The 70,013-nt window shown below is 55.5% G+C and overlaps 1 protein-coding gene across 1 annotated transcript; it reads right to left on the bottom strand.

Annotated features, from left to right (window-relative positions):
- Nucleotides 1-24,464: 24,464 nt before the first annotated feature.
- Nucleotides 24,465-43,057, bottom strand: LOC135325542 (class I histocompatibility antigen, F10 alpha chain-like). Its single transcript, XM_064503658.1, has 6 exons — nt 42,928-43,057; nt 25,911-26,114; nt 25,489-25,764; nt 25,324-25,407; nt 25,160-25,192; nt 24,465-24,484 (listed from the first exon to the last, which is right to left on the bottom strand). The coding sequence occupies exons 1-6, from the start codon at nt 43,055-43,057 to the stop codon at nt 24,465-24,467; spliced, it is 747 nt and encodes a 248-aa protein (XP_064359728.1).
- Nucleotides 43,058-70,013: the final 26,956 nt, after the last annotated feature.

Here is a 70,013-nt window from a genome sequence, read left to right as displayed (position 1 = left end):
AGGTGCGGGAGGCACATGGAAAAGGCTTTGTGCCGGCCCTGCTCAGAGGGGATCCTCAGCACGGCCGTGAAGATCTGCACGTAGGACAGCACAATGAAAATGAAACACCCAAAGACTAAGCAGGCACTAAATACAATAAACCCAAGTTCCCTGAGGTAGTAGTCTGGGCAGGAGAGCTTGAGGATCTGGGGCACTTCACAGAAGAACTGGTCCAGGGCATTGACTTGGCAGAGTGGTATTGAAAATGTGTTAGCAGTGTGCAGAAGAGCATTGAGAAAACCACTGCCCCAGGCAGCTGCTGCCATTTTGACACAAGCTCTGCTGCCCATGAGTGTGCTGTAGTGCAGTGGTTTGCAGATGGCAATAAAGCGGTCATAGGCCATGACAGTGAGGAGACAATACTCTGCTGAAATTAGGAAGACAAAGAAAAAGACCTGGGCAGCACATCCTGAGTAGGAAATGACTCTGGTGTCCCACAGGGAATTGGCAATGGATTTGGGGACAGTGGTGGAGATGAACCCGAGGTCGAGGAGGGAGAGGTTGAGGAGGAAGAAGTACATGGGGGTGTGGAGGTGGTGGTTGCAGGCTACAGCTGTGATGATGAGGCTGTTGCCCAGGAGGGCAGTCAGGTAGATGCCCAGGAAGAGCGAGAAGTGCAAGAGCTGCAGCTCCCGTGTGTTTGCAAACGCCAGGAGAAGGAACTCATTCAGGGAGCTGCTGCTGGACGTTTTGTTCTCTCCAGGCATGGGGTACTGTCCAAAGGAGAAAATACATTGAGAAGTTAGAAGAGAATCTTCAAGCAAGAAAAACTCAAATTGTTGCAGTTCTCATACAAACCCCCACATTGCCGCTGTCTTTACTGAGAGCATCTTTGTGCAGCTCCCTTGCTTGGGCTCCACTTTGCACTGGCTGAGTGTGCTGCTGTGAGGAGCAGGGGCTTCTGCCCGTGGGCTGCAGAGGAGTCAGTCCTGCTGTGCAGCAGTGGGCACAAGGGAATGGGGGTGACTAGCTCTGACGTTCACCATTTCTGGCAAATGAAATACACTTGTCACATAGAAGTGCTTTTCAGCATCTTTACTGTGAATTCTAAAGAACGATGTTTGAGGAACAGAGTTTCAGGGATTTTTTATTTTCTTTGAGATGCCCTTGTCACCCCCGGGGACTGTTCCTCAAAGCTAGAAATCCTTGGCATTTCTACTGTGAGTCCCGAGAAAAACGGATTCACTGTCCCTTGTTGCAGCGTGAGGACAGCTGGTCTGTCTATTAGTCTTGTTCCCAGCTGTCCTGTGCTCCCACCTCGTCGATCTGGTGGACGATCACACCCATATGTTGCCCTAAAAGAAAACCAGCCACTGCTGAGAGCAGAGCAGTCCAGTTTCAAAGTGCAGGTCTCCAACCTTCTCACCCTTTCTCCAGGCACCAGAGGGAGGTCTCCACACTCCCCCTCTAGCCAAGGACACACAGGGCTCTTTTCAGATGCCCATATGCAGCCTCCCACCATCATCTCCATACTCTCAGCATCTCTGTATCGTCTTCACAGTCTCTACAGTTTTATCGATATGCTATGAGACAGCAGTGCCTTTTTGGAGGGCAGCTTGCAGTCTGGCAGGACACCACAGGGAAACAGTCAAAGGACTATCAGGACTAAAGATGGTCTCTCCTTAAGGGAGGATCAGCTCATTTCCCAACCCCACAGACTGCATTTCCTGGAGCCTCACAGATTAGAAGGGGGCTGTGGACCCCTCACTTCCATCCAGACCCCTCTGTTGCCCAACTCAAAGTGATGGTGTCTGAACTGCAGCTGAAAACCCATCCATCCTGGAGAGCCTGAGAGAAGAACAGGAGCAGCATGGACAGGAGAGGAAACAAGGAGCAAACCCATGATCCTGCTGCCAACAGAACTGACCATGACTTGCCCAAATCCATCCTCCCAGGATGCTTCTGTTAGCAGTTCCCTCTCCTTCCCTGCCCAGCTCTGCTGTCTGGAGCATTCCCTGCTGGGACCTTTCTCTCTCCCAACATCATTTCCAGTCAGTGCTCACAGACCACATCACCCCTTCTGTGTGCTCAGATCTGCCCTACAGAAACCTCCCAGGACAGTGCACTGTCCAGAGGTGTCTCTGTGCCTGCAGTTCATGAGGAGCAGGTAACATAAACCCCAGGGAGACCACACAGGTGATGCTGATGCTGTCGCTGGAGGTGGGGTTGAAGGGGTTTGCTGAGCTTTCTCCCAGACCTCCTGATCTCTGAGAGGGAAGGTTTGCGAGTCCTAGTTCCTTGCCAAAGCAGAAAACTCTTTTTCTCCGTGCTAAAATTAGGGAGAAAACCAAAAGCACAGACACCAGAAGGAAAGCTCCTTCCCTTGGAAGTAGCCCTTCTCTTGATGCTCCTCTTGAAAAGACCCCTTGGACATGTCCTGTGCATGAGCTAGAGCTGTGAGCAGCCTTGACCGATGCAGCTCCCTCTTGACAGGAGAATGAACGTGCCTGGCCGGGGGGTCAATCCTCTCACGCAGAGCTTCTCCCTGCAGCACTGACCCTCGCAGGCAGCAGAGTCACTGCCCCGGGCACACAGCACCCTGGGGTGCAGGGATGCTGCTCTGACTCATGAACCTGGGTAGACCTGGGTGCACAGCCTGGGTGTACACAGCCATCCCTGGGAGAAAGCAGGATGCCCTGTCCCTGTGACGCTCTGGCAGGGAATCCCTGCTCTGAAGCATCTCCTCCTCCTGCTATGTCCTGGATAATCCAGGGGAGAGATCATGAAAAATCCTATCAGCCATGGTTTGGGCTGGGTTCAGAAGACCCCTCCAGGAACCTCTGGAGCATTGCCCTGCAGCCAGAGACTTACCATGTCTAGCGCTGCGAAGATTTCTCCCACAAGGAGCTCTCCTCTGTCCTCCCACTCCACACTGCCTTCCACTTCTCTCTGCCCTCTCTCAGCTCATGTCAGCAGCAGCAGGCAGTGCCCACAGCCCTGCTGCTCTCTGCAGAGGAGCTGCTCCTGCACACAGCTGTCTCTGGACAGTGCTGCCTGGTTGCCATGAGCTCCCTCCATCCCAGGAGCCTGGCCCCACTCAGGAGCAGAGGCCCAGCTGAAGACACAAATTTCCCTGTCCCTTGTGCTCCCTCCTCCTGGGAAATGTTCACTGCAATAAACTAAAATAATCACTGATGGTCCCTCTCTAAACGCTGAAGGAAGACTGATTGCAGCATTGCAATTTGTCTCATCAGAGGATGGTTATTTGCAAGAGTTGGAAACATCCCACTCTGTCAGCCCCTATTCCCATCTCTTAACTAGGCAGGACACCTAGATGGGGCCAAGAAGGGAGACAAAGGGAGGCAGCTGTGAAGGGCAGAGTTGCTCAGGGATTTGGACAACAGAAACATGCTGAAGATCTGCAAGGAGAAGTGGCAAGGTGTGCAGAGGGGGCATGCCAAAATAATCACCGATGGTCCCTCTCTAAACAGTGGAGAGAAACCGATTCCAGCATTGCCTTTTGTCTCATCAGAGGATGGTTATCTACGAGAGGTGGAAATGTCCCACTCTGGAAGCCCCTCTTCCCATCTCTTCACTAGGCAGGACACCTGGATGGGGACAAGAAGGGAGTTCACTGACACATTCAGGTGTTGATTCAGATGAGTCAATCTGGGCATGTCATGATGGTTTAGAAGTCTCCGGGCTGGAGTGGGATTCAGATCCCTCCCATTATATCCACAAAGACACAGGAGCTGAGATTCCCCTTGCTAAGCTGAAGCGTGCACAACAGAGAGATCTGTCCACGATCTCCTTGTCTAAGCTCCCTTTGGAATCCCTGGAGATGGAGGATGGGAGTCAGTTGCCCACACACAAACACCTGGTGACATGTGAAGAGACAGAGATGGTACAAGGCACGTGCCAGTGTCTGCTTGCTCTGTTGGAGTGACTGTGTGACCCCCATCCTTCTGGAGCCTCCGGTGGGGGCCAGATGGGGAATTTCCTTGGCCATCTCAAAGGACACTAGATGCCCACTACTATTCGAGCACCACTCACTATGAAGCTGAGACACATGGAGATGCCTGTAGTGCAGACTGCTAATGTAATTCAGTGCAGACACTTGATATCAAGACATCAAAATAGTCGGGCAGGTCCATGTCAGATGTCTGGGTTTCTAGCACAACCACGTGGGTGGGACCTATGGGAAAAAAATGCCCTTTTGGAGTGCTTGCTGGGCAAACACCCCAGGTTATCTCAGGTTTTTCTACCTGTGCCCAGGCAACAGAATCGCACCACTGTCTTTAGGCAAAATCCATCTCGTCCGCATTAGTGTGCTGCATAAATGGGAGGCACATCCCACCAAGGTCTCCGCTCTAGCCTCTGCACCCTCAAACCCTTCTTGCTCTCTTCCACATGAACCTCTTCTTGCCCCCAGACGACATGGGCTAATGATGTTCACAGGGTGCCTGGATCACAGGCTGCCCAGGCCCAGGGACTTCTTCAGAGGCACCTTGTCCTGCCTGGAGATGGATGCACTTCTCTCACAGGCCCCATGGTGAGTCAGCTCAGGCAGCAAACCCCTCTCTTGCCATTCCAGCACAGCCCAGCTCTGTTTCTCCCTGGCCTTGGGCACTGCAGGGTTTGCTCTCTTAGTGGGAACCTCCTTTCACCATTACATTGCCACCTGCTCTCTATGCCAGCATGTCTCTGCTCTGAAGTGGGGCCATTGTACACACAGTGTCTTTGGCTCTTGCTAACCTGTTTCACCATGACCAGTGTGTTCTCTGTGTCACAGCTGAGGCTCTGCAACCCAAATGTATGCACATGCAGGCACCCTGGGGTACACACAGGAACAGCTGGAGATGCACAAGCTGTCAGAGGTCTGAAACATTGCTGGAATGACGGAGATGTGGTGGGATCACTCACAAGATGGGAGGGCGATGCTTGTAGGGTACAGTCTCTTCAGGAGAGGCTGCCAGGAAAGATGAGCAGGGGTGAATGCCCTTTATGTGAAGGGTCAGCTCGGGTGTGTGGAGCTCTTCCATGGGATGGATAGGGGTTTGGGTGAGAGCTTGTGGGTGAGCATCACAGTAAGGGTGACATCATGATGGGAGCTACAGACCACCCAATGAGGGTCAGGAGGTGGATGCAGTCTCCCATAAGCAGTGTGAGAAAGTCTGTTGATCACAAGCCCTGGTTCTTGTGGGGGGCACTGTAATCCCCCTGACATGAAGTGGAAGGGCAAACCGCAGAGTGCAAGCAGGCCAGGAGGTTCCTGCAGGGCATCAAGGACAACTTCTTCACACAGCTGCCAGATGAACAGAGAAGGGTGATGCTTTCTTGTATCTGGAAATGTGAAACAGGGAGCAGCTGATCAGGAATGGGATAGTAAGTGTGAGCCTGGCCTACCGTGACCATGAAAATGTGGAGTCCCAGATCCTGAGGGAAACGAGGAAGGACAGTAGCAGAGTACAGACCCTGGACTTCAGAGGAGCAGACTTCCTGAGCTGTTCAGGGGACTGGTGGGGGATGCCATGGGAGGCAGCTCTCAAGGGCCCAGGAGATCCAGAAAACCAGCAGGTCTTTAAGGACAGACGTGCCAAGCACAAGGATGGGCCATCCCGATACTCATTAAAACCAGCAGACACCTCAGGGGACCAACTTGGCTACACAGGGACCTCACACCTGAGCTCCAGGGTAATAGGGCAGCATGCAGCAGGGGCAAGAAGGGAGAGGCAAAGGAGGAATTTAGAAATATTGTCCAGCATCATAGGCTTGGTGTTAGGGAAGAAAAAGCTCCCGTAGGATTGACACTTGCAAGGGACATCAAGGGCATGAAGATGAGCTGCCACTGCTCCAGTAAAAATCGAAAAATAAAAAGGAATATGTGGCCTCCCTGCTAAATGGGACAAGGAATCCTCTAGCAGCAGATGCAGATAGGTCTGAGGAACTCAACCCATGGTTAGCTTTTGTGTCCACAAGCAAGGTCTCCCGGGCTGTTGTGCCTTGAGTCAGGACTCCAGGGGAGAAAAACAGCCAACAGTGGATGAGGTTAGTGAGGGATTCCTTGTGAGAACTCAAACTACACCAGTCAGTGGGGTTGGATGAGCTGCATAGGAGGATGCTGTGAGAGCTGGCTGCTGTCACTGCAAGGCCACTTGCTACCATCTTTGCAAGGTTGTGGAGATGGGACGAAGTCTCAATGACTGGAGAAAGGCAAATGTTGCATCCATCTTCAAAAGAGGCTCCAAGGGCAACCTGGGGAGCTGCAGGCAGTTCAGCCTCACTTTGGTGAGGAGTGAGTCATGCAATGAATCCTCCCAGATCACAGTTCTGGGCACATGAAGGAGAAGAAGATGCCTGAGAACACTTAGCATGGATTTACCCAGGGTAGATTGTGCCTCACCAACCTGATTGCCTGCTATGAATAAATAACTGTATTTGTGGCTGGAGAAGAGTAAATGTCTTTTACCCAGACTTTAGCAAGGTGTTTGACACTGTCTCCCACAATACTCTTGTTTATCATCTGTATTGGTTACATGCAGGAGGCAACACTTGTCATGCCTGTAGATGACCCCAGACTGGAAGCGGGGAGCCCAGCCATATGCTTGAGGGCTGCCATGCAGAGGGAGCTAGACAGGCAGGAGGAATGGGCTGTCAGGAACCTCAGGAAATTCAACAAGGACAAATGCCAGGTCTTGCACCTGGGAGAAACCAACACCCTGCAGTGTTACAGGCTGAGGACTGAGTGCCTGGGGAGCAGCTCTGTGGAAAAGGACCTGAGGGTTCTGGTGGCGAGGCAAAACATGAGCCAGCAGCATTCCCTGGCAGCAAAGAAGCCAGAAGCATCGTGGGCTGTCTGAGCAGGAGCACAGCCAGGAGGTCGAGGGAAATGATGATCACCTTCTAGTCAGTATTCATTAGACCACATAGAGAACATTTCATTCAGTTTGGGATTCCCAGGAAAAGAAAGAGGCTGATAACTGGGATCGAATTTGGCCGAGGGTCCTCACAGTAGCTGGGGAGCTGGAGCACTTGCTCTGTGAGGAAATGGGGCTGGTTCAACTTGCAGAAGCGATGGCTTTGGAGGGGTCTCATCGCAGCCTTCCAATGGCTACCAGGCGGTCATCCAGAAGATGGAGGCAGGCTCTTCACCAGGGTGCATGTTGGGAGGACAAGAGACAAAAAAATGGGCATAAGTCGAAAGAAGAGAAATTTGTGCAAGACATGAGGAAAAGCTTTTCTACCATGGGGATGGTCAAGCATTGGAAGTGGTTGCCCAGAGAAGCTGTGTAGCCTCCTGCCTTGGAGGTTTCCAAGACCAGACTGGATGAAGTGCAGAGCCACCTGGTCTGACCCCAGAGCTGACCGTCCTCTGACAAGGAGTTTGGGCTAGGAACCTCCTAAGGTCCCTTCCGTCCTGAAGGTGTTTTCCCGCTCAGGTGTGTAGCTGAATGTTACAACTCCTGTGCTCCAATTCCCACCTGCTTTCCTTAGAGAACTAACTCCAAAGACACACAGAAGGATTTGTCTTAATTGCAAACAAACCAAAATAAAATGTGAAGCAGTGTCATCAGAAATAAAATACACTCCTCAACTGTATGTCAAGTCCAAGCTGCCTCCGGTGAGCTCCACTGCCCACAAGACATAACCTTCCTTGAAATGTTTTCGACAGATAGATAGGAAAGGATAGACAAGAAGCAGAACAAAGGAACTGGCTAAAGAGACAATGAGACTGCAGAAAGACGGGGCAAGCTTCAGACTCCCAGAAGCTCAGAGCAGCAACTGGAGAGTTGAGAGGCATCTGAATGATAAAGAGCAAGGGGAGGAGGAAAACTGTGAAACTATGGAAAGTGCCTATGTCCAGAGGGTCTGATGCAAAGAAGACTTAGAAATGATCAGTTTAATCAGGACATGTGGAAATATGTGAGAGATCACTGAGATTACATCCACAGCCTAATAGACAGAGCAGTGGAAACACAAGGTCAAGGGCAGATCAATATTTCTCTTCCCCAGATTAAGACCCTTCCTGAATGTCTCCACTATTTCATCACAGGAAAACATTGACATTAAAATTAGCCAATCATTTGAGCTGATGAAAGTGGGCTCATATTTTTTAACATTGAAAACAGTTCTTCCCCTTTCCAGGCAGAGCTCAGGTGTCCAACCACAAGCACCCAGTGGCACTTGGAGAGGCCCCAGTGTCTCTGAGGCACCTGCCTGGGCCTGGCAGCTCTCGCAGGGGACCTGTGGGAGACTGGAGCCCCTCAGAGCTGCAGAGGGAGGTTGGGCAGCGGGGAGCAGGGCACCTGCAATGGCACCACATGTCCATGACCCTGTGACTGCATCCCACCACAGCTCTGAAAATCACTTTTGCTTTCAAAAAAAAAGAAAAAAAAAAAAAACACCACTCCCCAAAATATCAGTACATCAAAAAAGACTCAAACAAAAAAGGCAATAAGAACTCAAAGAAGTTTCAAATGCTGAAAAATGTAACTAAACTTTTTTTTTCTTTAGATAATTTCTTTCCTTCTTTTTTATTGACAGTTTCTAAAGATTTCTAGCAGAGCCTAAGCTATTAAAAAATCTATTCTCATGACTCACACAAGTCCAGTGCCCCTCAAATGACTTCCTGTCCAGGATCTTCCTTGCCACTCCTCGTTCTGTGCACGCAGCAAGTCACACCGTGAGGTGTCACGTGCTCACAGCTTATAGAGGAAAGCAGGCTGATCAGCTTCAGTAAATGCTCTATTTACCCATGGCCGAAATTGCACCAATCTCAATGTACCTGTGTTACGGTGATGTCTTAAAGGAATCCCTGAATATCTAGCCACTCGCCCTTTCCATTCCCTGCATGGTCATGAAGTGCGACTCCATTTTAGGCAACAACAGCGATGGGAATTATATGACCCGATGCCAGACTCCTTCAGGGCAGATGCCTCTGGCTAATCCAATTGTCTGGACTTCCCTTTCTAGTCAGTGGAAAGAAATAAGTTGTCGCACTGAGAAGCCTGGAGATGCTTCTTCTGGTGATCAGCCAATGCTCCAGAAAGTTTCCCATAGTTCCTGGGTCACATTTCCCAGCATTGCATGGGAACACAGCTACACAGGGCATCTCAGCCAGCAATGGCCTCCATATGTGTCTATAAAGGCCTGAATGTAAAGTTCTCAGCATTGGTTGAAATCTATGCAAAAAATAGCTCTAAGCGAGAACTGGAAAAAAAAAGAAAAAAAATCTTCATTTTCAGAACTTCGAACATTCTTTATCAATTCTAACAACTATTTTCTTTCTTTTTGATTGGCAGCACCATATGCGTATACTACAGTACTTACTCTATGGGAGTGTATATATTTATATAAATGTACAGCTATTCAATGCAATACATTTCCTACCAACACTCTGAATGGAGAAACTTTGTTCTGAGAAACTACTGTATCCAAATTGACATGTCTCCTCTCTCTTCTTCTGCCTCTCTGTCCTCTCTTCCAACTCCTCTCCTGGCATTCCTGCACAGCCCAGCTCTGTTTCTCCCTGGCCTTGGGCACTGCAGGGTTTGCTCTCTTAGTGGGAACCTCCTGTCACCATTACAGTGCCACCTGCTATCCATGCCAGCATGTCATCACTTGCAATCAAAGCCTTTGCATACATGAGGTCCTCGGTAACATGTTTTCCTGTGACAAATCTTTGGTTGGCACCACAGCTGAGGTGCTGAAGCCAACACACATGCAAACACATGCAGCCTGGGGTGCAGCCAGGAGCAACTGGAGATGCACAAGCTGTCACAGGAGTGCCACATGGTTGGAATAGCTGAGATGTGGTGGGATCACTCGCATGACTGGAGTCCTTCAATGGCAGGGTGCAAGTTCTTCAGGAGAGACCAGCAGGGAAGATCAGGAGGGGGCAGCTTGGATGTACGGAGCTCTTCCAAGGCATGGACCAAGGGAGGCAGCTCTGAAGGGCAGAGGAGCCCAGGAAAGCTGGCAGGTCATTAAGCACCCATCAGGTACAAGAATGCTCCATACGAACAGTTTGTAAAATTAGTAGACATCTCTGGACCCATGGAGAAGGTCATGGACATTACAAGTGATGCCATATGAGCCTGTGGTGCATGCTCACCACAAATGAAGCCAGCTGCATACAGGACTGCATTAGGAAGAGCATGGCCACCCAGGCAAGGGCACTTCTTATCCCCCTCGACTCAGCACTGCTACGGCCATGTCTGGAACAGTGTGTCCCAGTGTGGGCTGCCCAGTGCTGGAGGAATGGGGAGCAACTGGAGAGGCTTCAGAGGAGGTGTGTCAAGATTAGGTTGGGGGCCTGAAGCACATGGCCTGTATGGAGAGGTTGAGGGACCTGGGCTGCTTTAGCTTGGTGAAGGGGAGGATAAGATCAGTACAGTAGTTGCCTGTGACAGGGTGGTTTCAGAGATGATGGAGCTTTTCTTGGTAGTGGGAAGCAGCATGAGAAGTGCCACAAACTGCATCTTGAGAGGTTCAGATTGCCCTTTAGGTAACAAGAATGTCACTCGTAGGGTAGTGCTGTGGTGCAACAGGACACCCAGAGGGACTCTGTGATCAGCCTCTGGCTTTGTGTCAGGGAGCAGCCAGCAAGGACAGAGGGAGGTCAGTAAAGGTGGGGTGATCCTGCAGTGAGAGCGAGGTGGGGAAGCAGGCTGGGTGTCTACAGGCTGCAGAGAAACAGGTGCAGTTTTGGGACAGACTAGGACAGGTTGTGGTGGAGATGACAGAGGGGAATGCCAAGGCTGAAAGCCTCCAGAAGAACTGAGTTCTTTGTCCCCTTTGCTATGGCTAGCGTCTCTGCCATTGAGGCCTATGAGAAGATGATGTTTCCTTACAAGCCAGGGAGCGCAGGAGGCGCCAAATTGTTCTACTGCACTCAACATTGAGTACCCCCCCCACCCTCACACTGCACCTAGGAAGAGCCCTGAGAAACATGTGAGGCAAAGGATCACCCTACCCCGGGGCTGGGTGTGAAGCTTGGCCATTCTGCTTGATAACACACATCAAGGTTGACTTGGCATCACAGCCACCTGCACATTGCCTTTGCCTACCTGCAATCAGGGCCTCCAGCTTTGTGCTCTAATCAGCCCCTGGGGAGGCTTTCTTGGTAATGGCCCTCAGTGGGACCAATTAACACTCCTAGAAACTTGGAAACTTAGCTTCTGACTTCAACTTCTTGAAAGGTTTGTTCAGTCTCCTCCCAGCATCTGAGGTTCATGGGCTCAGCACCAAATCCACCCAAGGGGTCATTAAAATGCAAAAACCCCTAAGGAGCCATGCCTCTTTCCATAATGTTCTTCAGCTCTTCAATTGTTGTGTGGCTAATTGGGGAGGTTTCAGGAGTACATTTAATAGAATATATCAATGAGCATAAAAAAAAAAAATTCTGCTTTTAAAGTTTTCCTTATTTTTCAGCTTACAAAATACAGTGATATCCACATTTCCCAACTGACATTGATCCAGATTGTCTCCTAATGAAGTCTGGGCATGTAGGAAAAGCAGCATCCTTGAGGTCAGACATCCATTAGAAAATATTCCTCCCCAGCTCCCCTGCCATTTCTCTCACCAGCCACTGGGGACTTAGAGCACTCTTGGTAAAAATCTCACCTTTTTCCACTCAAGCCTGTAGCTGAATGTTACAGCTCATGTGCACCAATTACCGTGTGCTTTCCTTAGAGGACTAGCTGCAAACAGACACAGAAGGATTTGTCTTAATTGTGATCAAAGAAAAATGAACATGATCCAGTGTCATAAGAAATAAAACATACTCCTCAACTCTATGTCAAGTTCATGCTGCCTCCAGTGAGGTCCGCAGTCTACAGGGAATAACCTTCCTTGAAATGTTCTCCACATACAGACAGGAAAGGCTGGATAGACACACCGTGAAGGAGCTGGTTGAAGAGACAATTAGAGTGCTGAGAGGTGAGGCAAGCTTTACACTCCCAGAAGCTTAAAGCAGCAACTGGAGAGCTGAGAGCTATCTGAATGATAAAGAGCAAGAGGAGGAGGAAGACTGGAAAAGTATGGAAAGTGCATATGCCCAGATCATCTGACACAAAGTTGACTTTAGAAATGATAAATTTAATCAGGGCACATGGAAATAGGGGAAAGATTAGTGAGGTTAAAGCCACAGCATAACAGACAGAGCAGTGGTAATGCAAGTTAAGGGGCAGATCAACATTTCTTCTCCTGAGACTCATGCCCTTCCTCAAAATTTCCATTATGTCATCATGGGAAAACACTAACATTTTATTAAAATTATTCAGTCCCTTCAGCTGATGAAAATGGTCTCATATGGTTTTCTTTTTTTAATGCTGAAAACAGTCCATCACCTTTCCAGGGAGAGCTCAGGTGTCCAACCACAAGCACCCAGTGGCTCCACTTGGAGAGGCCCCAGTGTCTCTGAGGCACCTGCCTGGGCCTTACAGCTCTCACAGGGGACCCGCGGGAGACCGGATCCCCTTGGAGCTGCAGAGGGAGGCTGGGCAGAGGGCACCAGGGCACCTGAAATCCGTGACCCTGTGACTGCATCACACCCCAGTTCTGAAAATCACTTTCCTTTTCAGACAAAAAGACACAATCACCCCAGAAGACTAGTATACTAAAACAGAACAAATCAAGAAAGACAATAAGAGCATACACAAAAAAGAAAACCTGGAAAGTATAACAACGCATTTCTTTGCTTTTAATCTTTTTCAGTTTCTTTCTTGTTTCATTTTTAATGTCATTTTCTAAACAGTTCTGCTATAATCAGGCCTGCACTGTTAAGAAAGATATTTTTGTGTCTCACGCAGAGCACAGTGCTCAGAAAGCCGCCTCCTGCCCACGGCTGTCCATGCCACTCCTCACTCTTTGCACAGAGCACGTCGCACTCTGAGGCTTTGGGCTCCCTCAACTGATGAGGAAAGCAGGGGGACCCACTTCGTCTATTTTTGGATGGCCAAATTTGCACAAATCTCAACATACCTGTGTTTCTGTGACCTTTTAAAGGAGTCCCTAAAACATCTAGCCACACTCCCTTTTCATTCCCTGCACGGTCAATGAAGTGTGACTTCATTTTAGGGGACAACAGGGAGGAGGCTGATCTCACCCCATGCCAGACCCCGTCAGTGCAGGTGTCTCTGTCCGACACAGTTGTCTGCACTTCTCTTTCTAGTCAATGGAGGGAAATAGATTACTCAATTGAGCTGTTTAAAGATACATCTCCTAATGACAAGCTAAGGTCCCATAGGAGCTGCCTTCAAAATCTCCAGCACCACATGGGAACACAGCAGCTATCCCAGGGCATCTCAGGCAGCAACAGCCTCTCTATGCAGTCAAATGAATCAAGCCCCAGAAGGAGATCCTAGTCATAAGTTGAAATCTTCTCAAAAAATAACTCAATGTAGTAATTGACAAAAAAATCCTCTTTTCCAAAACTTCACACATTTTTACCACTTTGATATATATTTTTTTCTTTCTTATTAACTGGCAGCACCATGTTTGTGCTGCCACTACAGTGACCATGGCTATGAAGCATGGCAGGCACCAGGGTTCCAGATATAGGTCTCAGGATGATGTGTGTTCAGGGCACATTTGCTCTTTTCTGGCATATCATCTCTATCTTAAGCACCACAGACTGGGAAACCCAGCTGAGGGCTTTTAAAAACAAAGAGGCTGCTTTGGTGCCTCAAGCAGGCAGGCTGTGTGCTGTCCCATGCTGTCCTACATCCTGCTTCTACAAAAAGAGCAACCCACAGTAGAAACCAGTCTTGAGGCTCACCAAAGCATCTCAAACTATGGCCACGCTTTGTGTTGTTTCATCCCATGTGACTTTAATCCTGTCTTAAAAAAGCACTAAATCCCAGACCAACTAGACCTAGGTCTTAGACTCCCACACAGGTCTGCCCAATGCAGAGACCTGGTAGTGCAGAGGCACAGAAGTGACCTCTCCAGTGCCCCCCCTTTAGGTATTTGAAAGCCTTTGGCACTGTCTGGAGATGTTCCTGAAGAATTTGTCAGAAATTCTTGGAAAAACCTGGGGTGAAGGAAGGTGAGGTGAGGGGAAATCTCTCTGCTCTCTCCCTGGCTGTGCCATCTCCATGGCGGTGCCCTACTGAGCCCCCAGATGACACAAGCTGAGGTCACAGGGGGATGTGCTGCATCACAGGGAGGTCTCCCTGGTACCACAGGACTGTCCTCACTTCCCTGGGAGGATCAGGAGCTGCTGGGCACTGCTCACATGCTCCCCACTGCTGCCCTTCGGAGCTGCTTCATGGCAAGGAGGGGGAAGAGGAGAGAGTGGGGCCACAATGGGGCCCCTCGATGGCAGGCAGAGGAGCAGGTTGAAGAGGAGTTTTGGGTGACGAGACAGGAAGAGCGTCCTTTTTCCTTGGATGGACAGAAGATCTGAGAGCACGGGGGCAAGTGAGATGGAGGAATGCTGAACCGAGACCATCGGCCTGTTACCACAGTTCCTTGTTCCTAACACTCCTGTGGCTCTCAACCAAGGTAAGGGCTTTGGGAGCTCCTTCCCAAGGTATTGCACAGAGACTGTTAACTGCAATAACTGCTGCAGATCCCGGGCTGTGAGGGTGGCTGGACAGGGTGGGGGCTGCGACAAGAGCCCTGCCTGACTGTCCCATCTGGCTTGGGGGACAATATGGCAGCCAGGACTCCTGGGTCCTGGGGATGGCACTGCCCTGAACCCCAAGGCTCCTGTGGGGCTGGCTCCATCCCCTCATGGAGGGTGGGAGGCAATCCATAGCCAGGTTTCCCTGGGAGGGGGTCCCCCTTTGGGATCTGGCTCTCGCAGTAAAAGGGTCCTGTGTCCTGCAGCTCGGGTGTCCTGCAGCTCCCGTGGGGCTCTCAAGAGCCTGCCGGAAATGCCCGTATGGGAAAAGAAAACTTCACCTTGTAATAACCCCAAGGTGTCTACTTGTTTGGGAGAACCTCTCTTCCTTCCCCATGGATCCCTTTATGCTTCCAACTTGGCAGAGCATATTTTGGGCTCAGAGATCTTGTCCTCCGATGGCCACAGCCCCTGTCCTCCTGCAACCTGGGGTCAGACCTCTGCACTCAAAAAAGCCCTTTCTGGAGAACAGGCTGGAAACAAGTGGGGGTGCCATGGCCACCCCACAAGTCCCTGCTGACCCCAAGCCTGTTTCTCTGAGCCGTGGGGGGCAGTGCTGGGGGGAGCCCAGCAGGGCCATCTCCCCCAACCCCTCCCGGCCCCACACCTCTGCTGCCCAGCACCGGCAGGCCCAGAGCTGCTCTGGCCCTGGCTGCCCCGGGGCCCCGGGGGCTCCTCAGCCCTGCGGTGTGATGCGCTGGGGCTCAGCCCGGCCCCGCAGAGAGCAGCCCCTGCCTGGCCGCAGTCCAGCCCTGTCCGGTGCAGCGCGAGGGCTGGCGAGCCCCGGGGCTGCTGCCCACAACATGGCACCCCACCACAGTGCGGGGGGCTGCCTGCCGGGTCATACAGGGCAGCAGTGTTGCCATGGCCTCGTCCCCAGTGCTGCCGTCCGATTGGCCAGCAAGGGGAGGAGGGCAGGCTGGCCTTGACTGATGGCTCCGTCAGCCAATGGGAGTGCAGCAGGCTGCTGGGGGCCTCGCCAGGGCCCTGCCCCAGGCTCCCTTTTGTCCTGAACAGGGCGTTTCCCAGGTCTCACAGAGAGGCTGTCCCCGTGGGTCCCGCCAGGCCCCAGCCGCTGCGGCTGCTCCGGGCCTCTTGCTGGGCCGCAGCCCTGCGGCCCTGGCAGCAGCCGGGAGGGTGTTTGCAGAGCAGCTCTGTGCTGGGAGCTGCTGGGCTCCTGCAGGGCCTGGGCAGCTGCTGGGCGGCCGGTGCTGCCCTGGCCGGTGCCATTAGCCCTGCTCCCAGGTGGGGCTGCAGAGTTGCTGAATCCCGGCTCTGCTGGTTTCCCCCGCTGAGATGCCCTGGCCGCAGTCCTTCCCCGTGTCTCAGAGTGTCAGGGCCCCAACCAGGAGAGTGCTTGTTGTCCTGGGGGTGTGGAGGATTTGCTGGGTGTGTTCAGCACTGGGGCAGGAACTAGACTTGGGAGTTGTGGGATGGCTTCTGCCTCTGCCTGGGCCATGAGGCCCTGCTGTCTGCAGCTCCATGGTCGCTGCTCCCATGCAATCCTCCTGTTAGGAGATGTTGCCCAGAATTACTTGCAGGCCTTTCTGCAATTGCTAAGTTTCACGGGCCAGGTGTAGGTGCTACCTAGGCAGAGGCTGATGTTCTCTTGGGGCAGTAACTGGTGTGTAATGGATGTTTTGCTGCACTGTGATTGTTGTGAGGCCCCGGGGTGAATCAGGGCTGCTGCTCAGGAGCTGGCTGAGCCTTGGGGGAGGCAGGGGCAGCTGCAGGCAGCAATAGCCGCGTGGCCGGGCTGTGGGCAGGGAGGTCACGGCTGTCTGCAAGAGCTGAGCCAGGAGATAACCAGTGTCAAATCAGCTCTTGGTCAGTAGCTGCCAGGCCAGCAGAAGGCACGTGGCTCGACTGTTGATGATGAGGTCAATTCTGCCTGAGTACCTGGTAGGCCAGCTCAGGAGCAAGGCTTGGATGTTGATTGTGAGGTAATCACTTCTGAGTGATGAACTGATTGGATAGCAGCAGAGCTGTGGCTGGAAAGGTGCTTGTGACGTCACTTCTGGCTGAGCAGTTGATGGGGCAGCAGCAGATCCATGCCTGGGACATGGGCTTTGGAGCTCGCTTCTGCCAGAGCAGCTGATAGGACAGCATTTGTGTCATGGCTGGGGAAGTTGTCATGAGAGTATTTCTGTCCCAGAGGTTTATAAACCAGCTACAGACACATGGCTGTGAAGTTGACTGTGAGGTCATCTCCTTCTGAGTCCCTGATAGGCCAGCAGCAGGCAGATGGCCCTTGATTGGGAGGTCTCTTTTGTCAGAGTACCTCATAGGCCAGCATTAGCAAATGGCTGGGGAAGTTACCTTGAGGTGCCTTCTGACTTGGAAGCCCATAGGCCAGCAGCAGGCACATGCTGGGGGTACGCGCTTGTGAGGTCACTTCCATCTGAGCAGCTGATAGGCCAGGAGAAGGCACATGGCTTGGTTGTCATTGGTGAGGTCACTTCTGGGTTTGCTGTGTGTGCCCAGAGGAGGGATTGATGCCGGCAGAGCTCTACAGCAGACTAGAAATGCAACTAATAAATGAAGCAGAAGTAGATGATAATGCCCACACTATCATCTGACACAAATGTTATTCCACTCCGTCGTCATGAGTTAGTAGTGCTACATTTAAAATGAGGATGATGTTCTCTGGTAAACGTAGACACGGAGTTCAACTTTGTACTTCTTGCTAGCTGGAGGCTTACAACCTGCTTCCAGTGTCCACGGAGTTCAGCTCAATTTTTTAGGCCGCTAAATGAATCTAGCACTGGTGTGAGCACTGAAGTCGGTAATCTCTGATTTCCAGTGTCCGTGTGCTGTAGAAATTCTGCCACATCAAAACACCAGGGGTTGTGAAATTTCCCTTCAAGGTCTGAACGGCATCTCTGTGCTTTGTTTCTTCAATGGGGAAGCTGAGGAGGACCAAGGCCATGAGTGGCTGTTCAGAGCGAGTGCCTGTTGCAAGGCCTTGGAGGACTAGAAGGGAATGGAAGGGCTGGAAAGTTGGCCTTTGTGCCTTTTGGGCCCTTTGAGGGTGCCCTGGCTGCTGCCATGTGTGGTGCTATGTCCTGCATGTCTGTGATGCAGTGGCATGTGTTGGCTGGCCACCCTCTGTGAGGTGAGGGGCAGGGGGTATGGGGTGTCATACTGGCCAGGTCCCCTGCGGTGGGGACGAGTGGTGACCTCAGTGTTTTGCTGCTTGGCACGGGAAGATGTTCCTGGAGAGAGCAGTGTTGTGCGGGGAGTGCTGCCAGGCTGGGGAGCTGGCGAGTGGGGCGAAGTGAGGAGGTGAGTTGGCTTGCAGGGCCCAGGCTGCCCTGGTGGTGTGGGTCAGGGGTGCTGGCAGCCTGCTGCCTTCTGTGTGCTGAGGTTCAGGCCTTGAGTTTCCTCACCTCTTGCCAGGATCTCCAGCCAGATATTCCACATAGACTGTGAAATACATATACATCTGTAGCTTGGAGTATTTGGAGTGGTCACCTTTCCGAAAGGCTTTCTTTTTGGAGATTCTTGAAGTTAACACTTCTGGGATCTGTCCAACCACAAGTGTTTTTAGGCTAGAGGCACAGTAGTTGCCTCTCTCTCCTATTAGCAAAGGCTACAGGGGCATACTGCCCATATACCTAATTGGTGCAGACACTCCTTTCTTCTCATGTGGCAGGACCCTAGAAACTCTTTGCTAATAATGCAGTAGTATCCCCCAATTAGCCATTACTTCACGATCCGATTAATCCCCCTTCAATCCAATGAGACATAGCTGGGAGAGAGGGTCTTGAGCTCTTCCTGCTGAAGGCCTTGCTGGTTCAGGGCTCTCTGCTGCTCCCTGCACCCTGCGCACTGCCCTGGGCTCTGACACCAGACATTCAGGGACTGGCATATAGCAGGAGGCCTCAGAGAGAGCAGGAGGCCATCAAGAGCAGTTTAGGTCATGTGGGACCTTTTTCACCCCGACAGTTAACAAGGAAATGGTCTTGCCACAGTGGAGTGCTCAGAGGCACCCTTTCAGGTGGCAGTGCCACAGTCATTAGCTTTTCAAATGCGCAAAATAAGGAAATCTTCCACTGACAAAGTATTTCTTCAGAAAATAATTGGCCTTTAAAAGCACTTCTCCTAGATGCGCAGTGACTACAGTAGTCGTGATGCTCAAGCAATTTCCTGCAAGTCAGCAGGAAATACTTCAGGGGTCATAGCTGAGACTCAGCTTGCAAAGCTGAAGTTGTTTTGTGCAGATAACTTGCAAGGCCCCTCAGAATTAAGTTCCTCACCTTTCCACATGCTCCTCTCTGCTCTAAGGGAGTCATTTCTGACCTGGCAGTTCAGGTGTCCAACTCAGCTGGGCACGTTTTGCATTGTGTCACTGAGCTGGTTGAGGCCTGCAGGTTCTGAAGCTCCTGCCCGATCAGCTCAGGCACAGCCTGAGTCTTAGCTCACTTGTGGAGAGGAGATTCCTGGAGAATGCTGAGAACAATTTCTTGGCACAGGCAATCAGTGAGCAAACAACAGCTGGACTCTGTCAGTCACAAGCAAAGCAGAAGCAGATGGAGATGTAAAGGTTGAGGGCAGCCCTGGCTGCAATGATCATGAGATGGTGGAGAAGTAAGACAAGAAGCAGAATCACAACCCAGGACTGAAGGAGAGCCGACTTCAGCTTGAATCCTGCTTGGCAGGATCCCACAGGAGACTTCCCTGGAGGGCAGAGGGGCCATGAACCCTCTGTAAAGACAGACTAGGCGGAGGAAGAGAGGACAGAGAGGCAGAAGAAGAGAGTGGAAAAATGCCAATTTGAATGCAGTAGTTCTCAGAACAAAGTTTCTCCATTCAATGTTGCCAGGAAATGTATCATGAAGAATAACATACACATATATATAAACATGTAAACTCACATAGAGTAATTACTGTAGTGCTCACATATGGCCAGAAGAAAGAAAGAAATTATCAAAAATGGAAAAAAAAAGTTTTGCTACACTCTTCAACTTTTTAAACTTCTTTCTGTTCTTAATGCCCTTTGTTGTTTGGTTCTTTTTTGATACACTGGTCTTTTGGGGAGATTCTTTTTCTCTCTTTTTTTTTTTTTTTTTTGGAAAGGAAAAGTGATTTTCAGGGCTGGGGTGGGATGCAGTCCCAGGGTCCTGGACATATGGTGCCATTGCAGGTGCCCTGGTCCCCTCTGCCCAGTCTCCATCTGCAGCTCCGAGGGGCTCCGATCTCCCGCAGGTTCCCTGCGAGAGATGCCAGGCCCAGGCAGGACCCTCAGAGACATGAGGGACACTCTCCCATGATAAGATACTGGAAATTTTGAGGAAGGGTATGAATCTCAGGAGAAGTAATGTTGATCTGCCTGCTAACTCACGTTACCACTGCTCTGTCTTATGTCGTGGGTATAATCTCAGTAACCTTTCACATACTTCCACATGTCCTGATTAAGCTGATCATTTCTAAAGGCATCTTTGCATCAGACAGTCTGCACATATGCACTTTCCATAGTTTCCCAATTTTCCTCCTCCCCTTGCTCTTTATCATTCAGATAGCTCTCAACTCTCCAGTTGCTGCTCAGAGCTTCTGGGAGTCTGAAGCTTGCCTCGTCTTTCAGCAGGCTCATTGTCTCTTAAACAAACGCCTTCACTGTGTGTCTATCCAGCCTTTCCTATCTATTTGTCAAGAACATTTCCTTGTAGACTCTAGACCTCACTACAGGCAACGTGGAGTTGACATAAAGTTGAGGACTGTATTTTATTTCTTATGAAACTGGATAATGTTTATTTTAGTTTGATTGCAATTAAGACAAATCCTTCTGTGTCTGCTTGCAGCTAGTTCTCTAAGGAAAGTGGGTGGGAATTGGTGCACATGAACTGTAGCATTCAGCTACGGCCTTGAGTGGAAAAAGGTTAGATTTTAACAGGAGTGCTCTAAGTCCCCAGTGGCTGATGAGAGAAATGGCAGGGCTGGGGAGCTGGGAGAGAAGGTTGTCCATACATGTCTCCTATCAAAAATACTGCTTTTCCTACATGTCCAGACTTTGTGGGTCAGTGTGAATTGGAGAATGTGGGTATCACTTATTCTGAAAACTGAGGGATAAAGAAAGCTTCAGAAGCAGACATCTGTCTTTTTCAGGTGTTCATTGAAATCTGCCTAATTTCAATACTCTCCTGAAAGTTTCACAATTAGTCACACAAGAATTGACAAAATGAGGAAAATTATGGAAAGATGCATGGCTCCTTAGGTGTTTTTGCTTTTTAATGACCCCTCAGCTGTATTTGGTGCTCAGCCTGCAAACCGCAGATGCTGAGAAGAGACTGAACAAACCTCTCAAGAAGTTAAATACAGAAGCCAAGTTTCCAAGCTTCTTGGAGCGTTAATAGGTCCCATTGAGGGTCATTACCAACAAAGCCTCCCCAGGGGCTGATTAGAGCAGAAAGTTGGAGGCCCTGATTGCAGGTAGGCAAAGGCAATGTGCAGGTGGCTCTGAGGCCAAGTCAACCTGGATGTGTGTTATCAAGCAGAGCAGCCAGGCACTGACAGCCAGCCCCTGGGTAGGGTGATCCTTTCCATCATGAATTGCTCAGGGCTCTTCCTGGGGGCAGTGTGCGGGTGGGGGTGTGCAATGCTGAGTGCAGGACCATGATACGGCACCTCCTGTGCTTGCAAGGGACAAGGAGGCAGCAAGGCCACAGTGCTTTAAGGAATGGCATCTTGTGGGCCTCAGTGGCAGAGGCACCCAGCCATCGCCAAGAGGACAAAGACCTAGTTCTGTTAGAAGCTTTCAACCCTGGCAGTGCCTTTGGCCATCTTCACCTCAGGCTGTCCTACACTTTCCCATGCCTGTGTCTGTTTCCTTGCAGACTGTACACACCCAGCCTGCTTCCCCACCTTGTTCTCACCCCGGGATCTCCCGATATCTCCTGATGTCTTCCTGTCCTCACTTGCTTTTTCTTAAAACACAAAGCCAGGGGCTGAACTCAGACTCCCTCTGGGTGTCCTGTTGCACCACAGCACTGCCCTACGAGTCACATTTTCTTTTCCTATAGTCACATCTAAACCCCACAAGCTGCTGTTTGTGGCTCTTTCCCTTTCTTATGCTGTTTCCCACTACCAAGAAAAGCTCCATCATCTCTGAAACCACCCTGCAAGCAGTCACAGGCTCCTACTCTACTGCCCTTTGCCTCCACGTCAGCAGGCTAAAGAAGCCCAGGTCCCTGAACCTCTACTCATGGACGGGGTCATTCCTGCCTAGGCACAGGACTTGACACTTCTCTTGTAAATCTTCACAGGGTATCTGTTGTCCGAATCACCCGAGTTTCTCAAGATCCTTCTGGACAAAAGCTCCTCTGTGTCAAAACAAAAAAGCACCCCCCCCACACACACACACACCAAAATAAAAAACAAGAAATCCCCAGCACCAAAGAGTTAAGGGTAATCAGGAGTGGGCTGACTGTAGGGGAAGGGATTAGGATGGTAAGAGAGACACACTTAGAAGGGGGAAAAGAAAAAAACAAGGAAATTAAAAGTGAAGCAAAGCATTGGTCATGGCTGTCTTGGGGATTCCTGCCAAGAAGCCCTGCATCTGAACAATTCTGCCTGGAGGAGCACAAGAAAGCTGGCCTACTTCCACTGTCACAGGGAACCTGCATGTTTCCCTGACATCAACAAGAGAAGATCGAGAGTGGGATGAATCACGGACTCCTTCAGGGTGGAAGGGACCTCAGGAGGTCTCTAGCCCAGTCTCCTTGCTCACAGCAGGGTCAGCTCTGGGGTCACACCAGGTTGCTCCGGCCTTCATCCAGTCTGGTCTTGGAAACCTCCAGGGGAGGAGACCGCACCGCCTCTCTGGGCAACCATTTCCAATGTTTGACCATCCTTGCAGTGGAAACCTTTTCCTTATGTCCTGCACGAATGTCTCTTCTCTCAACTTATGCCCATTGTCTCTTGTCCTCCCCCCATGCACCCTGGTGAAGAGCTGGGCACCATCTTCTTGATGACCTCCTCGTAGGCATTGGAAGGCTGCCCTGGGATCCCTCCAAAGCCATCTCTTCTGCAAACAATCAGTAATGAGACCTGCGGAGAAAGCAAGAAGAGATCCCATGGATCCCCAGAAATTGCCCCTTGGCTGAAAGGGCTGTCTCAAATCCTGATGCCCTGTGTGCCATGAGGGCTATCAGGAAAAGACCCTCCGTCCCCCAGGTGCTGCTGGTTGTGGAAGAACACCCTTGCCAGAGTGGGGGCAAAATCCACCTGTATTTGGAGATGTTTACCGGTGGGCCTCCTTGCCTGTATTCCCCCTCCTTTGATTCATTTCTACTTTCTTCCTCCCAGTCTCCCACAGAAATTTATTTGACTCTGGGGTGTGTGTCATGAGCCCATGTCATGAATAATCCAAGGAGGTTGTATCCAGCCCCATGGCTCAGGGACTGGGATTCTTGGCACCTCAGGAGGGACACTGCCACTTGTGTTAAAGAATAGCAAACTGAAACTGTCTAGAGGTAGCCGCTTAGCACAGCTTCTATAAAACTTGCTTAGCATGAGGAGCTAAATTTGCTGAAGCCTTAGGCCGCACCTAGATAAAATAATGAACTTTTACTTAGTCCAGTAAGAAAAGGGCCTCAGAGCTGGTTCCAGCTGGGAAGATAAGGGAGTTACAAGCAGTCTGCATTCCTGTGTCTCACACTCCCAAAGGGAGGGTGTCAAGGCTTTGAAATAAGACCAGTGCAGGGCATTAGGACCTTGAGGGGCAAAGCCTTAGCTCACTGCTGGGGCAGTGTTCATTGTTATGATTTAGAATCACCTCCTCCTCCTCCTCTGGACTTTGAGAGACAACAGTAACACCCAGCAAGAAACAAAGGTACAATCGTCGGCAGAAACCACAACAGTAAAGATAAGGAAGAAAAAGAGCCTGCCTAGGAACAATGATGAGATCCAATGAGGAGCAGGAGACCCCAGACCTAAAAATTACTATTGGTCTAACTACCGCGTGAGGGGTGGGAAATTTAAGTTGAAAAAACTATAATTACCCAGGATTTTTTTTTGTTGGGGTCTCTCTTTGGAGGCACCCAGCTCGAGCTGTAATTATTGTACGCACGTAACTAAAATTTACTTATTTAATTTGCTTTGATTTGGCTCTGAATTTTACTTGCGGGAACCTAGGGTCGGGCCTTGTTATGGTGGCCGACAAGCCTAATTTCCATAACAGTACAGTCAGAAAACAGCATTGTTGTTGTAACAGACACACCTAAAAACAACGTTCCTGTGCTACGAGACGCACCACAAAAACAGCGTTCTTGTTCAGAGGCCCACCACAAAAACAGCATTCTTGTTCAGAGGCCCACCACAGAAAGAGTATTCTTGTTTGAAGAGGCCCACCACAGAAACAGCATTCTTGTTCGAAGAGAGCCACCAGGACAAGTGCTGAAAAAATCCAGCAAATTCTCTATTTCCCAGGCAACTGGCAGATGGAAACCCTGCCTCGCACACTGATAAAACTGGTTTTACCCCAGCTCAGAGCTGGGACCACGGCAGGAGCAGGCTCCGAGCGCTCCTCTTCTCTGGGGGCTTCCCGCCACCTTCACAGCTTTTTGCAGCACGTTGGAGCCAGGGAGCAGATCCAAGGCACAGTGAGACAAAAGCCTGAGCCCCCCGACCTGCCCCCGGGTGCCCACCTGCACCCCGCAGTGCCCGAGCACCCAAATGGGGCGGGTTTAGACTCGAGCGGGGCGTCAGGTGCTGCTGCTCCCGGGCTGTGGGAGCCGAGGGGACTTGGCGGCGTCCCAGAAGCTGCAGCGAGGAGACGGCAGGCGCTTGGGCGGGCTGGGCCCCCGCTGCCCACGCTGCCGGGTCCGGCCGCGGCTCCTCGCTTACCAGGATGGAGCGCTTAAATGGCGGCATTGCTTCCTGCAAAGACAAGAGAGGAAAAAATCAATAAAGGCAGAGGTGTGGGGGGCAGGGGGGTACACCCGCACCCCCGTGTGCGCCCTGTCCTGCAGGTCCCAGCCCCACGTCACCGTCCCCCACGGGAGCTGTGCTGCGGGGCTAAATCCCCCCTCCCAGAGCCAGGGGAGCAGGCAGAAGCCCCCAGGAAGCCAGCCATAGCGCCCGGCCGGCCGGCAACCCCATGGCGGGTGCCAGCCTGGTATCGCGCTGGGCTGGGGCCCCCCGCCCCGCTGCCATCACCAGCTCTGACCCATTCTGGAGCTGCTGGATGCCCCGTCGTGGCCTGTGAGAGAGGAGCGGCAGTGAGCCCCAGCCCCGTGCCAGTGGCACTGCGGGCCCCGCACCAGCCGCGGGCAAAGCCGGGCCAGGGCAGAGCCCGCTGGGCCGGGACTCAGCCCTGGAGCCGCCTCACAGGCGCCAGGAGCAGAGGGCAGCGCCCGGGCGCCTCAGCCTCCAGCGGCGGGACGCCAACCCTTTCCCTGCCCTGCAGCCGGGGAAAAGCTGCGGGGCACGGAAGAGGGGAGATGGGGGCAGGTGGGGGACGGGATGCGCCAGCCCCGCGGCCGCCAGAAACGAGAGAGCAAACGCCGCCCCACTGCCAGGCGCGGCCTGGGACAGAGCGGCCCCGGCACTCACCTTTGGCAATCACGTACCCCTGCTCCTTCCTCCCTGCGGGAAGAAAGAGGCATCAGGCCACGTGGCCCCTCACGGCCCGGCTCTGCTCCGGCCCCAGGGCTCCAGCTCGAGCCCCTTCTCCTCCCGGCCTCCCTCCCCCCGCCTCCTCGGCCCTGGAGCTTTACCCCATCTGCTCTTCCAGACCACGATGACAACCACCACAGCGATGACCGCCCCAAGGACAATGGGCAGCAGGGAGCTCGGCGGCTCTGGAAGAGAGCGGGGCCAGGAGCAGGGGCCGGGAGCTGCCCCCAGCAGGCGTTCCGCGAGCTCCGGCCACCCGCGCTCACCCCAGGAGAAGAGGCCGGGCTCCGGCAGGCTGGCATGCTCCATGCAGCACTGGTACTCGTGCTTCTCTGCGGGGAGGCCCTCAATGCTGGCCCAGGCATGGTAGGTGCCGTCGCCATTGGGCGTGACGCTGCCCCGCTTGGTCTCCTGGGCTTGGACGCGGCCCTTTTTCAGCCAGCTGATGCTGATGGGCCGCGGGTAGAAGCCGTGAGCCCGGCACGACAGGGTCACGAAGCCGTGGCTCTCCTTGGCCGACACTCTCACCATGGGGCGCTCTGGGGAGACGGCGCGAGGGAGGGAGGTCAGGCAGCTCGCGCCCAGGCCCGGATGCACACGCTGCACCGCGCCGCCAGCAGCGCCCTCGGGCGCCTGGGCCCAGCACCGAGCCCGGGGCCCGTCCCCGTGTCCGGGGGGTCCCGCCTCGCCCTCACCAGCGCGGCCCTCCCGTGCTCCACGTATCTCCGCAGCCCCTCGATGCAGCTGTTCTCCAGGTAGTGCTTCCAGTGCTGCGTCTCGCTGTCGTAGCGATCGATGAGCTCTCCGTCCACGTAGCCCACGGAGACGAGGGCGGGCAGCCCCGGGCTGGGCTTTGTCACGGCGGTGTTGAAGTAGCGCAGGGAGTGGGGGCCTGCGGGGACATGGGGTGTGGTGAGGGGCCGGGGGGGCACATTGGGGGGCATCTGGGGAATCAAGATGTCCTGGGGGGACAAGACGGGCGGGTCGGGGGGGCAGCATGTCCCAGGGTTCAGGTTGGGGGGGCAGCACGTCCTGGGGGAGCAGGTTGGGGGGCTCCGGGGGGGCAGCACATCCCGGGGGTGTCCAGGGGGGTAGCATGTCCCGGGGGGCAGGTCGGGGGGGCAGCACCACCCGGGGGCGGTTACAGACCGGTCCGTGGGGCCGCTGACGGGGAGCCCGGCGGCAAGGGAGGGCAGAGGGGGGCCGGGGTCCCCACCCGCACTCACCACTCGCCGCCGCCCCCCTGCAGCAGCGCCAGCGCCAGCAGCAGCCCCGGCCCCATCACCCGCCCCGCTCCGGCCTCCTCGCTGCCATTGCTGCCGCCCTCACACAGCGCCGAAGCCCACGGGGGCCACGCCCCCGCGCCACCATTGGCTCCGCTGCGGCGCACCGCCATTGGCTGCGCTCTGTCCCACCCGCCAATAGCGGCTCGCGTCGACCCAGGCGTCACCAGGCGCTGGGCTGATCCCGGCGCGGCAGGTTGGGAGAAGCGACAGCGAGGGCGCGCGCGGAGGGCGCTGCGCAGGGCCGAGCCGCGACTCCCGCCCCGCCTTGTCGCGCAGCCATTGGCCCCGCCGGCGGCCGCCCGCCAATGGCGCGGCGCGGCAGTGGTGACGCCACCGGGCACCGGGCAGATCTCCGCGGAGCGCGTGGTGGGCGGGAGCGCGGCGGCGATGTGGGAGGACGAGGACGATGTGGGGATGGAGATGATGTGGGGACGGGGACACTGGGGGGACAGGGATGATGTGGGGATGGGGATGATGTGGGGACAGGGACACTGGGGGGACGGGGATGATGTGGGGATGGGGATGATGTGGAGATGGGGACGATGTGGGGATGGGACGCCATGGGGATGGAGACGATGTGGGGATGGGATGCCGTGGGCATGGGGACGATGTGGGGATGGAGATAGAGTTGGCTCTGTCACAGGGGCAGGGGGACACTGTGGGGATGGGGATGATGTGGGGTTGGGGACGATGTGTGGACGGGGACACCATTGGGATGGGATGGAGTTGGCTCTGTCACGGGCAGGGGGACGTGGTGGGGACAGGGACACCGTGGGGACGGGGACGCCGTGGGGCTGGAGATGGAGTTGGCTCTGTCGCAGGGGCAGGGGGACGGGGACACCACGGGGATGGGGACGTGGTGAGGACGAGGACGGCAGGCGAATGGGGATGCTGTGGGGATGGGGACACTGTGGGGACGGGGATGCTGTGGGGATGCTGATGGAGTTGGCTCTGTCACAGGGATGGGGGGACACGGTGGGGACAGGGGTCAGCTCCGGGGATGGAGTTTGGCTCAGCCAAGGGACGGGGACCCGGCGGTGGAGATGGGGACCCGAGGATGCAGGGACGGGGGCAGGGATAGGGACAGGAGACCACGGGGACATGGTGATGGGGACACGGGGCCAGCAGTGGGAGCTCAGGGAGTGGCGCCCATCGAAGGCCGAGTGCTGGTAGGTGGCCCCCAGCCCACCCCCTGCACCCATAGGTCTACTGGAAGATGTGGAAACCTGCCCAAGGTGGCACCCATGGGTGAGGAGCTGCCCGGGGACCCAGGCGTCCAGCCCCGTTGCACCCCTGGAGCCAGGCATCCAGTCCCATCAGCACCCACACCCATCCATGGAGCCAGGTGTCCAACCCCATCAGCACCGTCCGCCACCCATGGACCCAGGTGTCCAGCCCCATTGCACCCGTGTTATCACCCATGGGCCCAGGTGGCCACCCATCAGCACCCACCACCACCCATGGACCCAGGTGTCCAGCCCCATTGCACCCGTGTTGTCACCCATGGGCCCAGGTGGCCACCCCATCAGCACCCACCACCACCCATGGACCCAGGTGTCCACCCCCATTGCACCCCTGGACTCAGGCATGAGGTCACATCAACACCCACCACCACCCATGGACGCAGGCGTGAGGTCACATCAACACCCACCACCACCCATGGACCCAGGTGTCCACCCCCATTGCACCCATGGTCCCAGCCCCCTGCCCCATTGCACCCACGTCCCCAGGCTTCTGCCCCATTGCGCCCATATCCCAAGCCTCCCCGCCCCATTGCACCCATGGTCCTAGCCTCCCCGCCCCATTGCACCCACCTCCCCAGCCCCCCGCCCCGTTGCACCCGTATCCCCAGCCCCCCTGCCCCATTGCACCCATATCCCCAGCCCTCTGCCCCATTGCACTCACATCGCCAGGCCCCCGCCCTATTGCACCCATATCCCATCCCCCGCCCCATTGCACCCTATCCCCAGCCCCCTGGCCCATTGCACCCATATCCCCAGCCCCCTGGCCCACGCAGACAGGGCCACACTGCAGCAAGCCCAGCGCAGGCCCCCAAGCTGCCTGGCAGCTGCAGCACAGCACACAGGAGCAGAGGCCAAGGGTGCTGGCTTGGTGCAGCCGGCGGAAGAGAAGGCGTAGGGGGATCTCACTGCTGCCTGCAAGTGCCTAACGGGAGCGTGCAGAGAGCATGGAGCCAGAGACGTCCTGAGGGGCCTTGGGACAGGACAAGGGCAACGGCACAGCTTGCGGCAGGGAAAATTCCCCTCAGAGACTGCAAATGGCCTTGGAAGCCAAATGGTGGTGCAACACTGGAGCAGGGTGCCAGGGCCGTGCGGGAATCCATCGCCAGAGACGGTCAGAGCTCGACCCTGACAGGCCCTGCAAAACCTCCTCTGCTTGCCTCCACTTGCAGCAGGAGGTTGCAGCAGACACCTCCGGAAGACCCTTCCCACCCCAGCTGCTCTCTCACTCTGCGACTGCTTGTAGGGCTTTCTCTGCAGCCCTGACTGCCTTCCTTGGCAGCGCCTGCACTAGTCTTTCTCCTGACAGTTCCCTGACACCAAGTAACACGGCGGGAACAGCTGCTGAGGGTTTATTTGGAGCAGAACATGGGCTGTGGGACACGATGCGGCAGCATTGCTGTAGCAGCCAGGAGAGAGCCTCCATCGCTCTGCCTCTTTGCCATGCCCCATCTCGGGCGACCTGTCTGGCAGCTGCATGATCGCGCTGTTCCTCTCACTGCCCTGAGACACAGCGGCAGCTAAAAGCTCTGCGCAGAGCCCGAAGCGCTGCCCTGAGCCGCGACGGCCATCGCCTGGAAGGCGCAGCATGCGGGAGGGCGGTGATGCCTGTGGAGGAAGGAGAGCCGTGGGCGAGGGGCTGGGCAGGCGCAGGGCAAGCACCCGCCTGTCCCTGGCACCAAGGGCTTTCCCGAGGGCTCCTGGCCTCGGCATGGCCAGCCCCTGGGTGCTTCCTGCTGCCAGCCTCAGTGCCGCTCGCTGTGCCGTCCCCAGAACGGCTCTCGACTTGGGTACCTACCTGAGTCCACCTCTGGCGTGGGCCTGAGGGAAGACGACGACTTGTGCTCCTCTTTGGGCTCACAGGCAACCTGCATGGGGAGAGCAGCAACACACCCCTGTGTGGTATCAGCTGGCCATGCTCAGCATCCTGGTGCCCTGGGATATGTGAGGGGGGAAAGGGTCTGGGGTGGGGGGATGCTGTGAGTGGCCACGAGCCCCAAGGGGAGGCACATGCAGCTGGCTGGGCAGTGGCACAAGGCTTGTCTTGGGGCCGTAGCAGCAGGGCTGGGCCGGGGGCCACGACGGGCAGCGGGGGATGGAGGTGGCCGGGTGCGGGGCACAAGGGGGCTGGCTCGCTGGCTGTGGGAGGCGGCTGCTGCTGGGGCTGCCCCTGCCCTCCTCGCTCAGCACCCATGCCCCAGGGCTGGGTGCTGTGCAGGCCGGGGAGGGCACGTCAGCCCTGGGCCTCTGGCACTTGGAAACGCAGAGCACCAGGCATCTTCCCCAGGGCAGAGAGTGCAGAGGGCAAAGGGCTGGGGGGACAGCTTCTCACCACGGCCATGGGGGACCCATGCGATGGGGCAGCTCTTCTCACCCACCCTGCACACCCCAGACACTGCTCACACCGCACCTCCCTTGGGTGGTGGGTGCCGACGCCAGGCTCCTTGCTCACCTGGTGAGGAAGGCCTGCGGCCAGGGCAGAGCCTTCTGCTGCGCTTTCTTCGGGCAATGGTGGTTGGAGAGGCAGGCTGTTGCTCTCCCCACAAGGGCCTGCGCACAAGTGGGAGGCCTCTGGCGCAGCCTCTGTGGGAAGCGATGCAGGCAGAGGAGCATTTTCCCCTGCATCCTCAGGGCCTCTGGCTGCGGGGGAGGCCTCCGCCTTTGTCCCTGTGCTGGCCGATGGGGCCAGAGGCACACTGCCCCCCGCATCCTGGCAGCCTCCTGCCAAAGGAGATGCCGCTGCCTCGGCTCCTCGGGGCACTGCTGGGGCCAGAGGCGTGCTCTGCAGGTCACCAGCTGCCTCCCTGGCAGCATCTCTGCCCTTCACAACGGGGGAGCAGGGCACCTCCTCAGGGCACGGCTCTGTGTCTGCCAAGAGGCTCCTGAGGCTCGGTCTGACCCAGCTCATGACCAAGGCCGTGTTTTTCTCCAGCTCCTCCCATTGCAAAGGCTCTTCATCAACGTCCTCTTCCTCATCGCTCCACTCCACGCCAGAATCCTCCGGCGCTCCCCGGACTCTCTTCCCAGCTCCCAGCTCCCTCCTGGGCGCATGGGCGTACAGCCGCTCCTGCACCTCCCACTTGGACGTGGTGTCCTTGAGGAGCTCCACTCGCGTCACCTCCGGTTGCCACAGGTTATAGAAGGAGTTTCTGGCACAGAGCTGAAGCCAGAGAGGGAGATTTGTGAAGGCAGCTGCTTTTCCCACCAGCAATGCCCCCCGCAGCCCTGCCAGCACTGCCACCATCACGCTGTTGCAGCAGGGCGCAGCGGCTGGCCCCAGCACACGGAGGGTCACCATCTGCCGCGGCCCACCCTTTGCACTCACCTCCTTGGGGCGAACATTGAGGCATCCCGATGCTGTCAGGGAGAAACGTTTCCCCTTGCCCTTCCGCTCCTTGCCCTCACTCTCCTTTGGCCTCGGCTCCTTCCTCTCCAGACAGGCTTCTCGCAGCTGGGCCAAGCTCTGCCCGGTGCGCGCCACGCAGCTCCTGTCGAGCTCCTCCAGCGTCTCTGTTTTGATTGAGAGCACGGCGAGATACTGCGCGGGGTTGTCGGGGTGTATGTGCAGCGGCGTGCCTCGAAGGCGACAGATGATGCCCAGAGGCTGCTGTTTGGGCCTCTGCACTGCAAGCTGCCATCCCAGTGTGACCAGTCCATGGCCACTGCCCAGGGAAGCTGGTGCACCGGCCCCCGTGACCTTCCTTTTGCCATCACGAGTGTGGGCATCAGGCCCTTGCAGAGCTGTGGCAGCTGTGCTTTTGCCATGCTCGCTGCTCTCCTCTTGGGCTCTCTTTGCCACTGCTGCTGGACCAAGGGCGTGTGCCGATATCTTCCGTGGCACGGCTGCACTGAGCTCCTTTGTGCCTTTGTCCACATCAGGCTGCACCAGCTGCCGGTCACGTCCAAGACTCATGTCATCAGCACAGCTCCAGGCTGCAGACACGAGCTCAAGGCCTGTGGATTCCAGAGCTGCGGAAGGTGCTACAGGGCTGTGTGCAGCAAGTCTCTGGCTCTCAGCCCTCAATTCCATGCACGCATCTGCAAGGATGCTCTGGACAAGGCCAGCAGGCTCAGGCCAGGAAGGCCAGGAGGACTCTGCTGTGACCATTTCACTGGGGCAACTGCCAGCAACGGCTTTGGCAGAGCTGGGTGGCACCTCTGCGAAGTGGGGGCTGCTGAGCCCAACCTGCTGTGAAACACCTTTGGCCATTGTCTCCCACTGCGGGACCTCCCCCACGCCAGAAGAGGCTGATTCTCCTTGGGGATTCTCAGCGGGGGAAACTTGCCCTTCTGCAGGCTGCAGCTCAACACCTTGGGACGCTGAGGCCTTGCTCCGCACCAAGTCCTGCCTGTGCGCCATCGTCTCCAACCATTGTGCCTTGGTCTCCTGCGCACAGGCATCTCTGGGAGCTGCCAGCACCTGGCTACCTAGCTCCTGGCACAGTCCTTCGACAGTTCTCGAAAAAGCCACCCTCAGCAGCAACGGTGGCAGCCTTGGCTCTGTCAGGCAGCCTGGCCACGGCTCATGCTGCTCCTTGCATGCTGGCATGCCTCGCATCTGCCTTTGAGGAATGCTCTGTGCTCCCGCAACAAAGGAGGTGCCTCCTGGCAGCTGCCGGCTTTGCACAGGAAGACTTGTCCTGGCACCATCAGCTCGCAGCAGCCTTGTTTTTCCCAGCGCGGAAGACCCAGCCCTGGCCTCAGGCAAGCAGTGGACAGGAGCTTGAAGTGCCCGGGGCAGAGCCCCAGCCTCCCGCTTGCCTTGTTGAAGGGCAGGCAAAGGAAGAGGCACTGCCTGTAGACCTTCCTCTGCCAGGCTCTTCCTGCACTCCAGACACATCACAGCAGCACTAAGAGGCGGCAGCTGCTCCCTGGCTTTGGCCCTGCCTCTTGCAGAAGATCTGCAGGATGTCTCCAGAGCAGGCAGCTTGGTTCCACGGGCAGATCCTGCCGTTTTAGCTGCAGAGGCCTCCAGGCCTCCAAGGAGCTGCCTAGCTGCCTTGGGTGCACGAGGTGCTAAGCTGGGCAGATGGAGTGTTTCCGTTTCTCTCTTGAACGCTGCGATGAGAACATCTCTGGCAGTGTCCTTCACCGTCTGCAATCCAAGCCCAGGAGACAGGAAAGTGATTGCAGCCCTTTCCTCCCCCCCAGCCCCCGCCCCCACTCTCCATCCTTCCCACAATTTCCAGCACCTCTGATGCCCTCAACAGCGGCAGCACTCTGCCACGCAGGCGGCTCCCACCCTGCTCCCAAAGGCTGCATGGGGACAGGGCTCATCAGCACTGCGCAGGACAGGGGCAAAGGCAGTTCCCCTGAGGAGCCTGAGACCTCCTGGTCTCTCCCACCGCTTCCCGCCTGCTTCTCCGCAGCTGCAGCCAGGCAGGCAGAGGCTTTGCCACCATCGCTGCTCAGCTCGGTACCTCTGCAATGACGTGTTCGAGGCCTTGCAAGCTCTGTGGGCCGGGCAGCAACGGCTGCCTGTCCCTTCGGTGCGACGAAGTCAGGGTCGGGATGCGTTGCAGCGCTGCGCGCAGCTCCCGCTGGCCCCCCTGCAGGGAGAAGGAAGCCCATGATGGAGGTGGTTGCGTTCGTACAAGCGGCCCCTCAGGCACAGGAAAGCCCAGCCCCACGTCGAAGGGAAGCTCGGGGCCGAGCACGGCCCAGCTGCGCTAAGCCCAGAGGTGCTCTCTGACCCTCAGCACAGCTCACAGGCTCCATTTGGGCCTTGCAGCATCCCGGTCGGTGTGCTTTGCGCACCAGAAAACCCCCAGCACCAGCAAGAAATACCCCCTGGCCAGAGAAGATCAGGCCTGGCTCGCTTGCCCCACCTCCTCTTCCCCACCGTCCTCACGCTTTCCATGCGGCTCCCGGCCCTGCTGCCTGCCTCTCCCTCCAGCCCCACCGCTCACCTTGCTTCTGCGCTTCGGCCTCACAGAAAGCCCATCCACGGGCTGGGAGCCAGCATTCGCCTGCCGCCCCTTGTCCATCTGCAGGAGCTTCTCCTGCGCACCTGCCACTCTGGCACTCAAGAGAGCTGCTCCCTCCTCAGCGAGCTGCTCTCCTCAGAGGGCACACCCAGGGGCTCTGCTCCCAGCACGGACTCGGTCACCACGGGCACCGCCCCATCACAATGGCCTTGGGGGCACGATGCCACCCCATCACAAAGCCCTGCACGTTGCCATGGGGACCCCCGTGACCACCTCCTGCTGTGACTAGGGGCACCCGCATCACAAGGCCTTGCTGGTGACCGTGCTAGCACCGACATCACAAGGCCTTGCTGCTCACCGGGGGCACCTCCAGCACCAGGGCTTTGCCTCCAAGCCTCTGGTGCCAGCTTCTGAGCCCAGCTCCGAGCTGCCATCTGTGCCGCAGCAGGGATTTTCCTCTCCCCACCTCTCTGCCTCCCAGACCGTGCAGATGCTGCCCTTCTTCAGGCCCTCTAGAGCACACAGCCAGCCACTGCAAGACCACTCCTCTTGCTCGGGCCACGAAGCCTCACCCATATGCCTCACCGTCCAGCCCTAGGCAGAGCTTCCTGCATTCCCGCTGCTTTCTCACAGAAAGGCCAACTGCCCCTCCGCACCTTCCCAGACGGGCCTTCCCAAAGAGGCTGCAGCCATCCACCGCAGCGCTCCAGGCATGCCACGCTGCAGGCCCGCAGCTGCACACAGACTGCAAAGTGCTCCTGTCTGGTCCCCAGGCTGCAGGCATTAGCGGACAGACCCCCGAGACAGGTGCCCGGCTCTGCAGATTTCCCACAAAAGGTGCCAGAGATTGATTTCTCCAGACTGCTGCTCTCTAAGCACTTCCCTGTTGGCGTGCACGCACTGCGCTGGGCCCCTCCAGGCTTTCTTTGCTCCACATCACCCTGCACCTTTGCCTTGCCCTCCCACACCATCCCTTCCTCACTCTTCCATGCATCCTCCTCTCCCCTCAGGGGCGCCAACTTTTGGGCTCTCCTCACCACCTTGGCCACCGGCTTGAGCCTCACGGCAGCACACGGGCACACTCTCCTCCTGATGAAGCGTGACACCCCCCAGCCTTGGTGCCTCGCTGCTGGCTCGCCTTCGGGACGTCCAGCTGCTGGACCGCCAGGCCACCGGGGCAAGCAGGCCCTGCCCTCACCTGTGCACCTCTTCCTACTCACGGGGCTTGGGCTTTGCTTGCTTTTGCCCCCGGGGGCACGTGGGGACCATCTCTCCACGCCAGCCTTCATGCACAAAGAGGGGCCCACGCTCATGAAACCAAAGCCCTGCTGCCAGCACCAGCTGCACGCCCAGGGGCTGACCTGCTGCATCCAAGCACTGCTGCTCAAGCCCATTCCCCTCACTGGCAGCATGCAGGAAAAACCCCACCTGCCCTGCCAGGCCTAGAGCCATGTCATCACAATTGGTACTTTCCAGGCAGGATCCTTGTGTCAAGGAATAGCAAATTAAAACTGTCTAGAGGTAGCCGCTTAGCACGACTTCTCTAAAACTTGCTTAGCATGAGGAGCTAAATTTGTTGAAGCCTTAGGCCGCACTTAGATAAAATAGTGAACTTTTACCTAGTTCAGTAAGAAAAGGGCCTGAGAGCTGGTTCAAACTGGAATGATAAGGGAGTTGCAAGCAGTCTGCATTCCTGTGCTTCACACTCCGGGAGGGAGGATGTCAAGGCTCTGAAATAAGGCCTCGTTGGGTGCCAGGACCCTGGGAAACAAAGCCTCCTCTCACTGCTGAAACAGTGTTAATTTGGGGGGTCTGGACTATCTTGGGGTCTGGATTATATCCCCTTCATCAGGACCTTGGGAGATAACACCTACTGTCACTGCTGGGGCAGTGCTAATTGCTGGAACAACACCTCTCTGTCAGGGCCTTGAGAGACAAGGGCGGGACCCGAGGAATCAAGACACATCTGTCAGCAGAAACCTCAACAGTAAAGATAAACAGCCTGCCTAGGGACAGGGATGAGACCCAATAAGGAGCAGGAGACCCCAGACCTAAATATTACTATTGGTCCAAACTACCGCGTGAGGGGTGGAGAGGTTAGACTGGAAAGTATAATTGCCCAGGGATTTCTTTGCTCGGGGTCCCTCTTCGGAGGCACCCAGCTCGAGCTGTAATGACTGCGTGTGCGTCATTAAAATTTAATTATTTAATTTGCTTTGATTTGGCTCTGAACTTTTCTGTGGGAACCTAGGGTCGGGCCCTGTTATGGTGGCTGACAAGCCTAATTTCCATAACACCTGGGAGGAGGGAGGTGTAACCTAGGCCATTCCCGTGTCACCAGAATGCCAAGGGTGTTGTCCGCAACCCCAGGCCCCAGGGATTTGGAGCCATTACACCCTGTGGGGGGTCAGGGACACTCGACCGCCCCAGGCTGGGGCTAGGCTCAGCACACACTTACTGGGGCTGGATTGTCTCCAGCTTGGCTGCTGCTTTCTTCTCTTCCACGGGCTGGGGGGAGGCTTTTCCACCTCTGCCTGTGCTCCTTTCTCCTGGGCTGGGCGGGAGGGTGGGGAGCCCAAGTCTCTTTACGGCCAAAGCCCTGCCAAGAAGGAGCGACTGACTGTCTGCAAACCAGACTGGGAAGAGAGGAGCCCTTTCCCAGAGGCCCTCTGGCAAGCACCCGGCAGCAGGAGCTGGGCAACCAGGAACCTCTCCACCACAGGCCCCCAGGGCAAGGGCAGGGTGGGAGCAGGGCTTCACTGCAATTCCCAGCTGGCCCTCTGCTTTCCTGCTGACATCACTGAGAGCATGGGAAATGGGGAGGAGGGAATTGCCATTTGCAGAGGAGGAACTTCCAATGAGCTCCTCCCTAGGTTTGGCAGGGCACACCAAGCGATCCAAACCCTTCTGCACTCAGGTTTTACCCACAGCTTCAGGCCTCACTGCCCCACTGGCTGCTTCCCCAACCCCCGGCAGCCCAGCAAGGGGGATTTGATAACACCGTGACTTTTCCTCAGCAGGACACCCCTCTGCTGCTTGGCCTTTGGCTGCTGCAGCACTCACAGAAAAACACCCGGCAGGATTCACACAGCCATTAGTGGGGCGGGAACTACTGCTTTCCTTCCCCAAATGCTCCTACCAGGTGTGCTCTGCTCTCAGCTGTACTTCTGCTCCTGTCAGCTCTGGGCAGCTCTGGATCCTCCCAAATGCTGCAAGAAGCTTCCCTGGGGTGGAGGTCTTTCTCTGGGGCCAACTGTTAGGCAAAGAACAAAAAGAGGCCCTGCCTTTTGGAGGCAGCTGAGAAGAGAGCTTTCCGCAGCATCTGCAGCCTGAGGTGACTGCAGCACGATTGGGACCAAGAAGGAAAAAAGCAGTGAGGTGTACGCTGTTTGTCTGGCAGGAGTCTGTGTGGAGCAAGAGAGGCAGGTAGAGAGGAGGTGGGAAGCTGGTTGCAGAAAGAGAGCAAATGAGGCATGAGGACTCCAAAGAAGAAAGGAGGGGCCGGGGGAAACTGCAGCGGGGGTATCTTCCAACAGTGAGCGTGTGGATGTGTACACATGGCAGTGAGGCTGAGCTGCAGACCCAAGCTCATGCTGACAGCCTCGGAAAAGCCAGCAGACTCTCCACCAGTCTATGCGCAAAAGCCTTGGAGGGGCTGTGCAAAGTAGGGAGGGAACAAATTGCACCCTAGACACTAAGTGCTGGGCAGGGAAGGGAGATGCAATTGTAATCCAGTACTAGCTGGGTGGGAGTCCTAAGACCATGGGTGGTAATTAGTTGTGCTGCAGTTGCAAAGTGTCCCATTGACTGAGCAGCAACACTGCCCCCAAGGCCAGAGGACCTCCCGCCCTCGGCTCCGTGACGCAGAGGATGGCCGTTGTTCCGAAGGGTGTCCAATGGGGCCGGTACCTGAGCCGGCTCTGGAGCCTCCCCTGTACACCAGGCTTCCCACGCAGCCCATTCGGCCTCTGCTTGTTCCTGCCACTCTCTGTACAAGGAGCCCAGGCTCTGCCTTTGGTCCCACTGCGCACACAGCTCGCCGCTTTCCTGCAGGGCCACAGAAATGCTACAGCACACAGGATTAGTCTCAGCTGCTGCCAGGGCACGGCTTTCTGCAGGTCGTACCCTCACTCCTGGGCTCTCTCCTCAGCCGGCCTGTCGCCAGAGTTTGGCTCCGGAAAGGTGAGCAGGCCTGAAGTTACGCCCGGCTCCTCCCTTCACTGCACACACCATTGAGCGGTCTGGGAGGACCAATGATCTCAACTACCAAGGGTCTAGAAAAGACCTGTGCATTGCCACAGCCTCAGAATGCAGCAGGTCCTGCTGCTAGAGCCAACAGTGCCCTGGGGAAGTGTCCGTGGCTGCTTCCTGCAAGTACAGGAGGCAAGGACACACTGGAAAGGTAGAGCAGGCCTTTGGCCCACAAGGAGATCTGAAGGAAGGAAGAGCAATGGTCAACGGAAGAGTGCTTAAGGGCTCTTGGCAGAGTCGGTATGTGCACAATGGGGCTTTGGCACCGTTTGCAACAGCACAGTCATTACAGCAACCCAGGGCATGTACCTGCAATAGTCTCCAACAGCCTTCAGGAACAGTGAGAGCAGCCGTGGACCTGGCTGGAGGAGGTGGGTGCTGCTTGCCGGCCTCCTTGGTCCTGGGGGAGCTGCCTGGACACGGTGGGAGCAGACTACAAGGAGATAGCAGGAGGAGTTGGCATGAGCACAGCAGGACGTTGTTCTGCGTCCCGTGCGCCCGTGCTGGGCTCCTGCCTCTGCAGTGGGAGGCAGTTCTGCCAAAGATGCAGCTGTATTTCACTAATCGTGAAGCAGATCCTCGCTATGACACAGGGGCAAGCCCAGCTTTGAATCTCGCTTCTTACCAGGCCACGGGCTCTTCTCAGAGCTGAGATTCTTCTCCAGCAGAAACACCTTGTCCACCCGAAACACTCGTCTCCAAACATGCAAACTCTTCTTCTCCACATCACGCAAGTAGTTTTCCGGAACGGACATGTTACCCACGCCTGCTAGCTGGACAGGCTGAAAACAGGAGAGCAACAAAGGAACAAAAGCAGGGCTTTCACACACACAATAACGAAGACTAGACTTGTCAGGGCACACTAAGGGTGATCTCCAAAGGGGCAAGATGCGGCGCTTTGCAGGAGAGCCTTGCACTCTCCAGTCTCCCCCTCTCCCACTCCTTCACCTCCCACCAGCTGAGAGTTGACGCACAAGCAGGGAAAAACCCCTGGAGCCTCAGAACCTCCGAGGAGGGACCACACCTGGCAGAAACTCTCCACAGCATGCCACCATCTCTGGCGGGTTGTTCCACCCTGCCAGGAGCAGCTAGAGAGGGCCCCAGAGGAGAAACCCCACACTCGGCTTCTCCAGCTGCGCTTTGCTTCTGCTCTCCGGTGAGGGAGAGCTTGCTCTGGGGCAAAACTGCCAGCTGCAGGCTCCTGCTGGGGCCTGGCTGCTGCTTTCCAAGGCAGGCAGGAAGAAGGCTGCTCAGTGGCAGCATGCAAGCAGAAGCCAGCACTCATCAAGGTCGGAGGGACAATGAGGACATGAGCCCCACCTCCTTCAGCAGCAGCGCTTGGCAGTAGCACTCACACACGCTCTCCCAAACTTTAGCTGCATCTGGGCAGCAAGAAAAACATGGGCTCTGCCTGAAGTCAACAAGCTCACCACCATCCCACCCGCTCCAAACCAAGCAGACACAGGCAGCACCCACCACCACCACCTCCACCAATCCCAAGAGAACCCGCACAGTGGGCGGCTGCAGAGCTGACACGTTAACTGACTTCCAGCCAGAAGCCCTCCGCTGGCCCCACCAGAGCTCTGGAGACAAAAGAAGGGCAGAAGAAAGGCTTGCCACAAGGGCTTCCTCCCAGCCAGGAGACCAAGGCGTCTCCGACGGCAGAGCCTCTTCCCCGCTCTGCAGGCACCAGCAGAACCAGGGGTGAGAAACCAGGGGCCGTGACTGCGCTTCCCAACACAAAGCCAAGCTCAGCAGCAGGAATCACAGGCTCTGGAAAGCAAACGATCCAGCTCTCACACGGGCGTTTCCAAGAGCCTCTCCAGAGCCCAGCAGCAGCACCAGGACACCTCAGCCTTCTGCCAACAGCACTCCTGTCCTTTCACAGCCTCCTCGCAAAGCCAGACCCTCTCCTGGCAAAAACTGCCCCTCCGTCCCCAGCCTGGCAAGAGGACAGGCCTCTGCCCACGGGCACCTCGCGGGCTCGCGGAGCTCCAGGCCTTACCTGCCTTCCAGAAATGCACAGGCTGCCGAGACAGCAACGGCAGAAGCGGAGCAAGGCAGAAACGGGCCGGTTCCGCGCCGTTGCCCCCAGCTCTGACGAATCCCCTCCACGCTCAGAAAGGCTTTGGCCCAGCTCAACCCAGCCACAGCCGCCGCCCCACACCAGCACCCACTGCCCCACACGCCCCACCTGCCCGCCCCCAATGTGAGTGACACCTCCCGCCTCGACGCTCCGCCCCCCGCCCCTCCCTGCTGCGCGCTCCCCATTGGCTGCGGCGGCGCGTGGCCTGCCGGGGCTGCACAGGCGGGAGGGGAGGGGAGGGGCGAGCAGGGCAGGGGCGGGGCGAGGCAGTGCGCGTGCGCGTGCGCAGTGCGGGGCCCCGCGGCAGAGCGCCCCGGGCAGGGCGGGTGAGGGGCGGGGCTGCGCGCATGCGCGGAGGCTGCAGGCGCTGGGGAGGCAGCAGCAGCTGCGCGTGCGCGGCCTGGGGCCTGGGCGAGGCGTGGGGGGGCTGCTGAGGTGCTGCCGCGGGGGCAGCAGCTGCCCCGGAGAGACCTTCCCGTGTCTCTGCCGGAGAGGATCCCCGAGGGCCTGGGGAGGGAGAGCTGCGCGGCCTGGATGCTTTTTGTGAGACTTCCAAAGCCAAGTGGAAGTGGGCAGTCAAAGCAGGGAGTCCCCTGCATCGCTGATGGGGAGCTCCAGAAGGCAGCTGCTGGAAGCTGCCCGTGACTGCACACGCCGGGTGAGCTGGTGTGAGCACCAGAGGGGTTTGGTCTCTGTGCCCTGCTGCCGAGCTGTGCACCTGCCTGCGCAGCAGCAGGTGGTCCTGCAGGAGAGGGAGGTAGATGCGACTGCAGGCGTTGAAATCCACAAAGCGAGGGGCAGAGAGACAGAGGCACAAGAGGAGGCTCTAATTCCTCGTCAGGAGAAAAACGCAACCGATGGCAGAGTCTCCCCAAACCCTGGCACGCGCTTGGCCCTCCCAAGGAGACGCACCTCCCTGGGCCAGGTGTCCATCACTATTCCCAGGTCACACAGCTGTTGTGTCCGTGGGAATCACCTCACTCCCCCATGGAGCACACGGCCCCCCTTTTCCCTGGCCCAGAGTCTCCCCTGGCAGGAGGCTCTTTGCCCACCCCTTTCTGCCTGTTGCTGCCTCCAAATGCATGGCAGTTATTGCGGGTGGAGGAGGCCCCCTTGAAGGAGGAGGTGCAGCAAAGGGCGATTCCCTTTCTGACAAGTGAAAGCCCTTGGGACCTGTGTCTCAGTGACTCTACGAGCAAGGACGCCAGGCATCCCTACTTGCGCCAGGGGTAAAGGTGTCTGCAGCGGCCATCCAGTTTTCCTGAGTCCAAAGGAAAGGACGTTTTGGCACTTTCTCACGCCCGACGTGGTGAGGACAGCCTCAGGTTCACTACAAGAACCTGGAAACAGGTCAATGGAGTGAACCAGTAGACTTAATAACGTGGGGGAAAGGTTATGCTTGTGTCTCCACAGGTAACGGACCTCGTTGGATGCCTGCACAGCTGATTCGACCTGTTGACGCATCCCTCGAAACACCAAACGAGGACTGAGAGCCAGTTAAGATGAGCCCATTTCAGGACATTTTCTGGCAATACCTGCCTGCCTCGTGCAGGGTCAATATCAACTCATAAAAGCTTACCGCGACTATGCGACCTTACTAATAAGTTGTAGATAGAATCAGAGTGGAACCCTTTTGAGGGACAGGACTGGACGTTATGTTTGGGGTCATGGGTTAAGAAGGTACTGGCGTGTGGATTGGTAATCTTGCTAAGATTTCTAGCCCTTGCTATCTATCTCCCCTGCTTAATAAGCCTTATGCAGAGAATGACTCGAAGGACTTTGCATCAAGTACTTGTACAAATACACACTGCACTGGCAATATTTAGTTTAGAAAATAAAAAAGGGGGAGATGTAGGGGCAGACAGCGAGGGATTGGACAAGATAAGAGTTAAGGAGCTGAAAGCCTTGGGAGGAATAAATAGCAGTATGTAGATAAGGTAGTAGCTGCACGGGATGAGAAGTAATGATGGGAACACGACCTTCCAGAAAGTACCGATCCAGGCTAGAGCTCATGTAAAGGGCTTGCTTGCTTCAATAAAGTTGATTGTGATCCAGCACATCGGAGTCCGTGAATCAATCCACCAGAGTCCCTAAATAGACCCCCCTCCCCGTCCCCAACCCCCTGTCCCCCCCCATCCCCAAACAGCCCCCAGGGTCAGTCCCTAAACCCCCTCATCCCCAAAGAGCCCCCTCATCCCTGCCCCCCCTCGTGCCTGTCCCCAACCCCCCCTCCCTGTCCCCAAATAGCCCCCAGGGCCTATCTCTAACCCCTCTCATCTCCAAAGAGCCCCCTCATCCCTGTCCCCCCCCATGCCTGTCCCCAGCCCCCCTTTCCTGTCCCCAAATAGCCCCCAGGACTTGTCCCTAACCACCTCCCATCCCCAAATATCCCCTCATCCCTGTCCCCAAACCCCCAATCCCCAAATACCCCCCATCCCCCAAACCTCCCTATCCCTGTCCCCCCCCCCGTCCCCAAATAGCCCCCAGGGCTTATCCCTACCCCCCCCGTCCCCAAATACCCCCCCATCCCTGTCCCCCCCCTTCCTGTCTCCAAATAGCCCCCAGGGTCAGTCCCTAACCCCTTCCATCCCCAAATACCCCTGTCCCCAAAACCCCCCATCCCTCCATCCCTGTTCCCAAATAGCCCCCAAGGCCTGTCCTTAACCCCCCCATCCCTGTTCCTCCCATCCCTGTCCCCAACCCCCCCATCCCTGTCCCCAAATTCCCCCCCATCCCTGTCCCCTCCTACCCCTGTCCCCAACCCCCCCCATCCCCGTCCCCTCCCATCCCTGTCCCCAACCCCCCCCGTCCCCAAATAGCCCCCAGGGTCTGTCCCTAACCCCCCCTCCCTGTGCCCAAACATCCCCCATCCCTGCCCCCCCCCGTCCCGGTCCCGCCCCCCCCCACCCCAGACCCTGCGCGGGGGCGTCGATGTCGGCCAGTGTGGCCTGCAGCTCGGCGGGGGCCCAGGCCGCGTAGGGCGGCAGCGGCGGCAGCTCCCCCGCGCCGGGGCCCGCGGCTGCCTCCAGCCGCTCCGTCGCCATCTTCTCGCCCGCCCCCGCCCCCTGCCCGCGCACACGCACGCGCCGCCGCCGCCGCTGCCTCAGCGCCCGCCCAATCCGCGCCCGCGCCGCCCCAGCGCCCGCCCCCTCCCCGCGGACGCGCCGCCACCTCAGCGCCCGCCCAATGCGCGCGCGCTGGACGCCGGGAAGAGGGGGGGCGCGTCGGCCGCACGGCCTGCTGGGAGTTGTAGTTCCTGGCGGGGGGACCCAGGCGTCCGAGCCGGCCCTGAGGTAACGGCCGGGCGCCCCGTGTGGGGGGAGGGGAGGTGCTCGGACGCCTGAGCCCCGGGGGGGTCCCGGATGCCTAGGTCCCTGCGGGGGGATGGGGATCCCCTGGGCACCTGATGGGGGGGGTCCCAGACACCTGGGTCCCTGGGGGATTGGGGGAGGGTCGAGGGGGCCCGGACGCCTGGGCCCCCTGAGGGGAGGAGGGGATGGGGGTCCCCTGGGCACTTGGGGGGAGGTCACCTGGACGCCTCGGTCCCTGGCGGGGGGAGGGGATGGGGGTTGGGTCCCCTGGGTGGGGATCCCTATGGCACCTGGGGGAGGAGGGTCCTGGACGCCTAGGTCCCTGAGGGGAGGGGACGGGGGACACATGGCCCCGCTGGCATCCGCCCCCCCCACACACACACATGTGCCCCCCCCCCCGGCATCGCCATGCGGCTGCCTTGCAAACACGTGTGCCACCGGGCTGCCATGGGGCCCTGCTGTGGGGCTGGTGTGTGCGTGGGGCGGCCGTGGGGTCCTGCTATGGGGCTGGCGTGTGCGGGGGGCTGCTGTGGGGCCCTGCTTTGGGGTTGCCATGGGGCAGTGCCATGGGGCTGCCATGGGGCCCTGCCTTGGGCTGCCGTGGGGCTGGCCTGTGGGTGGGGTAGGGCTGTGGGGCTGCTGTGGGGCAGTGCTGGGGGGCCGGTGTGTGTGGGGCTGGCGTGTGCAGGGGGGCAGTGCTGTGGGGCTGATATGGGGCTGCCATGGGGCGGCCGTGGGGCAGCACCATGCACCCCCCCACCCCGAGCGGCCGCCGGGTTCCAGTTCCGGCAGGAGCAAAAGCGAAAGCAGCTCCAAGCGAAAGCGGCTCCGGGGCGGCGGCGGCGGCGATGACGACAACGACGACGACGAGGGTGCGACGGGGGTGCGAGGGATGGGGTGACTGGGATGCGAGGGACAGGGGGATGGGTGTGTGAGGGACGGGGTGACATGGTGCCCAAGGGACAGGGGTGCAAGGGACTGGGGGTGCGAGGGATGGGTGTGTGAGGGACGAGGTGACGGGGGTGCGAGGGACCGGGGGTGCGAGGGACCGGGTGACAGGGGTGCGAGGGATGGGGGTGTGAAGGACGGGGTGTGAGGGGGATTGGGGTACACTAGGGACAGGGTGTGTGTGGGACAGGGTGTGCAAAGGATAGGTTGTGCGAGGGACAGGTGTGTGAGGGACAGGGGTGCACGAGTGATTGGCGTACACTAGGGACAGGGTGTGCGAGGAATGGGGTGTGTGAGGGACAGGGGTGCGAGGGCCGGGGTTGTGCAAGCAATGCACTGACCTCTTCAACATTTGGGTGGAAATGGCCTCGTTTGATCTCCCTGGTGGCCCCGACCTCCCCCAGCTTTTGGGGTGGGAACGGCCTTTTCCGTCTCCCTGGTGACACTGACTTCATCGACTTTTGGGGTGGGGTTGACTTTCTCCAGCCTTCTAGGTGGGCTTGATCCCATCCAGCCTTCTAGGTGGCCTTGATCTCATCCAGCTTTTGGGCCGGGACTGAGCTTTTCTAATTTGCCAGGTGGGATTGATCTCGGCCAGCTTTTGTGGTGGGATCGACCTTTTCCGGCCTTCCGGGTGAGTTTCAGCTCCTGCAGCTCTCCAGTTGGGATTGACTCCTCCTGATTTTCCTGGGTGGATTGTCCTTGTCCTGTTTTCTGGGTGGGATTGACCTTCTCCGACTTGCCTGGGAGGATTCAGCTTTTCCAGTGTTCTTGGTGGGATTCAGCTTGTCCAGCTTTCAGGGTGGGATTGATATCATCCAACCTTTGTGGTGGGATTGACCTCATGCAACTTTTGGAGTGGGATTGACCTCATCCAACCTCCTCTGTCTTTCCAGGTGAGATCTTCCTTCTCCTCTGGCTCTCCAGGTGGGATTTGGCTTCTTCAGCTCTCCTGGTCGATTCACACCTGTTCTTCCAGGTGGGATTTATCTCCTCCTCCAACTCTCCAGGTGGGATTTGCCTTTTCTAATCCTCCTGGTAGGATTCATATTTGATTTCTCAGGTGAGATTTTCCTTCTCTTTCAGTTCTCCTGGTGGGATTCATACTTGATTTTTTAGGTGACATTTATCTTCTTCAACTCTTCAGGTAGGATTTACCCTCTCCAAGTTCCTGAGTAGGTTTTATTTCCTCCAGCTTCCCAGGGCAGATTCAGCTCCTCCAGCGCTCGTGGTGGGATTTGGCCCCTCCAACCCTTGCAGTGGGATTCAGCCCCAGCTTTAGACACCAGAACTCCTTCCAGCTCCCAGTACTGCCTCGTCCTTCCCCTTCCACTGAGTCATCTCTGTCGGGTCTTGGTGGGCTCCTCTGTTTCCGAAGTACGTGTGGTCCCTCGGACACGTGGTCCCTCGGACACGCTGTCCCTTGGACACATGAAGCCTCCAACACGTTGTCCCTTCAATGCATCTCTATGGACTCTCGGTCAACGAGGATGTGATCTACCAGCTGAGTTGCTCCAAGATCATGTTTTTACTTCTTCTGGTGCTCAGTCTGGCCCCGTTTTTGGTTCTTTTTGACTCCTGAGGGTGCGGAAGAGCTGCTTGGACCCTCCTAGTTGGAGCAGCTACCTTTCTCCTCCTGGCTGTGTCCCAACACGTGGTGTCCACCTCCTTGCATGTGTGTTTTCCGAGGAATGAAATGCCCTGGAGCCGCAGCTCAGTTTGACCTAGGTGACTTGGAGAAGGAGCTGGGACTTCCCAAGCCGAAAGCGGGGCAGAAATAATGGGTGTGAAACCTGGTCCTCTTTCCTTGCACCCCCTCCCTGGGGCAGAGGTTGGAGGGGGGTTAAGGGTGTCCTCTTGGGTTGGGGTCCTCGTCCCACGTCGCGCCACTGTAACGGGTTTCCCACCGGTTTCCTCTCTGCGTCTCATTCCAGAAATGAGCAGAAGCAACAATCGTGGCTCTTCTCTGGTGGCAGCAAGAGAAGCAGGTTGGTCCCGTTTTCATCCGCTTGGGGACGGGGTTTTGCAGTGGTTTCAACCATAGCGTTGTGGGAACGCGGGGACAATCCAACTCGGCCGGGACCTTGGGAGGTCTCTGGCCCAACCTGCTCGAAGCAGGGCTTGATCCAGCTGGGTCCAGAACCCTTCTGAGATGGCACAAAGTCCCTCCCACTTGCGACGGGGAATGGGGCAGCCTGGCTCCTGCCCACAGCTGGCAGTTTAGCGGAGAGCTGATCCAGGCTCCAGATTTTGTGGACTTTTCCCTCTCTTTCTCCTCCACAAATCCACGGACAAGCTGAAGTTGTGTCCTGGGTGCAGCAAGATGCTGCGCTGATGGGTGAGCGAGGTTATGTTTCCGACCTCCGCTGAGGCTCCGTGTCGCTCATCGTCTTTCTTTTGTGTCTTTTAACCTATTCTCGTGTCTCTTCAGTGATGTCCAGGTTTGGCTTTTCATCCAGCTCCGAGGAGGACTCATCTGATCCCGGTGAGTGGCGCTGAGCTTGTCCGCAGGGAGGTTTCACGGGCGTTTCGGGGGCTTCGTGTCCCGTTGCCGGTGCACTTAATTTTGCTGAAACGGGGAGCTGCCTTTCACCGAGGCTCAGCCCTGGTGGGACCAATGGCGGGACGCAACTCACCCAACCTTCAGCCGGGGGGAGGAGGATGGTCCCGGTCTGATCTTGGTTGAAACGAGGTCAAAGGGGATCACGCTGTAGCGTCGCACACCGCGAGCGAGAGCGCAGCTGCTCTAGCATGCAGTTACCATTGCCTCGCAACACCCTGAAGAGCCTCGATAGCCGTCTGGGATTTATTTCTTCTGCTATTTCCGTGACAGATGTTTCCCTGGTGGCCTGACGCAGGGAGGAGGACAGCTGTGGCTGCTGTCAGAGGGACAAGGTGGGAGCTCCTTATCTCCGGCATCCCTCTCTGTTGTCCCCAAGAGTCACCTTGCCCAGGGTTAGATGCCTGGGCAGCCCTGGCCGCATGGTGGGAGAGACGTACATCCACCTTGGGTCTCTGGGGACCTGCTGGGATGGGCTTGAGATGGGTTTTTTTCATTTTTTCTGCCTGCTTTTTAATTTTTCCTGCCCATTTGCTGAGCTGGTGATGGAGAACGGTGTGATGCATCTTCTCCATCTGCTCTGCCTTTCCTTCCTTGCGCTGAATTTTGGGGATCATCTCCGTGCGCGTGATACTCCCGCAAGGATGCAAACCACGAGGCTGGTCTTTGGTCCCTCTCACCTCCTTGGCTCCAAAACTACCAAGCTCTTCTCCCACGGCACCTCGCAGAGCTCCTGGGACATCTCTGGTGGGTGCCAAGCTAACGCTCGTTCCTCTCTCCAGTGTCTCCCAGAAGCGACTGTGCCAGAGATCATTTGAGATGAGGGTGGCAAGAAAGCCTACAGGTGAGAGGTGGTGGCTCCAAATTGGGGGCGTCTCAGGGAACATGGCCGAATGCTTGGCGGGACTGAGGTAGGAGCAGCCTGCTTGAATTTATGGTGTCTACCAGGCGGCTGCTGTTAATCTGAGAGCTTTTGGCCTCTCTAGGAGGCAGGTTTTAAGCGCTGCTCGTGCAGGATGTTAACTCCATCATGGGTCCAAGCTAGACCTCCTGACCGTTCCCTGATCCAGCTCTCCTCTTTGCCGCGCAGAGTTTCGCTCCCTGGTGCCAGCTCGTTTCGGTGCGCTGAGACCGATCTGTGCTTCGACGTGAAGGCAGTGGTTACCCTGAGCTACGAGTACGGCTCCTGGCAGCAGCACCTGCGGGGAGCCGATGCGGAGAGATGGACCTTCGTCGGCCCATTGTTCAACATCCAGGTGGAACCGGCTGGCGCCGTGGGTGCCGTCTACCTGCCACACTTCGTGTGCCTCGGAGGTGGAGCAGCCGGGCCGCGGCTTTGCCCTGGCTTTGTGGTGTCCCGCACCTCCTTCTCTGTCCTCCTCTTCCTCCAAAGCCGAGGTCCAGGAGTCCCCGCTCCGGGCTCACAGGTTAAACCCTCGTCGGGAGCCTCTGGAGGCCGAAGGAGACCTCGTTTCCTCCCGGCAGGCCAAGACGACGCTTCCAAGATGCAAATTGGCCACTTTGCGGATGGGAAGCTGGTCCTGGAGATGCCAGCAGAGGTGCAGCCGTTCCACGCGGTGCTGGAAGACCCCAGCTTCTCCTTTCTGCGGTGCTTTGGAGGAAGGTGGCTTTGCTTCTCCATTTGCCTCTCCACTCCCTTGATCTACCACGCCACCAGGAACGAACCTGTCACCCTCCATCTCTACTTGATCCCCGATGACCGCTCCATAAAGCAGGTGAGATCCCAGCAAGCACATGCCGCGCTGCAGAAGCGTCACCGTTCCTCCAGGGCTGGGCGGCGCCTGATGAGTCCGGATCTACATGTACGTCCGTGTTTGCTCATCTTTCTCTCCCGGCGCTGACCATGTTTGACTTTCTGCAGGCGATCGAAGAGAGGGAGAAGTCGTCCATGTCCTACCAGGTGGATAAACCGCCGTTGACCAAGCGTCTCAACTGTGGGAGGTCCTACGTTGTTTCTGGCTCTGCACCCGCAGCTGTACAACCCAAGGTAACTGGGATTTGGGGAAGAGCTGAGGCCGGTGGTACTTCACGTGGCAGAGCCGAGCGTTTTACGGGTGGAATAAGCCCAATCACGTGGCAGAGCGATGGTTCTTGCGCTGTTAGCAAGCCTCAACTCCTATATAAACGTCCTCAACATGAGCTGTGACCTCTAGAAAATGGCCTGTGTCTCCAATTCCTTCCTATGATCCCTTTAGGTTGGTAGAATGTGATGGTTCTCCAACTTCTGTCGCTAAAAATGCATCTGCCTCAGGTGGAAGAACCATCTCAGGTTGCTCCACAACCAAGGAGACTGGTTTCCTTCAAAATGTAGTTTATCCCACCCCAATATCAGTGTCTAAGGTTGGGGCAAGAGTTGCTGCCTGGAGCCTAAGCTATTCGTTTACATGAAATATCCAAATTTTGGGACATACGCTAAGACAAGGTTTCTTCTACTCTTCCATCTCATCCATACTCTTCAAAGATGAGCTTGACCACAATGGACAGTCATGGAGTTGGTTTCTTCTGCTCCTCCATTGAGTGGATGAGCTTGACCATGGCGGATGGTCATGGGGTTGGTTTCTTGTGCTCCTCCATCAAGCAGATGAGCTTGACCATGATGGATGGTCACAGGGTTGGTTTCTTCTGCTGTGCTGGCTATGAAAGAGCAGCTCCTGAGAGCAATTCCTGCCTTTCCACCAGATCCTGGACTTCCATCTCAGAGGGGCAGAAAAGCAGCAGATCTTCAGTGAAATCTACCTTAGTGTCATGGTAGAGGAAGTCAAACTCAGCTTGAAAGACAAAAGGAAGGACAAGTGCATGTGGCACGCAGTGCTGAGAAGAGGTAGGTGTCTCGCGTCCTTTCCCCTCCAGCATGGTGAAGCTGTGAGATGTCCCAAGGAGGGAAGGCTGGTGCCCAAGTCTTTTCAGGCAGAAGCAGAACCTTCAAAACGTCTCTTTTTCTGCTGGCTGCAGAAGAAACCAAGGGTGATGAGCTCGATTGTACGTATTTGCCATGACGGTGTCTGAAATTAGGTTAAAACTCCACTGCAGTGAGTTCCCAGGAAGACATACGTGTTGAACCAGGTGATGGGATCTCACCTCCCTGTCAGAGGTGCCCATCAAACATCATCTGTAGCTCCAGCAGCTCCCATGGCCAATGTGAGAGGGGAGGTGGGCTCTGAGAGGGCTGTAATTAGCTGTGCTGCCACGTGATGGCACCAGCTGGCCGGGAACAGGAGCAGCCCTATGGTGGAGGAACCCAACTCTTGTCTTCTGGGTTGTATAAATAGTATTTTAAAGGAGAATGCAATGTATAGTGATGAGGAATCACTTTCAGGGTTCTGAGGCTGAATTGCCACATCAATGCCTACTGGCATTGCCTACTGGACAAAAGGAAACATTTCTTAACTGCAACAGGTAAATGTCTGTGTCCTTTGGATTCAGACTGCTGGGTCCTTGTAAACAGCCTTGGCTGTTGTAAGAGTGAGGGCTGGGAGAGGAGAGAGTAAAGAAAAGTTTGTCGGGGAGTTTGTATATCAGTCCATGGGAGAAGTAAGCATGAAGCTGAAACTCGGTACTAGAGTTCCCATACAGGACGTCGTTCTTACTGATCAAGTTGAAGGACTCAGCCTCCTTTTCCTCGACCAAAATGGTCCACAAAAGATTTGGGTGTGTTGATTCAATCCATGCTTTTCCTTGAGTGACTCAAGACCAAAGAAATGTGCTGTCTATCTTTTTAGACAAAAGATCTGCATAGAATTGTGTAGCCCTCTTTGCCTTTCAGGACTGTTAAAAGAAATGCTGTCCACAAATGTGTTTTGTAACACTACAGTGAGATCACTAGAAAGTTTATTTGCAACCGGGCTTAGAAGACAGCACACAAGGAAAGGTGAAACCATGGCAATGACTGAACAAAATCAGTATCTTACTTAGGATAATGCTGTAACCTTACCCATCCATTTTGCAGTTCTTTAGATATAATTCCTGTGTTTCAATGCTCATGTTAATGTTTTTCTAAAAATGCTGTTCTGCTCCTTCCTCCCTTCCCACCTTCCTTGCTACCTGTTGACCAATTTCAGCTGAACATGACAAATGTAGAGATCTGAATATTTTTGAACTCTAGGCATCATGAAAATCAATGTCTGGGTGAGGAAGCGATCCCGACAGGTGTGTGCTGAGAGAGAAGGTTGTAATTCTCCCCCATATCAGCTAACTGACCCCTTGCCCTGCGTGCATTTGGGGGCCAATGCCCATGTGTGATGTGAGAACCATCACCTGCCCAGCCAGCATGGTGGGGGCCAGCAGCCATGGTGGGGATGGGCAGGATTGCTTAGGGGAGGTGTGGCACGAGCCAGCAAGAAAATGGGCTTTGGTAGTTGTCCTGATCACAGAACAGCTTACTACTTGTTGGAGTACGGAGAGCATTAACAACAACAACAACAACAATAACAATAAAAGTGGGGGGAAGGGTGAAAAGAAAGAAAAAACCCATCTGTTGGCCTTGGTAACTTTCTTTTCAAACTTCTTGTTTTCTGATTATTGTTCTAGAAATGGTGACTGCCACCCAGCACGGTACAGGCCAGGGCTCTAAACGGCTAGAGAGCCAACATACAGGCAAAGGTCTCCCCTGGAGCCTGCAGGAATACGTGCTCTGGAGAAGTTGGCAGCTCTGGCAACCCTGGGCCTGTCAGCTCTGTTTGTTCGCACCACATCCCCTGAAGAAAGATGCACACAGGGACCTTTTCACTTCTTTAATCTCATGGGATTCATTGACTCGAGTCAGAGGGGTAGGTGGAACTCATGGTAAGGAGGTGGCCTGGTTTTAATATGCTTCCTATTCTGTCTGAACATCCACATTTGTTTTAGATTGAGTGACATCAGATGATGACGTTGTGCGTGCCCATAGCTTCCATTCCAAATTCAACAGTCAGGAGGTTGCTGAAGGAGCTGGAAGACGCTGCTCATACACCTCTCTCTCCACGGCAAGAGCTCCAGCTGTCTCAGTGGGATTCAGACTGTGGTTTTCATCTCCTCCTAAGTCTCTGTAGCTCCCAAGGGGTGGCTCTGCATTAGCTTGACTGCAGCTCATGCCTTTCTTCTAACCTCCCTTTTTTTTTTTCTATAATAGTATAATACAACGGATTTTTTTTTTGGCGAGGGGCGGGCGGCGTGGAAAGAAATGCGTTGAGAGTTGTGTCTTCCAGGTCACTGATGAACGTGGACAGATCCCGGTATAGACCCCTGCGTACTCCACTTGTCACTGGCTTCCAGGTAAAGCACCACCCATTCACAAAAACCCTCTGAGCGTGATCATCCAACCAGCTTTTTACCCACCCAGTTCTCTACGCAGTGTGTTGTCACACTTACTTGTATACAAGAAGATAATGTGAGACAGTGTCAAACACCTTGCTAAAATCATGGTAAATAACATCCACTACTCTGCTCTCCTCTGCAAGTACAGGTCTTTTATCACAGAAGGCAATCAGGTTGCTCAGGAATGATTTACCTTCAGGAAATCCATGCTGACTGCTCCCAGGCACCTTCTTCTCCTTCATGTGCCCAGAAGTGTGATGTGAGAGGACTGACTCCATGACACACTGCTCACCAAAGTGAGGCTGAGTGGCCTGCAGCTCCCCAGGTTGTCCTTGTGGCTTTTTTTGAAGATGGGCACAACATACTCCTTTTTCTGGTCATTGGGACCTCCCCTGATCTCCGCAGCCTTTCAGAGATGGTAGAGACTGGCCCTGTTGTGATAGCAGCCAGCCTTCTAAATGTCCTCGGATGCAGCCCATCCAGTCCCATGGACTAGTATGGGTTGAGTTCTTCCAAGTAATCCCTCACTCAACGCTCTTCCACCTTTCGTTGTTGCTGTTGTTGTTTTCCTTTGGACCTCCCCTGATCTCCACAACCTTTCAAAGATGACAGAGAGCAGCCTTGCTGTCATAGCAGCCAGCTCTCTCCATGTCCATGGATGCCAGCCATCCCATCCAATCCCAGAGACTTGTATGGACTGAGTTCTTGCAAGCCATCCCACACTCAAGACCTATGCACTGCAGGTTGGTTTTCTCCTCAGGAGTCTTGACCCTAGGCACAACAGCCTGGGAGACCTTGGTGAAGACTGAAGCCAAGAAGGCACTTAGTTCCTCAGACCTACCTGCAGCTGCTGTTACTAGATTCCCTGCCCAATCCAGCAGTGAGCCAATATTTTCCTTTTTATTCTTTTACTGCAGCTGAAGTAGTAGCAGCTTTTCTCCATGTCCTTGATGTCCCCTGCAAGTGTCAGTCCTAGGGGAGCTCTGGCTTCCCTAACACCAACTCTGATCTGCTGGACAATACTTCTAAATTCCTGCTTTGCTGCCTCTCCCTCCAATTCACTTCCTGCATGCTGCCTTATTGCCCGAGAGCTGAGGTATGAAAGGAGCTTCCCACTAAGAGGGAAAACCCTGCAGTGCCCAAGGCCAGGGAGAAAGAGCTGGGCCATGCAGGAATGCCAGGAGAGGGGTTTGCTGGCTGAGCTGACTCTGCAGCACCTTGGGGCCTGTGGCAGAGGTGAACTGATCTCCAGGAAGGACAAGGTGCCACCGAAGAAGTCCCTGGGCCTGGGCAGCCTGTGATCCACCCTGAGGTCATCATTAGCACAATCCCTGCTCATATTGTCCAGGGGTGAGAAGAGGTTCAGAGGGAGGAGAGCAAGAAGGATTTGAGAGTCCTGAGACTAGAGGGGAGACTGTGGTGTGCTGTGCCTCCCATTTGCACAGCACACTTGGATGTGGACAGTACAGGCTGTGCGTAAAGGCAGAGGAAAGATTCATTTGTTTGGGCACAGGTAGGAAATCAGAGATGCCCTGGGGCACTTGCCCAGCACCACTCCAAAAAGCCATGGCTTTCCTGTGGGTCCCATGCTGTATCTGCTAGAAAAATGCAGTTGTGCTGGACACCCCAGGCATCCAACATGGCCCTGCCAGCCTATTTCTGTGTCATTAAATCAAGGGTCTGCACTGAATCACATTAGGATTTTGCACTGCAGAGATCCCCACGTGTCTCAACTCCACAGAGAGTGGTGCTCTAGCAGTATTAGGCATCTAGGGTCACTTGAGATGGCCAAGGAAATTCCCCACCTGGTCCCCACCTAGTGCTCAAGGAGGATCTTGCTCTTAGTTGCTCCATCAGAGCAAGCAGACACTGGCACATGTCTTGGACCACCTCTGTCTCTTCTAATGTCACCAGGTGCTTGTTTATGGGCAACTGACTCCCACCCTCCATCTCCAGCGATTACAGTGGGAGCTTAGACAAGGAGCTCCCATGCAGACACCTCTGTTGTGCTCACTTCAGCTTGGGCAAGGGGAATCCCACCTGCGGCATGCTTGTGGAGTTCTCAGGAGTTTGCTGAATCCCACTCCAGCCCAGAGGCTTCTAAACTGGCATAAGATGCCTAGACTGACTCATCTGAACCAATATCTGAGCCATGTGTCAGTGAGCTCCCTTCTTGTCCCCATCTAGGTGTCCTGCCTCATTAAGAGATGGGAATAGGGCCTTCCAGAGAGGGACTTTTCCACCTCTCACAGATAACCATCCTCTGATGAGACAAATTGCAATGCTGCAATGGGTTTCTGTCCTCTGTTTAGAGAGGGACCATAGGTGAATATTTTGGCATGGAGTTTTTCTGCGCCCTGTGCGCACCTTGCCACTTCTCCTTGCACATCTTCAGCATGTTTCTGTTGTCCAAACCCCTGAGCTCCTCTGCCCTTCAGGGCTGCCTCCCTTTGCCCATGCCATGGAAGAGCCCCATACAGCTGAGCTTCCTCTTCACACAAAGGACATCCCCCCTCCTCACCTTCCCTCCTGGTCTCTCCTGCAGAACTTGTAGCCATCAGTTGCAGCTCTGTCATCACGCAAGCTGTCCCACCATGTCTCAGCAGCTACTCCAACAATGCCACAATTCTGTGACAGCAGGCAGAGCTCCAGCTCCTCTTGCCTGTTCCCCAAGCCTGAGAGCATTTGTACTCATTGGAGCTGCAGCACCTCAGCTGTGGCACCCGGGCCAAGTGCAGCCTTATGACAGGGAAACCTGTTACTGAGTGCCCAGGACGTCACATAAGCAAAGGCTTTGCTTCATAGCAGAGACATGCTGGAGTGGGTGGCACATGGCAATGGAATGTTGAAACAAGGTGCTGATGAAGAGAGCAAACCCTGCAGTCCCCAAAGCCAGAGAGAAACACAGCTGGGCCATGCAGCCCTGGTAGGAGAGGGGTTTCCTGCCCCAGGTGACGCCAAAGCACTTTGGGGCCTGTGACAGAGGTGAAGAGGATGTCCAAGAAAGACAAGCTGCTGCTGAAAAGGTCCCTGGGTGTAGCATACCCTTTGATCTAGCCACACTGTGGACATCATTAGCATATTTGCTGCTCATACCATTGGTGGGAGAGAAGGTTCAGGAAAAGGAGAACCGTCAGGGTTTGAAAGCATGGGCACCCGAGTGGAGACTCTGGTGTGGTGGGCCTCCCAGTCCTGCAGCACCCTGGATGTAGCCGGGATGGACCTTCCCTCCATGACATGGTGGTGGTGTTCGGTTTCTGGCACACAGGCCCCAAACCCCTTTGAGACACCCTGTGGCGTCTGCCCCGTACCCCCTCCACCAGCACATGGCTTTCCTGGAGGTCCTGTGTGGTATGTGCCAGCCACATGCAGTTGTCTTGGCACCCCAGGCACCTGGCACAGCACTAGAGGCCTTTTTTATTCCCTTAAAATGAGAGCCGTGAATTAACTGGAGTGTCTGCAATGCCGAGATGTGCATGTGTCTTAGCTCTGTAGTGACTTGAGCTGTAGCATACACAGTTGACAGAGCCTAGAGAGTGACCTGGCTCTCCTTATGGTGAACTCCTTCTTTTGGTCAGCTGAAAAGCTCTGTGGGCACCATGGAAATGCATGGCTAAGGACAGTTCAGATGCCAAAAAATTTGGTGTAGATTCAGGTGGCCAAGCGAACCTGCTCCACCACCCCTCTGGCCCACAGGTGATGCTCAGGCAGGATGTGGGTCTCTCAGAACTGCTCCATCAGAGGTGGCAGACGCACACAAATGACTTGGACCAAGCCTGGAACCTCAGCCGTCACCAGGGGTTTGGGTGCGAGCCGCTGACTCCCTGCTCCATCCCTACTGCTTCTCGTGGGAGCTCAGACAAGGGGCTTGCATGCAGACACCTCTTCTGTGCACGCCTGAACTGAGGCACGAGGAAGCCCACCTCCTATGGGTTTGTGGCATGCCTGGGAGAGAGCTGAATCCCCCTCTGCCCAAGGTTTTCTAAGCTGGGATTAAACACCTGCATTTCCTCCTCTGAATCACTGTCCTACGCAGGGGAAAGGAAGCCCTCCCTGTCACTGCCTTGGTCTGCTGCCTCATGATGGGACAGGAATAGGGCTTGACAGAGGGGAACGTTTCCACCCCTGTCCACCTCCGTCCTCTGACAGGATAAAGCACACTGCTGAAATCAGTCTCTCTCCACAATCCAGAGAGGGACTGTAGGTGGTTAGCACACTTCCAAGAGCATTTCCCAGAAGGGACCCTGCTGCCCCTCAGGAGCTGTCAGCCTCGGAGCCCCAGGAAAATCTCGAGGGAGCCCAGGGGTCAGAGAAAGTCACATGTTCAGCTGGGCCTCTGCTCCTGAGCAGGGCCAGGCTCCAGGGACAGAGGGAGCTCATGGCAACCTGGCAGCACTGCTGAGAGACAGATCTGTCCAAGAGCAGCTCCTCTGCAAAGAGCAGCAGGGCTCTGGGCACTGCCTGCTGCTGCTGCTGACATAAGATGAGAGAAGACAGAGAGAAGTGAAAGGCATTGTGGAGTGCAAGGACAGAAGAGAGCTCATTCTGGGAGAAATCTTCACAGCCCTTGACATGGTAAGTCTCTCTCTCTGGCTTCAGGGTGATACTAGTGAGGTTCCTGGAGGGGTCTTCTGAACCCAGCCCATCCCATGGCTGATAGGCTTTTTAAGGATCGCTCTCCCGGCTCTGCCAGTGCAGAGGAGGAAGTGCTTCAGAGCAGGGATTCCCTGCCACAGCATCAGAGGGAAACAGGGCATCCTGCTACCTTCTCCCAGGGATGCTGCTGGGGTGTGAAGCTGAGCTGTGCACGCCACTCTGCCCGGGGCTGTTTTTCAGAGCAGTGCCCTGTGCCCCAGGGTGCTGTGTGCCTGGGGCAGTGACTCTGCTGCCTGCAAGGGTCAGCACCCAGCCTGCCCGGGGAGCTCCCCACGGCACTGTGGGGAGAAGCTCTGGGTGAGAGGAGTGACCCCCCAGCAGGGCAGGCTCATTCTCTCATCAAGTGGGTGCTGCATGGGTCAGGGCTGCCCACAGCTCCAGCTCACCATGAGAACATTTTGAGAGTGGAGTTTTCCATAGGACTGGTCTCTGTATGGTGGGAATGGAAACGCAGCAGTCAGATTTAAACAAAGGGCTAAGCATCTTAAGCACCACACTGAAGGTGAATAGGTTTGCAAGGAACCTCAGCAAGTGCCTTCACCACCCCTCAGCCTACAGACAGCACCAACATCACCTCGCCAGTCTCATCAGAGATTCTCTGATCTGCTCTTTAGCATCTGCAAAGAGGGAGATGCCCCTGGGAAGTTTCCTGCTGCTTGGAGGTTTCCATAGGGCTGAGCTGAGTGCCCAGCGAGTGGGATGAGGTCTGTGTGGGGACAGAGGAAGAGCTGCCAGCAAGGACATCTCCAAGCAGCAGAGAGATGGTCAGAGAGAGAGAGAGCAAACTGCCTCCAGAAACCTCATGCGAGGTTGGGATGCAGGAAATTCTCTGCCAGCCCCTGCAGTGCAGATGCTTTCCCCTCAGCAAGCCCCCTTCACCTTTCCTCTGCCACCCAGCAGAGCCCTCTGCCCTCAAGGCCTTGGGATCCAGGACACAAATTGCCTTTTTGGCAGCCGGAGCCCCAGAAGAGGAGAGGAGCAGCTCTCCTGCCACATGTCCATTTCCTAAAACATGGCAAAAAGGCTGGGAACAACCGCCCTGTGATGTCTCCATCTGGGAGGTGGTGTGCACAGCTGGGTTAGGGGAAGGCCTTCCTCAGTGTGCCTCTCTCTTTCTGTCTTTGCCAGCCTAGGCAGAAGCATCAAGGTGATTTTTCCTTGCTTCTCTCCCTGTCTGGGCTGCTCTTGTTCTTGCTCTTGGGCTTCCTGGGGAGGAAATTTGCAGCTACAGAGTCTGACACAGACCCTGTGGTTCCTGCTGCAGAGTTGTCTCCAATGGAGGGAGAGGACAAGGATCCCTTCTTGCCTTTGGGGCTCAAAGCAGCACAGGCTGTGGGGCTGGGCAATGAGCTGATTGTCCTTTCAGGAGACCCCACCTTTAAAACACTTGACCCTCCCTGTGGTGTGCTGCCAGGCTGTGTGCTGCCCTCGAGAAGGGCACAGCTCTTCTGTAGGACATGTGTGATAGCTGAATGTCCCATGCAGAAGCCACAGAGGTGCTAAGGAAATGTCAGTGCTGCTGGGGGTGGCTGTAAGTGGGCAGCTGAAAAAGCACTGTGTGTCTTTGTCCAGAAACTGAGTGCTGAGTTCTCCCTCCGTACCAGAGCCATGTCACAGAGTCCTTCTTCTGATCATCAGAGCCATGAGCTATGTCACACCCTCTCCATCACTTGGAGTCTCTGAGCTGAGAAAGGGAGGTGGGTTTGGAGTTCTGTGCTTTTCTAGTGGACACCACTGTCAGCACAGGCCATGGGCCCTTGAGATGGTCCCCTAGCTGAGAGAAGTACACACCCAAGGCAGCTGGGAATGGGACTGATGTGGAGACCAGTGTGTTGGCTCTGTCCTAGGGCACAGGAAGACTTTTTGCCTCTCAGGATTCACCAGTCTTCACACTGAGAGCAGGGGAAAGAGTACATATTCCCACCTGGCAGAGAAGACAAACAAACAAACAAGCCCTCCAAAAGTGAAGCTGTTGCTTTTGTGGTCAAAATGCCTTAGAATTGGCTGTGAGGAGGTTGAACCGCCCTTCTACATTATAGCAGGACTGACCCCTCTGGAGCCCATGGGCAGAGGACCCTGCTCCTCATGGCACACTGAGGCAGCCCAAACTGGAGCTCCAGAAAGGGAGCTGAACCAAGGTCTTGCCAAGAAAGAGAAAAGCAATGTCTGTGTGTGTGTGTGTGCGCGCACGTGTGTGTTGGCAGGGGTGTCTGTGAGAAAGGGAAAGCGTTTTGATCAGAAAAGTCTCTCCTGACTTGTCACTATTTTTCCTCCTTGGACCGTCCCCTCTGCCCAGAGGGAGAAAATGTCCAACAGCAGCTCCTTCAACGAGTTTCTCCTCCTGGCATTCGCCAACACACAGGAGCTGCAGCTCTTGCACTTCTCGCTCTTCCTGGGCATCTACCTGGCTGCCCTCCTGGGCAACGGCCTCATCATCACAGCTGTAGCCTGTGACCACCGCCTCCACACCCCCATGTACTTCTTCCTCCTCAACCTCTCCCTCCTTGACCTTGGCTCCATCTCCACCACTGTCCCCAAATCCATGGCCAATTCCCTGTGGGACACGATGGCCATTTCCTACACAGGATGTGCTGCTCAGGTCTTTTTCTTTGTCTTCTTTATCTCAGCAGAGTATTCTCTCCTCACTGTCATGGCCTATGACCGCTTTGTTGCCATCTGCAGACCCCTGCACTATGGAACCCTCATGGGCAGCAGAGCTTGTGTCAAAATGGCAGCAGCTGCCTGGGGCAGTGTTTTTCTCTATGCTGTACTGCACACTGCTGACACATTTTCAATACCACTCTGCCAAGGCAACACAGTGGACCAGTTCTTCTGTGAAATTCCCCAGATCCTCAAGCTCTCTTGCTCAGACGTCTACCTCAGGGAAGCTGGGCTTATTGTGGTTAGTATCTGTTTAGCTTCAGGGTGTTTCGTTTTCATTGTGCTGTCCTACGTGCAGATCTTCACTGCTGTGCTGAGGATCCCCTCTGAGCAGGGCCGGCACAAAGCATTTTCCATGTGCCTCCCGCACCTGGCCGTGGTTTCCCTATTTGTCAGCACTGTCATGTTTGCCCACCTGAAGCCCCCCTCCCTCTCTTCCCCATCTCTGGATCTGATGCTGGCTGTTCTGTACTCGGTGGTGCCTCCAGCAGTGAACCCCCTCATCTACAGCATGAGGAAAAAGGAGCTCAAGGATGCACTGAGGAAACTGATTCAGTTGGTACTATTTCAGCAGCAATAAGCTGTCTATTCCTCTTCACAAGTGATTTCTAATATTCACAGACAACTCTTGTGGTTTGGACATTTTATCTGTGATAATAGTGTTTGTACAGAAATGTTTGAATTCATCCCACTTCTCCAGCAGCAGGAACCCTGTCTGTCTGACTGGGAGGCCTTTTTTAAATCTGCTCCTCACTGTGTCAGAGCTGGCCTCCCAGGTAGCATCTCTGTAATAAAAGGGGATTTTCTCAGTACTCTGCCTGAAGCTGGGCTCTTCTTCCCAAGCTGGAGCCACGAATGCGCTCAGAGAATTGCACCTGAAAAGGCCCTGTTGCTGTGCCTGGGTTTTGCGTGGACTAAGGGGTATCAGCTCATAGAGTGCCCATGGAGAGGGTGAGTGGTCAAGAGGTCTCTGCCAGGGACTGTCGCACATATTACAGGGCTGGTGACAGATGCCCATGCTGCTGGAAGGGGATATAGAGCCACCTGGGGAGCACAGGGGATCTCCAGGGCCAGCATGTGCCTGGAGTGGGCAGTGAGTGCTGTGCTGGGGAGAGGGGCTGCCAGAGGGGCTGCAGGCAGCCAGGGTTAAGGATCTCCTGGCTATGAGAGCAGTGGAGACCATGAGAACATCTGGAGTGCCTGGCCTCCATTTCCTTGTGCCATTGCTGGCCCCCAGGAGTGGGGCTGATGGGGAGGCTGACACCCCTCTCTGCCCCCCAGCAGCTGCTGTGCCCTGCAGAGGGGCTGGGGCTGTGGGGTGAGTGCCCAGAGCTCTGCAGCCCCCTGCGGCAGGCACTGCTGTGGGGCCACCCCAGCCTGGGCTGCTTTGCTGGGCTGGAGAGAAGGCAGGGGAGAAGGCATGGGAGGTAGGGAGACCTGGGGAGGGGCTGGGTTGGAAAGGGCCTGGGAGAGGACAAATGCCAGCAGGCAGCTCCCATGCGTGAATGGTGCCCAGAGCATGGGGAGGAGCAGGGAAATTGGGGCCAAGACCCCTGCCCTGGGCTGCGCGGCTGGGGCACTGGACAGGCGATGCCTTTGTGGGCAGCCAGGCTGCAGGTTTGGGGTGGAGGCCAGGTCAAGAGTAGGAGCTCTGGGATTTTCATGGGCTTCCAGTTCAGCCATGACTGTGGTGAAGGCAAGTGGGCAGAGCCAGGCACACGCACCTGCAAAGGCTGGGGGTGGGAAAGGCAGCGTGGGGCTGGTGAAGGCCCTCCCTCTCCTCCCCATGGGGAAGAGAGTCCCCAGGGGATGCTGGACTCTGCTTTGGCTGAGGGGAGGGGAGCACAGGGCAGGGTGGAAGTGGCAGACGGAGCCTCTCCTGATGCATGAGGGAGTTTTCCAAAGCCCGGGGCTGAGCCAGGCACCTTTGGATCTCCCCCCCAACACTCCCCCAACCAGGCTTATTCTGCCCTGCCCTAAGGTGCTCTCATCTCCCTGCTAGCCATGCCAGAGCAGAGGTTGAGAGCAAGAATTCATGGAGAGGCAGAGGAGTTTTGGTGGGAAGGGACCTCTGGAGGTCTCCAGTCCAACCTCCCATGCAAAGCAGGGCTGGTTGGAGCCCTACAGTCTTGTCTGGTGATCGCTGGACTGTGCCTGACCCTGGTTACCATCCCCAAACCTGCTCTGCTCTTTTTTTTTCCGGGCACTGGGGGATGGCACCTCCCGTCGGTGAGGCACTGCCCTGCCCTGCCTTGCCGGCACCCTTGGCTCCTGGCTCTGCATCCCACAGGGAGCAGCCCCACTCTTGCTGCTCCTGACAACATACTCCTTGTAGCAGGAGCCTTGTCACAAATGACGCATAAACACTCGAGCTCTGACACAGAAAAGCCTGCTCTCCTAAGTATGTATCATAAAATCAGACCCAAGTGCCTGCGCTTGCTTTTTCATTCAGCTAAGACTTTCTGTGCAGTGGTACCTGGGTGGTGGTGGGGGGCAAATCCAAAGCACTCCTTGCACCTTTGAATTGGCTGTCAGGCAAGGGTTGCTGCTGTGGGCATATACGGCCACCTTCTGTACCTACAACCTTAGCTGGGATCTGCTCAGTCCCAGCTTCCCTTGCCAAGGTTTTCTTGACTGTAGGGTGGAGGCAGGCCCAAGGTAGACATGAGGAGTCAGGTCAGCAGGATGGGGACAGGGTCAGGTACAAGAGGTGCAGGGCCAGGCACAGGCAAGTCCATGGCATAGCTCAGGCAAGGCCCAAGGACAAGGCGGGGCAGCTCCCTGGCACAGAGGACGAGACCTCACAATGAGGCTGGTCACTCTCTACCTCCCCTGCTCTTGTGCCCAGCAGATCCCCCTCCCTGTCTGCCTCCAGCCCCTCTGGCAGCTCCTGCTGCCCTGGGGACAGAGCAGCCTGCCCCGAGCTGGTGACAAGAAAAACTTGTTTCTCATTCTCATTTTCCCTCTCTGAATGCTGCCCTACTTTTCTCCTGGGACATCCCTGCTGCCCAGACAGCCTTTCCCCAGGTCAGTGTGTCCATGCTGGCCTGGCCATTCTTACAGCCCCTGCCCTGTGCTCCCAACAGGGCACCAGGCTGGTGGTGCAGCTCTGCAGAGCAAGCGGGCTGTGGAGCCACGGGATGACTCCTGACTCAGCTCAGGCAATGCTGGTCAGGGCAGGAATCAGACCCAGCCGGACAGGGATCACCACCACTGATATTGCTGGCACGTGTCTGTGCTCATGGATGGTGCTCAGAATGACTCCAGGACACTTGCAATGGCAGGAGATGTGTTGGGGGGGAGGGCACTAGCTCCAGCCTGTGGTGTTCCACTGAGGGTGCAGGAATCACACTCCAGTGCCCCTTCCCTGGGCCCCCTGGGTCCCCACTGCCTCTCCAGGGGTTGCAGAGCCCTTGTTTCCCCATGCCCACCTGGATTTAGTGCTCTACCTTCTGGTTACTGCACCATGGACCATCCCTCATTTTGTGGGGCTCCACTCACTGCCCACACCCAGGCACATGCTGTCCCTGGAGATCCCCTGAGCTCTCCTGGGGCTCAGGTTCCCCTCCAGAAGGATGGGCATCTGTCATCAGCACGGTCACCTGTGGGACAGCCCCAGGCAGGCAATTCAGAGACCATTCCCCATCTCCACTGCTCACTGGTCACTGAGAAATGAGCCCCAGATCCATCCCCTTGTCCCTAACAGATCACACAGGGACTCTGAGCTCATCCCCTGCAGCCCATCGAGTTCACAGGCAGAACACCAGATCCCTTAGTGGTTCAATCCCCTGGGTGTATTTTTGACTCCACCTTTTGAAGAAAGGCCAGACTTCAGGCACATCACTGAGGACAGCCCCCTTTATTATAGAAATGTTATTCTGGAGGCCAGGTCTGGCATAACGGTGCCCAGTGCCTGGCCCTACTTGAGCTCACAGGAATGCACAGGGAAGCACAACCCTACCACCACCACGTTAGGAGAGCGCTTAGGCCATATGCACACATCAGAGCACAGCAGGACAGCTTGGAAGGGAGGAGAGCAGCCCTGAAAGGAGAAAGTCCTGCCGCTGTGGGTGGACGTGTCTCCAGGAAAGCTGCAGCCCCTGTGTGAGGGCTGCAGAGAGGAAATACCTGCTATGGTAGAGCCAAAACAGACACTGCCAAAAACAAACTGTCCTCATTGCACTGAGGGCATCCAAGGGAGCTCAGACTAGCAGGTGCTGAGGTTTCCCCCATCTCTGCTGACAAAGGGGGAAGCCTGGCTTCCTGCTTCAACATGATCTGTGGGTCAGATTCAAATGAGAGATTCCTGAGGAGACGGGTGTTATGGAAATTAGGTCTGTCGGCCTCCATAACAGGGCTCGACCCTAGGTTCCCGCAGAAAAGTTCAGAATCAAATCAAAATAAATCAGATAGTTTTAATCACGCGCGTGCCGTAATTACAGCTCGAGCTGGGTGCCTCCAAAGAGGGACCCTAACATAAACAAATTCTGGGTAATTATAGACTTTTCGACTTCCATTTCCCACCCCTCACGCGATAGTTAGACCAATAGTAATTTTTTGGTCTGGGGTCTCCTGCTCCTCATTGGGTCTCATCGTCATTCTGAGGTAAGCTGGTTTTCTCCTCATTTTTGTTTTTTGCAGTCTCTGATGACGGTTGTACTTCTGTTTTTGTTGGGTCTGGCGGTTGTCTCCCAAGGTCTTATTTTCCCAATTGTTTTGGCATCTTCCCTCTCGGAGTCGGTGACACAGGTGCGCCGACTGCATGTGGCTTCCTTATTTTCCCAGTCTGAACGAGCTCTGAGGCACTATTTTTTATTAAGCTAAGTAAAGATTCGTTACTTTTCCCACGCTCGGCCTAAGGCTTCAGCAAATCTAGCCACTCATGCTAAGCAAGTTTTATGTAAGTTGTGCTAAGCAGCTATTCCTAGACAGTTTCAATTCACTATTCTTTAACACATGGTGCTGCCAATTAACAGGAATGAAAAAATAATTGGCAATGGTAAAAACTGTGTGAAGTTTTGGAAAAGAGGATTATTTTTTTTTGTCAATTATTACATTGAGTTATTTTTTGAGAAGATTTCAACTTATGACTGGAATCTCCATTTTGGGCTTGATTCGTTTGACCACACAGAGAGGCTGTTGCTGCCTGAGATGCCCTGGGATAGCTGTTGTGTTCCCATGTGGTGCTGGAGATTTTGGAGGTGGCTCCTATGGGACCTTAGCTTGTCATTAGGAAATGTAACTCAAAACAACTCAGTTCAAGAAGCTTATTTCCCTCTACTGACTAGAAAGGGAAGTCCAGACAACTGGGTCTGATATGGGGTGAAATGAGCCTCCTCCCTGTTGTCCCCAAAAATGGAGTTGCACTTCATTGACTGTGCAGGGAATGAAAAGGGAGTGTGGCTAGATTCATTGGGACACCTGTAAGGCATGGCTATAACACAGCTATGTGGAGATTTGTGCCATGGACCCTCTCCTGAACTTGCAGCTGCTTCGATAGAAGTGACCTCACAAGTCCATACCTCCACCAGGGGCCTGCTGATGGCCTATGGGCTTCCCCTGCCATGAACATGCTGCTGCCCTACCAGGTACTCTGACCCAGGAGAGATCACGATCTGCTTCCACACCCATCTGCCTGCTGCTGGCCTATCAGGGACTCAGTCAGAAGTGACCTCATCATCAACAGCTGAGTCACGTGCCTCCTGCTAGCCTGGCAGCTACTGACCAAGAACTGATTTGACACTGGGGATCTCCTGGCCCAGCTCTTGCAGACAGTCGTGACCTCCCTGCCCACAGCCCGGCCACGTGGCTATTGCTGCCTGCAGGTCCCCCTGCCTCCCCCAAGGCTCAAAGCGGCCGCCGTGATTCACCCCGAGGCCTCACAACAATCACAGTGCAGCAAAACACCCATTACGCACCAGTTACTGCCCCAAGAAAGCGTCACCTCCTGCTTAAGTAGCACCTCCACCTGGCCTGTGAAACTTAGCAATTGCAGAAAGGCCTGCAAGTAATTCTGGGCAGCGTTTCCTAACAGCAGGATTGCATGGGAGCAGTGACCATGGAGCTGGAGACAGCAGGGCCTCATGGCCCAAGCAGAGGCAGAAGCCTTCCCACAACTCCCAAGTCTGGTTCCTGCCCCAGTGCTGAACACACCCAGCACATCCTCCACACCCCCAGGACAACAAGCACTCTCCTGCTTGGGGCCCTGACACTCTGAGACACGGGGAAGGACTGCGGCAAGGGCATCTCAGCGGGTGGAACCAGCAGAGCCGGGATTCAGCAGCTCTGCAGCCCGGCCTGGGAGCAGGGCTAATGGCACCGGCCAGGGCAGCACTGGCCGCCCAGCAGCTGCCAAGGCCCTGCAGGAGCCCAGCAGCTCCCAGCACAGAGCTGCTCTGCAAACACCCTCCCAGCTGCTGCCAGGGCCGCAGGGCTGCGGCCCAGCAAGAGGCACGGAGCAGCCGCAGCGGCTGGGGCCCGGCGGGACCCGCGGGGACAGCCTCTCTGCGAGCCCTGGGAAACACACTGTTCAGGACAGAAGCGAGGCTGGGGCAGGGCCCTGGCGAGGCCCCCAGCAGCCTGCTGCACTCCCATTGGCTGACGGAGCCATCAGTCAAGGCCAGCCTGCCCTCCTCCCCTTGCTGGCCAATGGGAGGGCAGCACTGGGGGCGAGGCCATGGCAACACTGCTGCCCTGTGTGACCCGGCAGGCAGCCCCCCGCACCGTGGTGGGGTGCCATGTTGTGGGCAGCAGCCCCGGGGGCTCGGCAGCCCTCGCGCTGCGCCTGGCAGGGCTGGACCGCGGCCAGGCAGGGGCTGCTCTCTGCGGGGCTGGGCTGGGCCCCAGCGCATCACACCGCAGGGCTGAGGAGCCCCACGGCCATGGGGCAGCCAGGGCCAGAGCAGCTCTGGGACTGCGGGTGCTGGGCAGCGGAGGTGTGGGGCCGGGAGGGGGTGGGGGACGTGGCCCTCCTGGGCTGCCCCCAGCACTGCCCCCCACGGCTCAGAGAAACAGGCTTGGGGTCAGCAGGGTCTTGTGGGGTGGTGATGGCACCCCCACTTGTTTCCAGCCTGTTCTCCAGAAAGGGTTTTTTTGAGTGCAGAGGTCTGACCCCATTTTGCAGGAGGACAGGGGCTGTGGCCATCGGAGGACAACATCTCTGAGCCCAAAATATGCTCTGCCAAGTTGGAAGCATAAAGGGATCCATGGGGAAGGAAGAGAGGTTCTCCCAGACAAGTAGACACCTTGGGGTTATTACAAGGTGAAGTTTTCTTTTCCCATACGGGCATTTCCAGCAGGCTCTTGAGAGCCCCATGGGAGCTGCAGGACACCCGAGCTGCAGGACACAGGACCCCTTTTACTGCCAGAGCCAGATCCCAAAGGGGGACCCCCTCCCAGGGAAACCTGGCTATGGATTGCCCCCCACCCTCCATGAGGGGATGGAGCCAGCCCCACAGGAGCCTTGGGGCTCAGGGCAGTGCCATCCCCAGGACCCAGGAGTCCTGGCTGCCATATTGTCCCCCAAGCCAGATGGGACAGTCAGGCAGGGCTCTTGTCGCAGCCCCCACCCTGTCCAGCCACCCTCACAGCCCGGGATCTGCAGCAGTTATTGCAGTTAACAGTCTCTGTGCAATACCTTGGGAAGGAGCTCCCAAAGCCCTTACCTTGGTGGAGAGACACAGGAGTGTTGGGAACAAGGAACTGTGGTAACAGGCCGATGGTCTCGGTTCAGCATTCCTCCATCTCACTTGCCCCCTTGCTCTCAGCTCTTCTGTCCATCCAAGGAAAAAGGACGCTCTTCCTGTCTCGTCACCCAAAACTCCTCTTCAACCTGCTCCTCTGCCTGCCATCGAGGGGCCCCATCGTGGCCCCGCTGTCTCCCCTTCCCCCTCCTTGCCATGAAGCAGCTCCGAAGGGCAGCAGTGGGGAGCGCATGAGCAGTGCCCAGCAGCTCCTGATCCTCCCAGGGAAGTGAGGACAGTCCTGTGGTACCAGGGAGACCTCCCTGTGATGCAGCACATCCACTGTGACCTCAGCTCGTGTCATCTGGGGGCTCAGTAGGGCACCGCCATGGAGATGGCACAGCCAGGGAGAGAGCAGAGAGATTTCCCCTCACCTCACCTTCCTTCACCCCAGGTTTTTCCAAGAATTTCTGACAAATTCTTCAGGAACATCTCCAGACAGTGCCAAAGGCTTTGAAATATCTAAAGGGGGGCACTGGTGAGGTCACTTCTGTGCCTCTGCACTGTCAGGTCTCTGCGCTGGGCAGACCTGTGTGGGAGTCTAGGACCTAGATCTAGTTGGTCTGGGATTTAGTGCTTTTTTAAGACAGGATTAAAGTCACATGGGATGAAACAACACAAAGCGTGGCCACAGTTTGAGATGCTTTGGTGAGCCTCAAGACTGGTTTCTACTGTGGGTTGCTCTTTTTGTAGAAGCAGGATGTAGGACAGTATGGGACAGCACACAGCCTGCCTGCTTGAGGCACCAAAGCAGCCTCTTTGTTTTTAAAAGCCCTCAGCTGGGTTTCCCAGTCTGTGGTGCTTAAGATGGAGATGATATGCCAGAAAAGAACAAATGTGCCCTGAACACACATCATCCTGAGAGCTATATCTGGAACCCTGGTGCCTGCCATGCTTCATAGCCATGGTCACTGTAGTGGCAGCACAAACATGGTGCTGCCAGTTAATAAGAAAGAAAAAAATATATATCAAAGTGGTAAAAATGTGTGAAGTTTTGGAAAAGAGGATTTTTTGTCAATTACTACATTGAGTTATTTTTTGAGAAGATTTCAACTTATGACTAGGATCTCCTTCTGGGGCTTGATTCATTTGACTGCATAGAGAGGCTGTTGCTGCCTGAGATGCCCTGGGATAGCTGCTGTGTTCCCATGTGGTGCTGGAGATTTTGGAGGTGGCTCCTATGGGACATTAGCTTGTCATTAGGAGATGTATCTTTAAACAGCTCAGTTGAGTAATCTATTTCCCTCCATTGACTAGAAAGAGAAGTGCAGACAACTGTGTCGGACAGAGACACCTGCACTGACGGGGTCTGGCATGGGGTGAGATCAGCCTCCTCCCTGTTGTCCCCTAAACTGAAGTCACACTTCATTGACCGTGCAGGGAATGAAAAGGGAGTGTGGCTAGATGTTTTAGGGACTCCTTTAAAAGGTCACAGTAACAGAGGTATGTGGAGATTTGTGCAAATTTGGCCATCCAAAAAATAGACGAAGCTGGTCACCCTGCTTTCCTCATCAGTCGAGAGAGCCCGACACCTCAGAGTGCGACATGCTCTGTTCAAAGAGTGAGGAGTGGCAGGGACAGCCGTGGGCAGGTGCTGGTTTTCTGAGCACTGGGCTCTGTGTGAGACAAAAAAAAATTCTTGTTTAATGGTGCAGGCCTGATTACGACAGAAATGCTTAGAAAATGACATTAAAAATGAAACAAGAAAGAAATTAAGAAAAAAGATTTAAAGCAAAGAGATGTTTTGTTTTACTTTCCAGCTTTTCATTTTTGTGTGTTCTTACCGTCTTTCTTGATTTGTTCTGTTTCAGTATATTAATCTTCTGGGGTGATTATGCATTATCTTTTTGTCTGAAATTGAAAGTGATTTTCAGAACTAAGGTGTGATGCAGTCACAGGGTCACGGATTTCAGGTGCCCTGGTCCCCTCTGCCCAGCCTCCCTCTGCAGCTCTGAGGGGCTCCAGTCCCCTGAGAGATCTGCCAGGCCCAAGAAGATGCCTCATACACTGGGGCCTCTCCAAGGGCCACTGGGTGCTTGTGGTTGGACACCTGAGCTCTGCCTGAAAAAGTGAAGAACTGATTTCAACATTAAAATATATATATATATATGAGAACATTTTCATCATCTGAAAGGACTGAATGATCTTGATAAAATGTCAGTGTTTTCCCATGATGACATAATGGAAATTTTGAGGAAGGGCATGAGTCTCAGGAGAAGAAATGTTGATCTGCCCCTTAACTTGCGTTACCACTGCTCTGTCTGTTATGCTGTGGCTTTAACCTCACTAATCTTTCCCCTATTTCCACGTGCCCTGATTAAATTGATCATTTCTAAAGTCACCTTTGCATCAGATGATCTGGGCATATGCACTTTCCATAGTTTTCCAGTCTTCCTCCTCCCCTTGCTCTTTATCATTCAGATAGCTCTCAGCTCTCCAGCTGCTGCTTTAAGCTTCTGGGAGTGTAAAGCTTGCCTCACCTCTCAGCAGTCTAATTGTCTCTTCAACCAGCTCCTTCACAGTGTGTCTATCCAGCCTTTCCTATCTGTATGTGAAGAACATTTCAAGGAAGGTTATTCCCTGTAGACTGTGGACCTCACTGGAGGCAACTTGGACTTGACACAGAGTTCAGGAGTATGTTTTATTTCTTATGACACTGGATCATGTTCATTTTTCTTTGATCACAATTAAGACAAATCCTTCTGCGTCTGTTTGCAGCTAGTCCTCTAAGGAAAGTAGACGGTAATTGGTGCACATGAGCTGTAACATTCAGCTACAGCCCTGAGTGGAAAAAGGTGAGATTTTACCA

The sequence above is a fragment of the Dromaius novaehollandiae genome, unplaced genomic scaffold, assembly GCF_036370855.1.
Source record: "Dromaius novaehollandiae isolate bDroNov1 unplaced genomic scaffold, bDroNov1.hap1 HAP1_SCAFFOLD_31, whole genome shotgun sequence".
NCBI classification, from domain to species: domain Eukaryota; kingdom Metazoa; phylum Chordata; class Aves; order Casuariiformes; family Dromaiidae; genus Dromaius; species Dromaius novaehollandiae.
This window is presented reverse-complemented; position numbering and strand designations above follow the sequence as displayed.

Bases quoted from the DNA above. Each gene is read 5' to 3' on its own strand.
- LOC135325542 (XM_064503658.1), bottom strand. From the start codon at position 43,057: ATGGCGACGGAGCGGCTGGAGGCAGCCGCGGGCCCCGGCGCGGGGGAG. The intron at 25,765-25,910 runs CGAGGCGGGACC...GCGCCGTCTCCC, and splicing joins GAGGGCCGCGCTGGTGAGGG to CAGAGCGCCCCATGGTGAGA. The intron at 24,485-25,159 runs GTGAGTGCCGGG...TTGTCTTTGCAG, and splicing joins GGGGTACGTGATTGCCAAAG to GAAGCAATGCCGCCATTTAA.